At 34.6% G+C, this 68,911-nt stretch overlaps 1 protein-coding gene across 5 annotated transcripts; it reads left to right on the plus strand.

Moving 5' to 3' along the window:
* The first annotated feature begins 4,988 nt into the window (after window positions 1-4,988).
* Window positions 4,989-43,925, plus strand: LOC121419228 (aftiphilin-like). 5 transcript variants are annotated; one of them, XM_041613589.1, is made up of 9 exons: window positions 4,990-5,135; window positions 8,399-10,165; window positions 14,051-14,199; window positions 24,505-24,637; window positions 33,307-33,468; window positions 34,980-35,040; window positions 36,579-36,650; window positions 42,797-43,192; window positions 43,227-43,925. In XM_041613589.1, exons 2-8 carry the CDS (start codon window positions 8,408-8,410, stop codon window positions 43,165-43,167), a joined length of 2,706 nt encoding a protein of 901 aa, XP_041469523.1. In that variant the 5' UTR covers window positions 4,990-5,135; window positions 8,399-8,407; the 3' UTR covers window positions 43,168-43,192; window positions 43,227-43,925. The 5 variants fall into 5 exon arrangements, with proteins under 5 accessions (XP_041469526.1, XP_041469523.1, XP_041469525.1 ...); XM_041613591.1 differs by having other exon boundaries at window positions 42,797-43,187; window positions 43,222-43,925; XM_041613592.1 differs by having other exon boundaries at window positions 4,989-5,127; window positions 42,797-43,925.
* The last annotated feature ends 24,986 nt before the right edge of the window (window positions 43,926-68,911 follow it).

Consider the following 68,911-nt stretch of genomic DNA (forward strand, 5'->3'; position numbering starts at 1 on the left):
TTCAGTTATCTTTAGGGCATACATGTAAGTGGGTGACTATATTAGTATAAAGCTTATACTTGCACATGTAAACTATGTTACATGTAGGCCTATATATATGTAGCCCATCAGAGTAGAATTCAGAAAATACCATATGGATGACACATTGATTGAAATATTGTCCCAGGGCAGTAAAAATTATCATTAGTTGACCTATTACCAGTTTTAAAACACTGTGCTTCTGTCAAGACCCCTCCCCCTGTAATCTCCTTATGATATTTTGAATGTTTTTGTCACAGAGAGAGAGGAGTCTTGTATATTACCCCCAATTTACTCTTTTATTCTGATAAAAATCCATTCTCAAAGTTAGTTGAAGTGTGAATTTTCAGCTGTTGTGATATCTTCTGAGATTCACACATCTTTGAAACCCTTTGGAACCATAATACAGTGCGTATCAAAAAAAAGTTTACACTAAGAAAAAATCCTGTAAAATTATATATTTGTAATATCCTGAAGATTTTTCCACATTTTAACATTGGTACAGATCCATTTAAGCAAATGACGATATAACTGTCGCAAAATATTTCCGCTTGAGTGAGCACCACTTACTTTTGAAAAGTTAGTGAAAAATGATTTGCGCAGAACTTGGAAATAATTATGCGAATAAAAGTAGACCTTAATCATGAAGAACACGTGGAATTTAGCTAGTAAAATTGATTTGATGATATCTTTTACCTTTTTAAAACTTGTTTTCTTGCCCAAAACACTTTGAAGAGTGCATTGCGCCCACCCCACTCCCCCGCACACAAAGACCATCGAGTCGATATTTGCTTTACACTGAACTGTGATTTGAAATGGCTTAGGCTTCATTTTCATTTTATTAATCATTGTCGAGCTTGGGAAAAGTGTGGAGAAACAAGTGTCAAATGGAAAAAATGAAATGTAAACCCACTTTAAATGATACAAACTTAGTAAAAAATGCTGGAGATGTCTGATATAAATTTTTGTTCAGATTCAGTTACGTCCTCAGATCCAGCTGGCACAAAAAAGGGTGAAGGTTGTGCTTACTGAGTGTTGAAATTTCAATTTGGGTGGCAAAATTGTTAAAAAATGCTTGAATGTATCCGTTTTATTTCAGTCGACTAAAATTGCAAGGGAAATGTATGAGAAATGTTTCGCAGGGTAAGTTTGATTTCGCCCATTACCATTTACACAGCATGAAAACGAGTATTTCTGCGCAAACAGATTTCTGCGAGCTCTACAAAAATGGACAGTGCTCACTTAAATGTAACATTCTGTCAAAACTTTTAATTTCATTAGATAGATGAGACCCAAACCCACAATTATATGTGAAAAAATTACCCACATGTATATTTTTCAATTCCCAGGGCTTTTTCAAAGTGTAAACTTTTTTTTGATACGCACTGTATAGTCAGTGCCTGAGAGCTTCTCAGGCAGTCAAACCAAGGAGTTCACTGAGATAATCACAGCTGACAATTTAGTCAATGCTGACACTGCCATGAAATAACCCCAAATCATTTACAAAGTATTCTATTTTGTAAAAGTGATTGTAAGGTCGTGTAAAAGATATTTTGATTACTAAGTTTATCGTGCAAAATTTTCTCCAACACATTCATTATTTGGATTGATTGCCACATTCAAATTCATAGTCCCTTTGATGAAATATTGAGATGGTTCATACATCACATTGTGTTTTTTTTTCAATAAGTTATGTACATTGGTTGAGATATATATATATGATTACTTCCACAAGCAGTCACACAAGCTGGTAATTTACAAAACTACTCTTTTTTTTCCATTTGTTGTAGGAATGGGAGGGTGCTATTATACATACATGTTTTTTTTTCCGTGGACTCCATTTTATGCAGAAGTGATCTAAAATATAAGTTTATATTGCCATGGTCTCTCAACTATGCACATAAGGGCATGTAAGAATGTGAAGATACCTTGTATCTGTAAAGCAGCAATATTTTTCATAATTAAAAAAAGGCTAAAAACAAGGATACGTGCACTGAATGTGCCTTTGATATCCGCAATTGCTCTAACTCAGATCTTACAATATTAACATGTCACAAGAGAATACATTTCTAACAAATATATATATATCCATATTTCTATAGATTCTATTTCCATGAAATTGCACTACATCGCTGCTTAAGATGGTTATTAAAAAATATATTGGCTGGCTTAAACTTCCAAGCGATGAAACATCATGTTCCCTATTGTGATTGAAAAACCTGTATTGAACTCATTGTTCACTCAGAGAAATATGGGTCAAGTTTGGGCATATTTCCATCAGTCAATATTAAATGTGTTTTAAAAACAACAATTGTAAAAAATAACACAGGCAGTAGGAAGAGAAGGGCAAATCCATATACGAATCACTTTTTGTATGTCCGATCTGACCCCATTTTCCTCCATTTTACTTGATGAACTGCCCAAGCCATCATTTTAGAGCATTGAAATTTTTTATTAAAATGAGCAAACAAATTCAGGAAGGGAGCAGGACATATATACTTAATGGAATTACTCAGGAGGTAAAGAAGGAGAAAGAGAAGACTGTGTGAGTATGAGGGCTGGATCCATCATTTCAAACAAACTTTTAAGCTGTTTAACTAGTTTATGATGACCACACAATGACCATCATATTTTACAGAGGAAACATGCAAGCGTTAACTCAAGACCATGGAGGAAATTTAGGGATAGGTAAAGGGGAGGAGTGCCTTCTAACCTGACCTTAGCTTGAGTGGCTTCTATGGTGGTGATCTTTGACCTCTTTTGGGGGGGCTGTCATTTTTACTAGTTGGGGGATTCAAAACTTTTATTAAGAAGTTTGAAACTCATTAAATATGCTAATTTAGGCGCATTTTTCAAAATTCACCAAAAAATGCTTCTCTATTTGTTGACTGATTTTGATTTTTTTGCTTCCATCTGGTAATGCTTCATGAGGTTCACCAAACTTCTACACATAATTTTGAAATTTTGACTGGAACAATTTTTAAGCTAATTTATGCAAAAATTAATTTATGCTTATTTTTTAAAATTCACATAAAATACTTCTTTATTTGTTGACCGATTCTGATTTTTTTCTTCCATCTGGTAGAGCTTTATGAGGTTCACCAAACTTCTACACAGAATTTCTAAATTTGGAGTAGAAAATTATTTATGCTAATTTATGCAAAATTCATAAATCACAGAAAATGCTTCTTCTTTATTTGTTGACTGAATTTCAAAATGCTTCTTCTTCATCATACAAGTCTGATTTCAATTCTGTTTGCTTTATATGATAGCATTAGGTGGGGGATTCAAAACTTCTACACAAAATTTTGAAACTCATTAAATATGCATATTTGTAAAAATTCACATGAAAATTAAAAAGGTTCTTTTTTAATTGTTGACCGAATTTTGATTTTTTTTTCTTCCATCTGGTAGAACTTTATGAGGTTCACCAAACTTTTACACAGAATTTTGAAATTTTCAATAGAAAATTATTTATGCTAATTTATGCAAAATTTATTCATAAATCACAGAAATGCTTCTTCTGCATTTGTTGACCGAGTTTGATTTTTTCTTCCATCTGGTAGAGCTGCATGAGGTTCACCAAACTAGTACACAAAATTTTGAAATTTTGTCTAGAACATTATATATGCAAAATTTATTCATAAATATAAAAAAATGGTTTTTTTCTTCTTCATTTGTTGATCAATTTCAATTTTGCTTGCTTTTTATGATAGCTCGAGGTGGTGATACATAATTTCAACACAGAATTTTGAAACTCATTAAACATGCTAATTTATTCATATATTTTCAAAACTCACAAAAAATACTTATTTATTTGTTGATTGATTTTGATTACTTTTGTTCCATCTGAGAGCTACATGAGGTTCACCAAGGTTCTACACAGAGTTTAGAAATTTTGACTAGAAAATTATTTATTCTTAATCTATATGAAATTTATTCATAGATCACAAAAAATTCTTCTTTGTCATTTCTTCATCAATTTCAATTCTATACCCTCAATTTATGTTACCAATATAATTCACTACAGTGTCGACTGGGCTGAAATTAAAATTGCTTTAAATTTTGTTGCGAGATGCCGGATGAGCTCCACATCATTGATGTGCTAATTTATCAATTAATGGCAAAAGATGTCATATTATTTAGCAAATCATGAAATGGTTTTATTGATAATCAAAATAATATAAGAAGGAATTGTATTGAACCAGGAAGATGTTAACAGATATTTGTAAAAATGTTTTTAAAAAATAAGAAAATTGCAAAGTTTATGGAAAACACAAGTAATTGTACTCAGTGAAGATTCTGAAGGAAAATAGAAAGGGGATGGGTATATAAGAGCACACCGGGAGCAAACCAATGAGGACAGGGAGTCAGGGCCCCTAAGCAGCTGGCATCCAGGGGGTAGTGAAGTACCCGTAAAATTTGAAAATGTATGGTGCACTTCGCAGACTGCCTTCACCGTGCAATGGGTAAATTGGTCATTTCATTTTTTCCTTGCTTGTCGATTTCTTAAATAAAAATTTGCACCCTGCCAGCCAGCTAGTGCTTCCACTTTTCAAAACGAAACTTCTTGGAAGTTACTCTGAAAGTTCCTTGAATTTTACAACATATCTTTGAATTTTACAAATGATTCCCAGTCTTCCATAAGATGTTATAATTCTCTTCTATACACACAAAAAAGATGAAATATAGGGCCCATTACCCTAATGAGCCAAAATTTTGATGAATCGGGCAAAAGAATTGCGAGTGAGCGCAATGATATTTTTTCCCAAAATTTCTCACTTCCCGAAATGTTCTTGGAAAATAGCAAATCTACCAGGAATTTCCTGGATTTCGAGAAGAGTGGAAGCACTGCCGCCAGCCAAGCTTATCTCTAGCTAGGGCCAGGGACAGGAGTAAGGTATGTCGCTCTTGTTGAAAGCTCACTATTCTAGCTAGCTAGCTAGATCTCTCTTGTTTTCCGAAAACTATGCACGCCCTCTACGTTTACAAGAGGTAAGACAAGATGACTCCTACATGAAGCAGACGTGGAACACGAATGGAGTGTTTGTTTTATGATTATCTGTCCTCTCTTATGTTCCTAGCGGAGACTGATTGTTTTAAAGAATCGTAACCATGTAAGCATTCACTAATAATTTATTTTGTAATTATTTGCTTGAAGGATGTTTGAGAAAACGTGAGAAACATGACCAGCTGGCGGGCGTATCCCAGTCGCCGGTGACTTGCCACTGCACTGCAGTGCCAGTGTGTAGTGTAATTAACGTGTGGGGGGGGGGGGGGCTGTGTGGTACTGGTAGTTGGAGGATGATTTTTATGACGTGTTGTGACTGTGACTTTGTTTGTGAGTGAATGAATGCAATATGAAATTCTTTCTTGCACTAGCAATAATTTTGTGTGATTTAATTGAGTTTTTTTGACATATCGTGGTTTTGGGAACCACTCATAAATTAGATTTGTGTACGCGCACTTGTGTACAAATAACCCAGGGAACTCCCGCCCGCATAGCGGGCGGGAGCCCAGGACCTTACCGTGTAATTGACCATACTCACGGGACTAGCTTGATTTATGGTCTAAATATTTCTGCAAATGAATTGTGAAAAGAGAAATTATGCACTTACCATGATTGTATGGATGAAGGTCTAACGAGTGGCAGTTTTCCTGACATCTGGGCACAGACTGAGACTGGAACCTCAAAAACGAAAAGTTCTCTCCTACCCCTGTCTCGATCAGCCATTTTTGTTAAGAATTGCAATTGCTCCCTGGGTTAGTGTACAAAGTGAATGGAGGTGGAAATGGGGAACCGTGCGTGTGACTGAATAAAGCGCTGCTGTATGAAGTGAACGTGGTTCCCAATATCACGATAATGCCAGTTTTTTAACAGACACAATAAAAAAATCATTTATGATTATTGCTCATTTTACTGAGATCCTACTTGTTAACTATCTAGAGTAGATAGACTAACATGATTTGATTGATGACATGTCAAAGGTGAAACTTCTAAAAAACTTTACTTAACTAAAAGATCGCCATGCCAGTACCTTGCTGAGCCTCTCTGCCTCTGCATCAATTTGAAATATAAATTTGCAATGTTGCTGCAGTGTAGGTTGCAGTGTAAGTGCATGCCATATTTAATTCAAAGTTTAGTCTTGCCTAGAAACAGAGATACGGTACCAAGTTCAAAGACCAGCGAGGTGTGCGTGAGATTTTTAGGCAGGGAAATTCGACTCAGCGTGAGATAACCAGGCATTTAATGTAAAATGTGTGAGGATAGGCTGTGATACAGGCATGAGAGAGCAAGAGTTTGGGAAAGCAGGATTTTCACTCTGTAGATTGGGTGCAGTAAAAGGTGCTACCGTCCAAATATGTGAATGTTATCGATGGCAAAAGTGCTTTGGTGAAGGGAAAGAAACTGAAGTTATTGAAGCAGTCTTTCTACTAGTCCCATCGCTCAATAGACCATTTTATGCTTCGCTTTCAAACACTATAACATGGAAGTGAATCCATGTAATGTGGATTGTACTTGGGTTTTCATCAAATATTTTAATCTTTCATTTAATTTTTAAGTGTTTTTTCAACAGCCAATTCTTTGTGAAAATTGAAATTGGATTATTCGTCTATCTAGTGCCCTCTCTTTGTAATGTTTTTAGTTTTCTTTAAAAATAACACTTTGAACATTTGGCTTATTCACTTAGTGATTGGATATCGGGAAGCTATATACAAGCTTCACTGAAAGTCAGTTTTCTGAACAAAAATAACATGAACAACATACTGCATATAAAAAGTACATCGATGTTACGACTTGGTAAATATTGAGACAAATCAAAACTTCAATAATGATAGAAATGATAAAAAAATAAACTTGTTAAAATTGTTAAAATGTATATAACATCAACAATTTTTTTTGTATGTTTATGATGCAAAATGGCATAACAACAATGGTTTTGATATTTTTCAAGATAGCATCTCCATGGTGACCCCTCCACTTACTAATCTTGTTCTAAATCTCTGCTGTTTTTTTTAAAAGGAACCCATAGGGGTTTGATCAGGCACCCATTCAAAATATTTTTTTCATTCAGTCAACAAATTTCCCTAGATAAAAAAAAATTTCATTGCATATCTTTAGCATTATATTATACTGACATTCACTTTTGGGGGATTTACCAAAACTACGAAAATAGGCTTTTATAAAAATGTTTAGCCTACTGTCTTTCGATATCTAAGAACATGTACTGTAATTTTTTTTAAAGCCTTGACTTAGACCCCTGTTACATATGCAACAACTTTACATCAGTTGGAGAAATTTTGAGATGGAGGTGTTCTCCGGAAATTTGATAACCCAATTATGTTGAGCCTTAGTCAATTTTCATAACAGGGTCTTTGAACTTTAAAATAATGAATATTGTACCTATAATACAGTGTGAATCAGAAAAAAAATATTTTCATTGTGTATGTTTTAAAACTATGGAGTAGATCTATGATATGAATAGATACTTCCTTATACCTCAGTCACATTTGCTCTACGGCTAGCTACATATAGGTGGTTTGAATAAAAATTGATAAAACAAATGTTTTTGGCTCGCCATACAGCTGCTGTATAGCAAATGTGACTGCGGTATACTTACAGGTATATGGTACCATTGTTGTTTGATATAAGTTCATGGCAGAATGCGCAGTGTGCATTTCTGCAGAGAGTCAAAACAGATTTGTGCCAACTGATGAGGATGGAGTCAGGACAAATCAGTTTATTTAAATGAACTCTGATAGGCCCAGTCCATGCTGACGCGATGTCAATCTTTCATTGCTCTCTTCTGGTGGTTGCTGGAGTGTCTCCCGAGCAGCGTCATTGTATTATCGTGTGCGCCTACAATGACCAGATTGTCCCTTTTTATGACAGCATGCTAGCAAATCAAGCAGAGTTTTCAAATACTTTAGCTTCAATAACATCTTGCCTGATTTGGAATGAATAAGCAATATCAAACAGCTCGAAATCAGACAAGGCATTGTTTTGAGTTAGCGCAAATGGGTTTTCAACAAGTCAACTTAACTTTGTCTTCTTTATAGTCGGCCGTGAGTAGGATTCCAACAAATGTGGTAAAATGCTCAAAAATAATTATAAAATCCTTCTCCCCTTTCAAACAAAGGATAATTATAAAAGTGTAAAAAAAATCTGACTGGCTTTTTATGTACAAAGTACCTGTAATCACTGTGCTTGTACATTCATATATTAAAGCAGAATTGTTCGCAAACAAATTACATAGACATTGGACTCTAGCAACATAGTACAAAGATCCCTGTAGTTGGATGCTAGGGCTGATACTCAAGAAATCACTAATCTTGAAGGTGTTACATTTAATTGTTTTATTTTTGTTCCCCTTTGTAGCATTTCAAGATGGCAACATCAGGCAATGGGACCTTTATACCAATGGTATCATCTTCACCACCTCCCATGGATGATGTTGCATTTGATGATGATGATGACGAATTCAGCAATTTCTCCAGTGCACCTGTAGGTCTAGACTCTCCTCCAGGCAAGTGGGTTAGCTCAACTAAGGGATCGTTTGAGCCCATCAAACCTGATCTATCTGACCCCTTCCATCCTACAGATGATTCCCATCCTTCTAACAATCAGGAGGACTTTGGAACATTTGCAGCATTTGGGTCACCCAACCCAAGTCAAGATAAGCAGAACACTAGTGACAAATTTCTAACTAATAATAACATAAAAGCACACTCTATTAATGGCAATGAAAGTGATGAGGAAGATGAGTTTGCAGATTTTGCATCTTTTCAGAATCATCCCATTGGAGGATCCAGTAAGAGTGACCAATCATTTTTGGACAATGGCAAGTTAAGCGAAGTGTCATCCTATGTACTCAATAAGAACAACTCTCATGAAAATTATGAATCACACAATGCTCATTTTCCTCAGAGCTTAGACAGAGATGGCAAGGGCTTAAATAAAAGTTCTGATGACCTCCACTCAGATGACAGTACTTCAATAGGTGGAATATCTCCTCTTGGTGAAATACCACACACAGGGATTAAAGCAGGAGGTGTGCTGTCAGATTCTCAATCTAGGATTCCTTCACAGTCTTCTACAGATTACCAAGTAGCAACTGGTGAACATAAAGACATGGTTGAAAATGATGATGAGAGTGAGGTAACAAGAAGAAAAAGTGACTCTTTGACTGCTCATTTAGAGAAACCATCAACAGGATCTCTCAGCTTCTTTAGAGACAGTGACAGACAAACCTTTGATTCTGGAATTGACAGCATCATGACACCCTCTGATTCTAGTCCTGAAGGTAAGGATGATTGTTCTGGAAATGTTATATGTGAAGAAGATACAAGCAATCATTCATCAAATATTGGACCAAATACTGTAAATGATGACGAATGGGGTGATTTTGATAACTTTTCATCTGCTGATAGTCATGCCAAGCAGTCAATTAACGCAGAAGTCCCAGAACTGTCAAAAAATTATAATACAGGTAAAGAAAACACACAAGAAAGTGATGACTTTGGAGAGTTTGGATCAGCGGAAAGAACTCAGCAACCTCAAGCAATTTCAGACAATACAGGGAAAGGTGTGCTTTCAAATTCAGAGAGCTGGCCCAAACCCGACTGTGGCAATACTAAAATTAATTTGTCAACACCTCAAAGTAAAACAACAGTGCAATGTGAAGATGATGATGATGATTTTGGAAACTTTGACAATGCTGAAAAAGAAAAGTCTGACAATGTAATTTCATTCAGAAAGCAAGATGATGATTTTGATGATTTTGGAGACTTTTCATCAACCAAAAGTATGTGTGTAAATGAAATCAGCAAGCAAATTCAACAAAAAAATGGTGATGATTGGGGAAGGTTTGGTGATGAGAAAACACCAAATCATTCAGTAGCAACAGCAGGAGATGATGATGATGATGATTTTGGAGACTTTGGATCAAATCCTGGTCCATCGTCTAGTTCTGTTATGGACTCCAGAAATGATGATGAATTTGGAACGTTCAGCTCAAATGATGGATCGACACTGGGTGATTCAAGTGTTAAAAGCACAAAAAGCGATGATTTTGGATCGTTTGGTAGTAGCAGGACTGTATCAGGTTCAACAATCCCTCCAGGAACAGGCAGTGTCTCTTCAAAGGTGAGTCATTATAAAACCATTGCTTGGTACTTGTCAAACTTTAACAGTCATAATTCATATTGGCATGTAGAGATGATAGACTTCCATGGGGTCAAATTGAAAATGCTTCATAAATTTGTGCATGTTATGACACAATTTAAGTGTGCAGTATACTGCACGTGTGTACATTACATGTACATATACACATCAGTCACTCAATATCATCCCTGTTGATGCTTTGAAATTAAGTTTCATGGAAGTGTGGAATATTAGTATAGCAAGCTTTTACTGAGAGTGCCACCCCACCTAGTAAATTCTGGCTTACAGCTATTGATAGTTAAAGGATGAGATAAAGAAAAACAAATAACTGCTGATATTTATATCAATATTTATGACCGATACTGATTTTAGATATTGGTGTGTGCCACCAATCATTGGATAGATAGGTTCAAAGCTTTAACTTTACATGATTATCCTTTAATGAAAGTACATGTAGATAACATTCATTCATAGTTTTCCATCTTTGTTGATAGGTTTAGTACACATGGATACACTCATGTGCCACAGTACATGAAGACGGTAACATTGCAAAAATGTATTAAAAAAAAACAACATGCAATTAACCTTCCATTCTCATAAGTTTGTGTCTTTTGAGTGTGGTTGAGGATCTTTTGTGAAAAATAAATATTGAAAAATCAATAATTTCTGGTAAATGAAATATGTACAGTGTCTACTTGTGTTTGTACATAGGTAATAACAGCTGCGTTATACATTTTATAAATTGAATCTATTGTGCAATTGCCTTTTGCAAGCCTTCATGTACATGTAAATGCGTGTGTGTTTAATTAAATGCCTGACAGGGTGTTGTGAGAAAATATTTCCAATCAATTGCAAATATCTGGTTTGTTATAATTGATATTTTTTATATCATTTTTAGCTAAAAGATGTAATTATTGTTTCAGGAAGCAGATCAGTCTTATGAAGACTTACGACTGATCCGATCAACCCCAAATAAATGGAAATCCATCGATATCATAATTTTTTTCTATTTGCACAATGTCTTTTGTTTTATAACAAAAGAAGGCACACTGAATTTTTAAGAAAACAATGAATGTATGAATATCCATCAATATTTTGAACAAGCATTTTAGATGTGTATGTTGCTGGCTTTCCATACATGTAGTTATGGTTGATTGAATCAGTTGCAAATCTCTGTAAGATGGGGCCTTGCAATCCATTGCATATTTGCAAATGATTTCTTACAATGGGCCATTAGACTCAAAGCACTTATTAAATGGGATTTACAGTAAGGAACACATTCTGGTGCAGACAAAATTTGATAATCAAAGTAGTTTGACTTTTTTAAACAAGAAATCAGGACAGTTTTCTTTATTTTTATATTGTTGCAAAGCCATTCTGGTAAATACATACTTTTGGATCTTTGCAAGTTTCAAAACTGAAAAGCATGTTTAAAAAATGTTGCAAATTAATTTTTAGGGCGTGAAGTAATTTTTATTCAATTCATTACTCATATTTTAAAGGGATGCTCCGAGCTGAAACTAATATGATTTAAACCGATAAAAAAAACGACAAATAAAACACTGAATCATTAATCAAAATTGGACAAGGAATAACAAAGTTATCAGACTCCATTTGTTCTTTTGTATTTTGTTATACAAACTTTTACTACCAAGAACTGAAAAATTGGATTGGCAACCGATAGTGCATTAGATATTCATTGCTGCAACATTTTTCATTCTAAAGGAGATTCATTCACACGTGTATGAAAAAAATGAAACAATTATGATTTCATGTAATAAAATAAGAAAAAGGAAAGTGGGGACTGGGGATGTGACTTCATCAGCCCACCTAATGACTATTCATGATGACATGCATATTTTCACAAAATATCTAAGTTCAATAACTTCCTCATTTGTTATCCAATTTTGTTGAAATTTTCAGCTTCTTGGTCATTGAATTTAATTCTTTTTATTTAGATATTTATAAATATTTTCAGCTGGGAGCATCCCTTAATGTGTGTCACCAAATGAACTTGCAATACTTCACATCAGCTAATTTTTTTTTAACTACTGCACTTAGCATACTATCTGCACCCAGAATACATGCTTAACTAGAATGATACTGTACACACTATTCCCATTACAACAGTGCAATATTCTGCAATGGAACAGAAATGTACAGTCTTTTACATTCCCATTTTAATTCATGAAGATATTAACAATAATAATTAAAAAAAAGAGCCATCCTAATTAAACCAAACTTGCTTCCAAAATTCATTTTATGAAAGTTTAACTTTTATTTTTCTTTTTATAAGACTATCACTAAAGCACATGAGTCTATGGTGAGAGTGAGACACCCAGGCTCGAATTCGCAAAAGTGGTTTTGAAAACCCATGGTTGAATCCATGGTTATGCAGATTTCCTGTATAAATTACGCTTAACTTCCCGCGTATCGGGCGCGTGTATAAAAATTGTCCATTGCTGATGCACGTTTTTGTCACAGTGCGCCAAATTGACGCCTGTTACCATGGTTAGACCTAGATGCTATTTTGTTCTTGAGTCCACTGTTTGAAGAGTGGACTCATGAATAAAATAGCGTACTAAACCATGGCAACAGGCATCAATTTGGGCACTGTGACAAAATGTATCAGCATTGGACATTTTGTTAATGTACGGTACGTGGTAAATAAGTGTAATTTATACAGGAAATCTGCATAAACCATGGGTTCAACTGATGGTTTTAAAAACCACCATTGTGAATTCGGGACCCACTGATCATAAACATACGTACAAACCTCTATTTTTATATTAAAGAAAAAAAATTTGAAAGAGGTCTGGTTTGTTACTTAGAAACTTATGAATTTTACACTGTACAAACTGTACATAATTGTCTCATCTGTACACACATTTTTTATTTTCATATTATTGTGTTTTTTTCGAGTAAAAGCAATTTAAAAATCATGTCCTCCGCAGCTAACCTGGTATGTGTCATTATGTCCTAAAGATCTGTATCTCTTTGAAATCCTTGTGGACAAGTGATTAATTTTTCTCAAGACAATTTCAGTTTCAGTCCTAGATGGAAATGATGATTATTGGTTATTAAAATGAGAAGCAACCTCCATCATAAGTAACGAGATATGTCTCCACATGACTTCTCGTGTTGATTGCATATTCATGGAAGAAGGGGGATCATTGCCATCAAATCTTCTAGCTTTACATTGTAGTTGATTACGATGAGTTATTTGGTGTGATTGCAGTCTACATGTACATGTACCCACTCCTGTTTATCATTCATACTCCTAAGATGGATTTCTAGGGCTCATTTTGAAGGAAAAATAAAGCCTGTGTCTGTCGTTTTGAGCTGTAGGGGCTTTTCCATAGAGAATAGGAGACCTGCTCCACAGATTGCAGCTGCAGATGAAAGTGCCTTGTTATTCAGCCAGATCTGTAGATAGTAGTCATCTTTAATGCTACCTCCATTTATCATTTGCTCTAAGCAGTGTGTTACACACAATCACAGTTCTCTTCTGCAGGATTTGGATCGTAATTTTCTTTCTTCTTTCTCCTGCATACATACATGTATATCATTAAAATTATCCTGTTTAGGAAGTTTGCATTTTATTCAAATAATTTTAAGATTCTACAGCTTACTTTATATTAAACTCACCAATCTTGACCATGAATGTTTTTGTAGACTAAATGGTATTCAAATTTTCATAGTTTTAGATTTTATAGTGTTTGTTTTCTTAAATGCATACAACCTGTTATTGTTATCTAGAGACTGTCCTTGTATCAAAGATGGCACTGTGCTTAAACTTGTGATCTCTGAAAGTTATAAGAATCATGGTAAAGTTTACTGATGATAGAACCATCTGTTTTGTTTCAGGTACCCATTGGTGGAAGGGTGGAAAGGCTCTTCAAATCCTGTTTCCCTAGGTCTCTTCAAGGAACATCAACCAATCAACCAGTACACACCCTCCAGAAAATTATAACAGTTAAAGAACCAGTACCAGCTAAGACCAAGACGGGCAAAAGGTATCATTTTTAAGATTATAACCAAATTCTAAGTGTGTGTCATGGGTGGACTGTTTAAACCTTTTTGTACTGGTACATGTATATCCAAATTAAGAAAAATTTAGGACAGCTCTGATAAAGCTCTATTTTAGAGTTATGACAACTTCAAGTGGTAACCTTCTGTTGCCCAGAAAGAGTTCTCTACAGGAATTAGGATAATTCCAACTATATGACGTTGCCACCCTTCATCACTTTCTCTGAACTGACCTGATTAAAAAAAAATATATATATACATGTACATGTATATGGTTTTAACCATTCACTTGTGATATGTCTTTCAGCACATTTTGATAAAATGTTGCATTCATGCTATGATAGTTTTACCATCTTTCTTGTAATAGGAATCTAGGATTTTGTTAAACAGCATCTATTGAGTCTCGAGAGATACAGCAAAGGAAGGAAGAAAGAAGAAATACACTTTCCCCACATTTCTCACTTTCTTCTCAGATTATGGATAAAGTATGATTTTTTTACACTATTTCTTGAGAGTATGCATGTACATACTGCATCATCATACCTGAAGACCCATGGGGTACAAAGTCCAATTCTGATATTGGAAAATGGCTTGTTAGAACAATTTCAAAGTTTGTTGGTCAACAACAGGACAAATGCAAGCATTCTCTGATTCCCCTTCCTCAGGTATTATTAGAGCTTATATAAGATAGGTATCAGTTTTATACCTAACTTGTCTTGCTCCAAAAGTGGAATATTTAGATCAGAATGCTGTTGAATCAATGTTTAAAGAGAAATTCCAGTTGTTGCAGTAAACACTGATTTCATGAGAAAGTCTGTAAAACAAGGCTTAATTGTCAGTATATCATTGAGGATCTAGATCTGGTACAGTTACATTAACTGAACTTTGTGAAATCTTGAAATCTACGCTGAAAAATGTTCACACCGAAGATCCCCAACACAGATAAGCGCACGTGGGACAATGTATAATTATTGCTTAGGGCGTCGGGCCCGACGCCCTACCCGATTCCTGTGCTTATTTGCTGATTTCTCAGCAATTACACAATTTCTTCCAGAATTCTTTGGAACATGCGTTTTATTTATACAAACAGACACTTTGGTGGTCATTTCATTGGATTCTGTACGAACTCATTTTGATATCGTTACCAAAACTAGCATTTACCTTTAACATGATGTTAAACATTTGACTGCTATCATTTCAAGTCCTATGATATGCCAGAGTAGATCTTGATTTGGGAACCAAAATTAAGTAAAACATTTAGCAAAACGTAAGCAAAAAAGGCAAAATTGCATTATGCGTCACTTTTCTTGGAAACATTGATCCCTGCAAGCTATGCAGGCTTCTTGCATTCATGGATTTACCATCTTGGAACAATATTTCTGTGGGTAGACAAGGATTTTGGCGAATTTTGCTTGCATCTTAATTGCTGGATTTGCGCTACATGTACTTCCATTCTACTTAATACAACTTTACATGTATGTGTTTATTACATTACGTGTGTTAGGTACATGGATGGTGGGTGAAAGTTTTGTTATAGACTTATAGTAACAGGTGGCATATGGGTAGTCTGCTGGGCAAACCCTTCACTCGAGGAAAGGGTCTGAATTGCAGCCTACTCATGCTTTGTGTACTGAAGGCCCTCTCGCTCAGGTTTGTATGTGCTAGTCTTTACGTGGAGACACACTTGTTGATCAAAGTTTCAATCAGGGTCTGTGCCTGCAGACTAGCATATGGGTGCTTGTGGGACAACTGCCTCTGAGGTGCAAGACTGGATGATATGGCAGAGGTCTTCAAAGAACATTATCTTGGTTGCAGCCAACCTTCAGAAAGACAGTAACTCGACCACACCATGTATGCACCAGCTACATGTAGCAGCATTAACACCACTCTTCACCAAGAAAACAGCTATATTATGTTCGTAGAATGCGTTCTGGTTATACTTGTTAGTGTAGTACAGAAGGTTTCACGGTACACCATGTATCTTTCTTGGGGCAAGTATTGGTCCTGAAAAGGACCACCCAATCTCGACGTGTCGACAAGTGTCTTCTTGTTGTCTTTAGGAGAATGAGCAAATTTTTTAAAAGCAGGCCTTATATACTCTATCAAAGTGCCGTATGCACGGTATCTGGCAGGGTACATGTCTCTGATTGGCTAGATAAGTCACATGACATCCACATATGCGGACGTGGGTGACATCACACCATACTTGTTTCTGGCAAGTAACCGTAGAGGCCGTTCTCATTACGCTTTCAAAAACTAGTTTACGTTTAGGAAGCCGATTCAGGAAGCCAGTTTGGAAGATCGCTTTGCTAGCATTTCCACTTGATAACACGAAAGTGGTTTTCTAAATCACTTCACGCAAAGCGCTCTGGTTGCTATGGAAACGCTCTCAGTAGGATGATACGTTTCGCGCAAAATCTGAAACAGCATAGGCATTCTACACCTGTCGTGTGGAGTAGTGCGCAAAATGTGCGAAGATCGCTTCCCGAAGAACGGTTGTGTACTCACTTATGTTAAAACCTGGGTAGCGTTTCATGAAAGGACTTGTCGGACGTTTTATCTGACAAGTCCCATTTTATCCGACAGTTACTATAGTAACAGTGACTCTCGGCCAATCATAATCAAGGAAAGATGTCAGATCTGACAACTTGTTGGACAAAAATATTGATGAAACGCCCCCCAGTTTAACGAGGCAAAGAGATCTTGAAAACTACATCGCGAGGTGGTTTTCCAAACTGGTTTGGAAGATCGCTTCCAAGACCGCTTCCACCGTTCTCACTACGTGTTGAACTAGTTTCCAGTAAACTAGTTTTAGGAACGTAGTGAGAATAGCCTCCTAGATCCACGGGTAAGTTATATGTACCTCAATTCATGGAGCTATCAATGCTCAATTTGTTAACTGCCTGTGACTTGTCGCTTCAACCTGTATGGGCCTCCTCCTGATGTTATGGGTGGACCTCTGCAGGTAATCACCTGCAAATACCCTTAACCAGTTACTTGGTTGTTGGCTATGTGGGAGATGCGAGTTACTGTCAATTGCATGTCATCTGCAGTGACCCATGTATTACAAACATTATTCTCCTCAAGACATATGCAATGCTTGAACAGATAGGTGTGACAGGGCCCTCACATTGGCAGAAAAGAAGATTTTAAAACCTTTGCTCATTGTACATGTACATGTAATGTCAAAATATTTCTGGCATGCACCCAATAAAGTAAGATGACAGGCTTATCTGTGAAATATGTTTGAAGATATTCCTGAAAGGTTACAAAAAAAACAACATTCAAACGTGGAAAACCAATGATATTGCAAACAATGTACATGTACCAGGACTAAATAATGTTTTACATGTCATGGAAACCAGTTACAGTTTGTTGTCTCTCCATATTGCTTTAGATCCCCTTAAAGGAGAAGTTCACCCTGACAAAAAGTTTATTGTAAAATTAGCAGAAAAAATATTACCAAAGCCTAGGTTTGAGAAAAATCCATCATAGAATTACAAAGTTATTACAATTGTAATTATTTGATTTGTGACGTCATGCAAGCAGCATTCCTAAATAGTGGTTGGTAAAATTCAATGAAATGTCATTTTCCCAGAATTTTGATGTTTTTTACTGCACCATCAGTATATCAATAGACAAATCATTTCACACCTGATCATGAATAGAAAACAAAAATAAGTCATCAGGAACCATTAAAAAAAAGAGAAATATACATGTATGCATGCATTTTATATTATATACCATATGGGGCAGCTGCTCGTTTATGACATCACAAATACAAAACTTGAAATTTTAATAACTTTCTAATCTTTAACAGATTTTCCTCAAATCTTCAACGATATTTTTTATCATTCTTTCTGCTAGTTTTACAACAAACTGCACCTGAGGATGAATGTCAATATTGGAACATTAATGTAACCTAGTTTGGCAGTGAAAGATACAGTGCAAATTTAGCAAGTACAGCTGCAATTGTTGGGATTCAAAACTGAGTTTGCATATAAAGCATCTATCTTTTTAAAGTTTATTTTGGAGGGAATTATTGAATTGCAAAGTGAAGCACTGTACCATAATACAAGATACTGAAGGATATCTTGTCTTGTGGATCTCTTTCTCCCCTCTCTTTCACAATCTCATTCTTGTTATTTTTCCTTTTAATTAAAACAGTCTATAATTTACACCTCAATTCAACAGATTTTTTACAAGCCAAGCTTAAGTAGAAAGGAGGAAAACAGGGGAGAAAAGCTTAAAGCTATGGTGATAATTGTGGTGGTTTGTCTTTAGTGAGGAGAAATAATAAGTAATAGACTGTGTTACTGCAGGGAATTTCATTTGCAGAAATGTGTTTTTGTAAGGTGCTCTCAATCGAGTTGATCAGCACCACTGTCATAGTTTATTGAGGGAGAAGGATGGTTGTATTTCCTCAGGGATTTGTATACCGCATGTAAATGTCATCCGTGTTAGATGTCGCAGAAAAAAGAAATTTGCATGGACATGTAATGTATCCATGTATTTTTTTCTAGAACATCGAAGCAATCTTCTATTTCTTGCTACATGTACAAAACTTAAAATTTGGCATTTGCGACAAACATTTGAGGTCACCCAACAACTAGGGTGGTGCTGTTGCATACATTGTAGTTTATTCATGTTGATATTTTTACCTTAACAATTTTCTTGTCAATTTAAAGCTGAAAATTCTTAAGATAATGATATAGAAATTTGCATCAATTGCTGTGGGTGAAAACTTGAGTTCTTAAAGGTCAAGTCCACCTCAGAAAATTGTTGATTGAATCAATAGAGAAAAATCAGACAAGTATAATGCTTAATAAAAATTTCATCAAAATCAGATGTAAAGTAAGAAAGTTATGACATTTTAGAATTTTGTTTATTTTTCAACAAATAGTTAATATATGCACAATTTAATCACAAATGCAAATGAGGGAATTGCTGATGTCTTTCACTCGTTTTTGTCTCACCTGCGAAGCAGAGTGAGACTATAGGCGCCGCTTTTCCGGCGGCGGCGGCGGCGGCGTCAACATCAAATCTTAACCTGAGGTTAAGTTTTTGAAATGACGTCATAACTTAGAAAGTATATGGACCTAGTTAATAAAACTTGGCCATAAGGTTAATCAAGTATTACTGAACATCTTATTAGAGTTTCATGTCACATGACCAAGGTCAAAGGTCATTTAGGGTCAATGAACTTAGACCATGTTGGAGGGATCAACATCGAAATCTTAACCTGAGGTTAAGTTTTTGAAATGTCATCATAACTTAGAAAATATATGGACCTAGTTCATGAAACTTGGACATAAGGTTAATCAAGTATCGCTGAACATCCTGCACGAGTTTCACGTCACATGACCAAGGTCATTTAGGGTCAATGAACTTTGGCCGAATTGCAGATATCTGTTGAATTCCCATCATAACTTTGGATGTTTATGGATCTGATTCATGAAACTTGGACATAATAGTAATCAAGCATCACTGAACATTTTGTGCAAGTTTCAGGTCTCATGATTAAGGTCAAAGGTCATTTAGGGTCAATGAACTTTGGCCGAATTGGGGGTATCTGTTGAATTACCATCATAACTTTGAAAGTTTATTGGTCTAGTTCATTAAACTTGGACATTATAGTAATCAAGTATCTCTGAACATCCTGTGCGCGTTTCAGGTCACATGACCAAGGTCAAAGGTCAATGAACTTTGGCCGAACTGGGTGTATCTGTTGAATTACCATCATAACTTTGAAAGTTTATGGATCTGATTCATGAAACTTGTACATAAGAGTAATCAAGTATCACTGAACATCCTGTGCAAGTTTCAGGTCACATGATCAAGGTCACAGGTCATGTAAGGGGTTTTTTGTTGAATAACCATCATATCTCTGTAAGTTTATTGGTCTAGTTCATAAAAAGTGGACATAAGAGTAACCATGTATCGCTGAACATCTTGTGCGAGTTAGAGTAGTATTCAAAGTCAGCACTGCTGCTATATTGAACCGCGTGATGCAGGTGAGACGGCCAGAGGCATTCCACTTGTTTTTTTTTACTTTTGTTTTTTATTGTTAGAATTATACATTATTTTAATTTGTACATATTTGGCAATAAGGACCAACTTAACTGAGCCATAAAATGAACAATTTCAGATGTTTAGAGAGAAGTAAAACTTTGTTTCAATGAGGGCAATGATGAGAAAATTATAATAATTCATATAACAAAATACAAAGGAAATAGTGAGTAATGTCATCAGTTCCCTCATTGCATACCAACTGGGATGTGCATGACTATTTTGTAAAATTAAGTGAAACTTTAAAATGTCATAACTTTCTTTAATACTTAACCTTTACATCCAATTTTAATGAAATTTTCAGTGTTACGCTTGTTGGATTTTTCTCTTTTTGTTCAAATCAACTTTTTATTGGGGTGGACTTGTCCTCTGATAATAAATACATGTACATGTATGTGGCACAAGCTGGAAGTGGTGCCACCTGTAATTTTGGGAATCTGGATTTGTATACCCCTACTACATGTACATGTAAATAATGGCATGAAATAGTGGAAAAACCTGTGGTTTGAAATATTTCATCAGCTTTCAACCAATTCTCATGAAATTTGGCTCACACATTGGTCTTGGTGTAAAGGTGGGTAAGACATATTTTTCCATGTGTTGGAAACTGTGTCGCCATGGTAACAGCATATTACAACAACTAATGTGTAGACATCATGCAGATTGAACTACTTTGTCATTTTCTGTGGTTTCGAAGCGATTTCGCCCCATACATGTATGCGTGGTGCACGGAATCTCCCCCATGCGGAAATGAATGCAGTTACACGTGAGATAGGCAATACCGCACTTCCGGTGCGGAATAACTCCATTTGTAATCCGCTTCTTGAAGTGGGTTGGGTACTCTGCTTTGAATCTGAATCAAAATAATCCTAACATTTTCATATTGCCCTCCTAAGTGGAGTAACTCCTTCCATAGGCGGCGGAAGCGGGGGGGACGTGTCCCCCCCTCTTTTTTTTTTTTTTGGGGGGGGGTTGAGAACTTTTTTTTTTTTTGCTTGTCAAAAAAATTTTGGTTGTCCCCTCCTAAAATTTTGGGCTTCCGCTGCCAATGACTCCTTCTGGACTCCGGAGTATTCTCCACTCCGGCTGTCAGTATGAAAGTGGTGCTACATGTACATGTACATGTATGATGAAATTGGCACACACAGACACATAGGTCTTGAGCAAAAAGATGTGCAAGACACATGTTTGCATTTTGTCAGATATTGTGTTGTCTAATGGTACAGTACATGCAATTACATGTATATATTTTGGCCAAATATCCAGGAAAACTCATTTTGGATTAAACTACTTCCCCAGTTTTTAGGGAGTGATCAGGAAAGTTGGCACATATATTTATCTTTTGGTAAAAAGACATGCAATATTCACTTTGTAAATGTGTTGGAAACTGTGTTACCATGGTAACTGCTTAGGGCAGGGGTAATAAAGGGATACTTGGAGCTGAAGATATTTATATGTAAAAAAAATGAAATAGAACAAAATTCACAGAATAAAACACAGAAAATTCCTATCAAAATCTGATAACAAATAACGAAATTATAAAGTTTAGCAATGAATATTCATTAGATGGGCTGATGATGTCACATCCCCACTTTCTTTTTTTTATGTTATTACATGGAACCATAATTGTTTGAACTTTTTACATGTGCAAATGTTATGTCTCCCTTCTTATGAAATAAGTTGGAGCAGGGCATATCTAATGCACTGAATCAGTTGTGTATCCTATATTTTTAATTCTTAGAGGAAAAAATTGTATAAACTTCATGTCATATAATAAAATACAAAAGAACAAGTGGGGATATGACATCATTGTTTGCTTATTGAATATTAATGAAGATGTGCCTAGAACTGTTATTCCTTATCAGATTTTGATCAAATTGTCAGTGTTTTATTTTATCTGATTTCTATTCAAATCTTTTTCAGCCTGGAGCATCCCTTTAATCCATCTTCAGTGATATTTCTGGTTTATTCAGTTTTTCTCTAAAACATTGATGTTTTTGTCAAATGACTCTCAATATACTGTATAAAAACAACCATGGAACATGCAAAGGATGTATATTTTCAGATCTTGTCAAATTAGGATGTGTTTCATGTGCAAGGAGAAGACAATGATGATGAAAGTAGGCACACATGAGTTTTGGTCCATTTGAAGAACATTTCTCATCTTTCAAATGCTGACTTTATATTCTAAAGATTAGATGAGTTTACCTGCCATGTTCATGTAAAGCAGATTCTATATTCAAGATTTATCAGAATTTTTTCCCTGCATCCCACATACTCAAAATTCAAAATATGGTTTGTTTGTTTGTTATCTGTTTTGTATGGTAAAAAAAATATGATTCTGGGCCTAAAAAGGGATGTCCACACTTACACTGAGTTGAAAGCATAGAAAGTTTGGCAGAAATCCACAAGTGAATAACAAAATTATGTTTTATGGTTGTTTATTTTGATTTCATGAGTTCATATGTGAACAGAACCCCTATATTTCTTAAATTTGAATTTCTTATAGGGGAAGTTCCCCCTTAATTTCAATGTCGAACGGAAATGTGATGTAGAGAAGGGGGTATATCCACCACACAAATAAAATCGCTTCAATTATTTTTTTTTTAGAAAACATATTTTTTACAATTTATATCCCCAAAACATAATAAAATATTGAAATATTAATATTCATTTTATGTCTGCTTCCATGTTTCATTAGACTGATTTAATTTCATTTCATTTTTAGTGTGTCCCAGAAAAAAATGAGGCCGAAAATCATCAATGATCTACACGTATCATAAATCAATCATAAATACAATATAGACAAATGACCTTATTCTAAAGCTTACAATCTGCTCTTTTCACCTGGTAGATGATTTCTCACTGAGGCATGGGTAATTAAAACAGATTGAAGAAAGGATACCAAAAAACAATCAAAATGTTTGAAAGAAGGAATGTGTAATAGGAGGATTAAAGTCAGATCGTCTTTCAGCAAGTAAAAGGGCAATATGACACTATCAAATGAAAAAACTCCATTGGTAAATGTAAAAAAATATAATATTTTTTATCTGCCATATTGCCTTTCACTTGGTGTACAAGATATGGTATGAAATATCACATTTACCCAATCCTTTAAATTGTACTTGGTTTCAAGCACAAAAATTAGAACTATAATTTAAAATCATACTAATTTTATTGAATGTTTGTAACATTGAATTTCTAGTTTTATCTTGTCTTGTGTGTTAAAAGACAAATCAATAAACATGATATTTGAATTAATTGTTAGTCATCAGTATGTTCTCTGAACCTATGACAAAAATGCAAGCACTTTTTTTTGCTTTCTTCTTCTTTTTCTTTTCTTAACATGTCTCCATGCCATCCTCCTTTTTATATTTTTTAAAGATTAATGTTCCATTAAAGTGAAATGGCCTGAAAGGAAGGAATCCATTATATTTGTCGTAAGCTGTATTTCAATTGTTTCATTCCCTACTATATAGTTTCATTTTCTGTCCTTCCATGAAAATGGGTTCTTGAGTTGAGTGCTGTTTAGTCCATGACAAACATAATTTTTGACATTGAGAATTGGCGAGTTCTTGGAGGGTGGAGAGATGAAGCCATATTCCAGGGGAAATTGCATGAAAAAGATACATTAAGTGTATTGATCTCCATTTAGGGATTGGGCGTACATCATGCATGCACTGAATGCTGGCCTTTTTATTCTTGTGACCTGATGCTTGGAGAAAAGACTCAAAGGAGTAATATTATACTCTGCAAGATGAAAGTAAAAAAATTGGAAAAATCCTTCAGTGTGCCATACTGCTTCATTTGAACCCATCCACAGCTTCAGGGAGGTTGAAAATCATTTTGTGATCTGACATTGAAAGGTGACTGTTTTTAGTTTACAGTCATCATGTATTTTCATCTTGAAGAATACTTTACAGACCTCATGTTATGTTATAAATATTGAATATTAAGTGTGTACTACATGGTAAGTGTTATACACGTATATGTGGTGTGTTTCTTCCTATTACAAGTGCAAAATTGATGGTTGATGGATTCAAATTTTATTTTTTCCTCAATTAAATTATGCAAATGGAATATCTTTGAAGGAGATCAAGGAGAAAAACTTCAAGTCTTGATTTTACCTAAATTCATGACTTATTCATATAAATTCTGCACCTGCATGGATTTTATTATACATCTATTGTATAAACTGGTTTGGATTTTTATCTTTTCATTAGCTCTGCTACAAATGGTATGGTTTGGCTTTCACTCAGTGATATGGAGAATACAATGGCTCAGAAATACCACTGGAATGACTCCAAGAATAGTGGAAAGCTTCTCTTGTCTCTTGGAATTGACTCAAGAAATATTGTAAGTATTATTTCAACGTTTGAGTTGAACCAAGCAGCCAACCACTAGTGCACGCCTGATGGTGGCGGTGCATATTTATCCACATTGGTGCACTGCTAAAATAAAGAAATACGTGAGAAATTCATTGTCCATTAGTGTTGCCAAAGACTATGAATTACCAACAGTATATTTCGTTATCTAGAACAATATATAATATTTTTTATATGATGCTAATATTACAAACCTTAGTCAACCAAGTATAGTTATAGTACGAAGTAGGATTTTTCAATTTTCTTAGTTGGATTTTAATATCGTTCTGATTTTCTAATATATATTCTGTTTGTGACCTATGAGCAGAGAGAGTGTCAACACTTAACTGTGAAATTGTGATCGCGATCAATCCAAACAAACAGATCAAAATGGCTGTGCACATAAACCAAGTACGATGTTCGGGCCGATAAATTCAAGCAAGAAAATTGCGAAATCATGCTTCTTGCCATTATTTCATAACTAATTGATTGAGCAAGGTTTGGAAATAATGATATCATGTGAAAAATTCTACATGTAGATCTAGATAAGGAAACATAAGCACAAACTTGGTTGATAATCTTTGGTGACACTGAATTTCTTATGTATTTCTTTATTTTAGCAGTCCACAGTGCTCCGTCGAAAAAAAAATCCCTGGCCGTTACCACTCACAAAAAAAATCCAGGGTGACTCGGGCCTAATTATTTATCATCAAACTTTTTTATCAAATTGAATACCATATCATATGCATATTATGTGTCTTTGCTGTGATTAAACATATATTCAACCCATCCTGAATTCCAATATAATTTACACATACATTCTAATCTATTCCATTCTTATTTGTATCTTTACTTCCGTATCATTTTATCTAAAATTCTGCTTATATTACATCGTGAAATATTCAAAGACAGAGCCGAGTGAGATGATATTGTGAGATGGAGAGAGCTTGGTTGTCACTCTTTTTAACCTTATGGATTGTTCGCATGATTGTTTCAATTTTTTTGTAAAAATTTGGGGGTTTTAGGATATCTGCAAATTAAAATGTATATTATATTATTAGTTTTGAAAAAAAAATTAGACATAGGTTGTTTGGCTTTCAATTTAAGTTAAAATTGGGGAAAGGGGTATGGATTTATTTTCTGGTCTTATTTCACAATTTCTTGTTTTTGTTTTTTTTACATTTTTTGTATTTAGAAAAAAATGGTGTATTCTAATTACAGGGATAGACTTGGAATGTGAAAATAGGGTGTATTTGTAAGGCCAAATTGTACATGTTTTGAACTCTGTCGGGGCGGGGATGACTGAAAATGTACTTGAAATACTATGAACAAAATAGGGGTCATATTCTGACTTGAAGAATGATGAACAATGATGGTTGCATATTTTAATATAAATTGACTGGGAAAGAGAGAGGAGAGAGAGGGGAAGATAGATAAGAGTGTATATTATTTTTATGATGGATCATTGAAAAAAAAGTAACCAAAAGTTAATTGTGAAATGCACTATTGAGAAATGAAATTATGGTTTGAAATTTCTTCAGCAGTGAATGCATTTTCATTCCATCTCATAAATGTTCTGGGTTCTTTATTTGGACAAAGACTTTGACGCAAAAAGAATAAGGGGCACCAAACATTGTTGTCATTTGAAAAGTAGCATTAATGTCTTCAGTATGGATGGAAGAGAGAGAGGGGGGGGCATTATGTAATGTACCTGGAATAGATAATTTCATGAATTACAATTTAATCAATAGATAAATATTTCATGACTATTTTTTTTCTTTGAATATAGAGCTTTAATATGCATATTAACAAAACACTATATGTGGGGGGAAAAATCCCACTCAATTTTGCATTAACTACCTTTTATATCCTGTTTGGGCATAATCTGTAATCTATATTCAAGTACTTGACCTGCAGCTAGTAAAATAGATGTCTTCTCCTCATATAGCACATACAGTAGGATTCTTAGTTTATTACTTATGAATCCTTTTCATGTTAAGCTTACTTCCTGACTACCTTAGCTGCTTTACTACACAGGCTTTTTGACAGAGTTCCTCTACCCACCTTCTTCTCCACCTCCCACTTCTTTGTATCCAGTGAAAGCATTACTGTTTTAACAAAGTTTTGTTTTGAAGAAATGGAAATCAATTTATTTCTATACATGCGTTATCAGTGCTTATGTTGGTGCCCTATTGGTGTTGGTGTTGAGACAGTTATCAGACTGCCTATACTAGCTCGAACCAACATAATCAAACATTGGTTCATTATCATCAGCTCCAAACCTACATGTAGTAACATCATTCCCAGACCAGCTTCATTTTAAGTGCTGTGTTTGCCAGCACCAACACTAGATAACACTGAGCTTGACATCTGTAGTGTGATCAAGTTCAGTGTTGGTGTTGAAAGCGCAAATCGTTTTACCTTCCCTTCCTAGATCCATTGTCTGATGTGAGTTTATATTAACAACTACATATACTGGGATTTATCCAAGCAGCTGTCTAATTTTAAGTTAGTGGTGTATTTAACTTTAAAGTTGACCCAACACTACATGTAACACTGAAAATCAACACCAAACTGGGAATCACCTTGTCTTCTCTAAAGTTTACCTGTACCATATTCATATCTAAATAAGATTTTATCAGTAATAGTATTTACAGTAGTGATGGATGCACCATTCAGTGTTAAAATAGTGAAAATATTTGAAGGGACATGTGTTAATTTGCCTCGTTTCAATAATTGGCTGCTTGGTTCAAGTCATTACTCACATTTATCCATCTCAGCTATTTGATATACATGTATAGTCTCTTTGGCTTTTTATATTAAATGCGGCATACTGGCATAGCCATATGTTTATCTATCAAGACAGCACCACACGGTACTCACTGCTTATTAAAATTTATGTCACCCAGAAGTCCAGACCACAAGCTCATAGTAATTGCAGAAAATTGTTGTTCAATGGAGCATTATCACCATGGTATCACATTTAATTCCAGCATTGCATTAGATGGACACAAGAAGAGTGATCCACGTGACTGATTAAAATAATGAAGTTGCAAAATCGAAAAAAACCCATATCATTATCATCGGAAAATATTTTGATAGATTATTCACTACATTCATGCTATACAGAAGATATGGGACAATGCTTTTTTTCCTATAATCTGAGGGTCGTTTACTTTTTATCAAATTTTCTGTATTGCACTTAATATTTACTAGTGAAAGACTCAAAATTCTCTGAATGCTCTGCCATGTTTTAAAGTTTTATCAGAGGCCTTAATTGTCATGTTGATGTTTATTAAAATTATCGCAAAAAAAAAATTAAATATAAAAAATATGTTTGTGGTTGTTGTGTTGGGGGGGTCTAATTGTGGATTTTTTAGGGGGAGGCTTCCATGTCTATGACACAACACAACATTTGCTTCAACCTTGATATCTCTCTTAAAGATAAAAAACATGTTTGTGGTTGTTGTGTGGAGGGAGGGGGTCTGATTGTGGATTTTTTAGGGGGAGGCTTCCATGTCTATGACACAACACAACATTTGCTTCAACCTTGATCTCAAGGCATAGAGTTAGAGTTAGGATTTTAATAGAGTTTTTATTTCAGAATAATGTAAAGACAAGGATTAGGGTTTATTCAGTTTCGGAGGTTAGGTTTTATGTTTGACTTTAAACATAGATTTTCCATCTGAGCAATTGTCGAAACAGCAAATGTCATAGAACCTCCATGTTATATGGATTATTGATGTGTACATTTACATACTATGTGAATTGAGTGATTTCAAGTCTGGTGTTGGTGTTGGAAGCACAATTTGAATTGCTTCCCCTAGCTCCATAACCTATTCTGAGTTGGTATAACTGATCCAGATTACATTATGACACCTCAACAGATTACATTATTGACACCTCGACATTTTAGGATCAGCTTCATTTGATGTTTGGTGTTATACTCGTGTAAAAAAAATTACCTTACACCAAAACCAAAAGGTCAACACTGAACTTGAAATCACCCATTGTGTATCCTTGGTAAAGACACAAGAAAACAATCTGGGTTCCTTCCAATCAAGTAAATTTGAAAGAGTAATATTGAACTCAATCTCAGAGTCAGATAATAAACAAGAAACAAGGAATCACTGTGACCTTGCTTTACCCGGTTTTGTGCATGTAAAAGTATTTGTATTGATACCTATATGCAGGCAGTATCCTGCTCTTGAAAGTCAAAATGAAATATCAATTTCAGATTTGATGAATTATTCTTGTTGATCAAATGTCAACATGCTTTATCAACACTGCCAGGGGTGGGAAACGCTTACATGTGTAAACTTTGTTTCTCTGGATGATATGCAGCTCTCTACCAGCCTTTTTATAATGAAACTTTCTTTTTTTAAATATTGAACATGAATACAGAGGCAACCTTGTGAACATTCTACCTTCCAGCTCACTGACTTGGTTTCTCTTTCAACATCATGAAATTTTGGTCAAAAACTGAATACTGAATATGCTTTGTGTTTCAAAGTGATTTTCCTCAATTATTACAATATTTTCTATTTCAAGTTGAAATTTCAATGATTTTTAATGATTTTCAGCAGCTTAAAATTACTCATGTATTGTATTGAACTGAATAGATAACTTTTATGAGAAGAAAAGGAAAGAGAGAAAAAGAGAGGAAGGAGAGAAAGAAGGAGAGTAAATCAGACAAAAAGTTAAAGACAGATAAAAACAAGTGCATGAGGGGATCATTAGAGAGTCCAAGATACATGTATGCACTAAAAGAGGTTCAGATCCAGTGGGAAAAGAAAACATGCATACATGAACAGGTATGATTTATTTTTTTTTTGCTTCCAGTGATAATTGCTCTGGGCCTTGTTTTTTTTTTGAGATATCGGGTTATGGTTTTATGTTTGGTTTAATAGGGTTAGGTTTAGATTAAATTCCAGACTGACGGTGGTCATTCCATTAGTGTGTGGAATTTACAGCAGAGCAATTGTTGGTGGAGCAAATGTTATGGAACCATATTGAATGGTAAAATATTTCTTCACTGATTTGACATTTAGTAAACTGGAAATCAAAGACACAGTACTCAGTATGTCTGCTTCAGTCCTGATGGAATTCAGACAATCTTGAGTTCAGGGTGAAGTTCAATCCATTATCTGATAGCTTTATGCCGAGTATACATTCGAATATGATTGTGAGCAGAGCAGAGAAGGGCAATTTTCATGCTTGGCATACAATTAAATGCAAATTGTCCCTGAGAGTTGTATAATAAGTGTACATTGGACCACTGCCTTGGTCTCCAGTGAGATGTAACCCAGTTTGTGGATAGATTGTGGTGGAATGGATGATTGGGTAGAATAGACATTCAATTTCCATTTTCCTATTGGATTGACATTTGAAGATTGTGTGATGTTGATTGTTGAGCTGTTATATACAGACACATACATGTACTATGGATGATTTGATTTTGTTTCTAATGATAATATATTCAGTTAAATGATACAATTTACATAAAGAGAGGGAAAATAATTAATTACAAGAAACAAAGTGCTAACACAATTTATGAAATAGAAGCTGTTTAAAACTAAATTCTTTTGAAAGATACACTGATTCATTGGTCTTTCATTGTTACTGTTGCTATTTCATTTTTCATTTCATTTCATTTATTTCAAATTCTCATTAAAAAACATACAACATACAAATCAAAGAATACACTACATGTATATACAGATAAGGATACAAAAATAGAATAACAACAGAATAAATGAGAATATGAGGGAGCTATGATACCAACTGTAGGGTTATTTTGTTTTTTATAAGAGTTTGTTGTTTTATGATTTTATGATTTATTTGAGAATTAGTAGATGAATAGGTTTTTTCATTATTTTATTCACTGGTTTATTCACTTTCACTTTTCCGTTCTTTCACTTTTAGTAATTGAGTTCTGTACTTTGCTGTTTTTCCTGCACAAACGTGATATAATTTTATAATCCTACCACTCTCAATATAAAATTCAGTAGTGTCTTTCTCTATTCACTCTGTTTTGTTGAGTTAACCATAATATTTCTTGAAAATAATATTTATGAGATTTGCATACTTGGGGCAACTTGAAATATAATTCCGCCTTGATGAGTAAATGTCAAACTAATGTTAATTATCTATAGATATAAGTACACATTAGTAAGAAAAATGTAATCCCCAAACCCCTCACCCAGAAAAATAACATCAATATTATTGGTTTAATATGCTTGTATATCAAAAACATTGTCCCAAACATTGAGTCATATTTTATCTATGATTACTTCACCCACGTAGAAATTGTTGATGCATCTTTTATTAATAATATTTCTCATTTTCATAGTATGTTATTTTATTCGGTATTAGAATCCCCTGATAATTTCAGAACCCTGGAATATCACATGCTATTCCTAAGATTCTATCTTACCTTAGATGAAAATTAAAACATATTAAAATGCATGAGAGTATTTCCTTGTTTATGATGGGAATCCTCCATGCATCAGCCTCAATATTCTTGTTTGAGAACACTTTCTGCAGGTGAATCTCACTTGACATCAAGCTGGAGGTAAAATATGGAGATGAATCCAATAAATCAATCAGATATTCTGTCTAGATATCTTGACAGTTAAAAACAACTATATTACCTCTGGGTACTGGGAGGAATAAAAGATGAGAAGGATTGATGTTATACACTGTGTAGACATGCCTGTTACCTCTATGCATTTGTGTGTATACATGGATGCTACGTCTTCATCCATTCAGAGATGGGAAAGATGTTCAAGAATCTGACTGAAGTGGGTTTTATTTAAATATATATTATAGTCCTATGCATGGTCCTATGATTAGATCATAACATGATTGAAACATTATTCAGTTTATTTAACAAAATAATGCAAAATATATTGATGTCTCAGACAGTTTATTAATTTATTTTATTTATTTATTGATATATTCATATTTCTCAAAGAACATTTTATTATAAATCATTTTTACAATGTAAAGATGCATCAACTGCATAAAACGTGCAGGGTTGAAACGTACCACTGAAATGATTGAAGTGGAGGGGCCTACTGAAAAGCAAAGCTTGTAAGATGTAGACCCCCTATCAAAACCGTATACAAGGGTAATATGATATAAGTAGAGTAAAAATAATCAGCAAAATTCTATAAATTTATATAGATATAAACACTGTAACATGAACGTATATACACGAACGTATATACACAATGTACAAAATTAAATACAGACTTAAAAATAATCAACACTACGGTGGATAAGTATTAAGTTCACGAAATATTTCATTGAATCAATAAGAATTCGGAAGAAATTTTTTGATGAGTAATTCAAGTACAAGTATTATACATCGATAATGAAATCTCTGTTTTCACACCCCCCCCCCCTCCCTCTCTCCCTAGAAGACGTGTGTAGACAGAAAGAGATGATTTAGGAGGGTTAAAAGTATCAGATTGAGGTTAATTTCATAATATCATGATGAAACGATAGTCGAATATTTCAAGTACAAAATCAATTTTTAAGTTTTATGTTTCCTCATTGGAAACATAGCAAAAACGATGATGATACTGTGTAGCAATTAATATACGTGTAGCCATGCTTGTCACTAGGATGGCAATACATCCAAATGGAATCTAGAGGCATATTACATTTACATGTTTTCTAAATGATAACAATCACTTATATTATCAACTCCTGTCCAAGTCTGACCCCTCTCAAGCCACTATGTCTCCACACAGGAAACCATGCTCTATCGAAGAATAATGGCAGCCATGTTTTTTTCACTCATCTGAACCTTCCCCTGCAGCAATGCACATTTTAATTCTATTACAATTTACCAGAATGTCTAAGAATGCCATTTTGTCAATTTTTGAAAAAAAATATTTTGGTTTTGTTTTATGCATGTTTATCTAATGAAGATATAAAACCATTCTATAGATTGAAAATTGTTTCTTTGTTATGTCACCTTGTAATGTAATGCATCAAAACTAGAACTTGAATTTTGAATTCCTTAAAATGAAGATACATATATGATATTTTTGAAGGACATATATATCTTAAACTTTAATACATACCTGAATAAACCACGAATTGCAGCCTAAGTTAGATGTATCTAGTGAAGATTACACTGTGTAATAGAGAAACTAGGATAAGCTACAGGTACAACAGACTTGCCATGTTTCCATGTGAATGCTAATCAACCTGAGAGGCTTATATGTCAGTACACTACATCAGAATGAACCAGCTTGGTGCATATATTTTCATAAGCCATCCTTCAGCAGAAAATGGACTGCCATTATGCTGTTGAGGTTGCAAGGCAAACCCGTTAGGATATTGTAATATTTAAAATGCAAACATGAAAGCATTGTTTTTTTAATTAATTTTTTATAACACAAGCAGTAATCGCTGAAAAGCAGCAACTTTACGACCTTTGAATAGGACCTACATGTATATGTCTCAATTAAGAACAGTAAATTAAAAGAAATAAAAAATGAATACTGGTGATGTCGTGTACATGTGTATAATAATAATATCAATACAATATCTTTTAAATGAATAAGTTCCATTAAGAAGTTGATAGTTGGCAAGCTATCACATGTTTTTCTCCACCCCTCCTACCCTATATCTCACACTTTCCAGCTACCCCCAGGGCGTGGTGGACGTCCCTTGTTTGCCCAGGAGCTTGGTATGTTAACACCCAGTAAACCTGGTGAGGGCTCTGACAAGATACCCCTCGGTGGCACTAGTGATGTCAGCAGTGCAGCAGAAGATGGCATATCAACCAACTCATCTGTTACTGAGGTAAGATTTATGTCTTATTTAAGGATATTACATGTATATTCACAAAGATTCTGAAGTTATGTTAACAGACAATTTTCACCCTTGAAGCAGTTTTCGTAGATTTTAAATTAACAATGAAAATGTTGTGTTCAAGTGATTTTGTGGGGTAGTAGTTGATGTATGTGAAAATTCAAAAATGAATAAAGGGTGTTTTGCAAATGGATTCTGCAGAACCAAGTTAAACAGAACCACTTTTATGAATGCAAAGAGATCTCAATTGTGTAACTTTCTTTTAATATACTGGTGATCATATTGTTCAGGGGGAGCGGGGGCATGCATGTTGTTCAAATGTTCAGACACACAAAATGCATGAAAGGTCAGTTTTTGCTGGCTCAGGTGCAATGCATATGTGACATATTAAGGGTATTAAGTGCCATGTCTATGGTATTGTGTTCTGATGTGGGATTTAAGTATGGAAGTTTTTTTTTAATGGCTTGAATAGATCGGGGGGGGGGGGACAGGTGTAGATCGCACCATTATTACTTGTATAATGTTTTAATGTGCCTCCATTAGACTGTGAAATGACTCACCAATTACAATGTAGACCAATTTGGCTTGGTTGCCGTGTTCATTGGTAATTTCTAACTGGGGGTACTTCAAGTATACCTAACAAATATATAATGACATGCACTGACATAGCATCGCTCCTGGTTCATTTTATGATACATTGAAAGTGTTTTTATTCTTTGAAAGCCATGAGTTAGAGTAATCTGAAGTCAGATTCATCTATACAGATCACATGTAGGAGGCTGATACTAAAATGATCATGATAACAAGAATATTTACTTATACTTAATCAGTTGTATGTAACCCTAATTACAAAATAGTAATTTGGGTCTACATTGACTTTAACAGGCTTCTCATTATTATTTTTTTGCATTTTTTTTCTAAGGTCATCCTCATTATAGTTCATATTATAGCTCAGATTGAAGGAACGTAATATTTATATTCTTTGATTTGAGAATGCACTTATGTACTCATTCCAATCTAATTTCATACAGCATATATATGCTCTGATCTGGTTAATGGGATTCTGCATATTTACCTAATATTCCATGAATATTAATGTGTATCATAATCTTATAAGTCAAGACAAAACAATTGACTGCCATCTTTATTCTCAACTATAACACAATACAGTTAATACACAAAATCAATTGAACCATTATAATATGTCATAATACTTTTTTCTCACACGAAAAGAGCTGGAAAAAATTACAATTAAAGTATAGGGCTCATTGATGTAAGAAGAAACTCCAAAATAAACACCATGAAAACCGTGGTAAGGTTCATATATTGCAACCCTAAAAACAATCTTGCAAATATTGAGAGTCCAAATTTTCATTATTAATTTTGAACCTGATATGTATGGAAAGGCCCACTGACAAGCAAACATAAGTCACAGGAGACTGTATTCATGATGTAGTTTATACATTATTTGTAATTAATCCATCTCTGTCTTGTTTTTGCAGGATACTGTACCCAAAGCAGAGTTTGACTGGAGCAACAGTGGTCTTATTAACCCTTTAGATGGTATGTTATGATTAGAACTTAATTTAATTTACAATATTAGGATAAATAATCCTGGGGAGGGGTGTATAGACAGTAGGTCCATGCTTGGAGTATTTTTATTTTATGGTGAAATCCAACAAGCAAGGGACACTTAGAGGCAGTATAATTATGTTTAAAAATATTTTTTTTCAAATACATTGATTCTAACGTATAAAGTTACTTGGCTGGTTCACAAAGCTGTATTTAAAGTTACACACGATTTTTAATTACTGGAATGTGAAATCCCAAAGTATGAGCCCTGAATGTGTCCTATTTTAATAGAGTATTGCTTTACTTTATATGTAAACTGAATCTTGGGAAGATATGTAATCTGCACTAAAATATGGTTTCAATCACATGAATGTTAATTTGCATTAAGATATTGAACTGCAATGTGATGTATTTCTTTTTAATTGGGAAACAGACTTGGGATACTTTATTTCAGTCATTTATAAGCTTAGTGATATATTTCCAGTATACCACCTCTTCCTCTATCTGTAAAAAAGACTGACTGCTTTCAAAATGTTGTGTCTAGGCATTTTAATATGATTTTATGAATAAATCATGGGGGGAAAATCCTAATTTATTTCATCTCCAAATATGTATACATGCAAAGTATGTCACTAGTATAGTATCACCGTCATAATTTGGATTGAGTCATGTGACATACTTCTATCTAGGCTATAAAAATGCTACTTGGACATCTATTTGTTTAGCAAAATCAATATAGATTGTGATTTATTCATATGATAGAATAAGATACATCTTGCGTAAGCATGTTACATTGGGTTTTTGTATGTTCTTTATTTTCATGATTGGTACAGAGTCTGTTCTGTAATGATCAGTTCGTCTGTTAGCGTTACAGGATTATTATTGGTTCTGGTATTCATATGGGGTATACTATGTAATGGCAATCGTAAACATATAGGACCATAAACATGACACAGGGAGCCCTGAAGGAACATTGCATGAATGTCATAGGTGACAGTGATGTACAGTGCTGATAGCATGGACAGTATAGCAGTATACAAGAACAATGCACAATCAAGTTAACTAAAAATGAATGAAGCATATCCCAACATAATTGATAAATTGATTGAAGAAAAATTAGTAACTAAAAATGATAAAGGTATTGGTCCCTTAACTTTTTGTCTATCAAACATTTATTAATTTCATATCTTGCAGTAGATAATGAATATGATGATAGGGACATTGTACATCATGTCATAAATTCTTCTTTCTGGTTTATGTAGGCATTTCACATATATGAGTCTATAACGATATTTCATTTCTTATTAATCATGCCATTTCTCGGTTGTTGACTGTCACATTTTAAATTGTCACAAAATGGACATTTTGAATCAGTCATGGTAGTATTAGTTTTAGAATTTTACAGTTGATAAAATAATATCTGATTCTCTTTTCCCCTTTTAATTAATAAAGCATGACACCTCTACTTTTCTCCTGTTTACAACTTACATTTCCTTCTCTTCTAACCAATTCTTATTGATATATAACAGCAAACAGTTTAAACCTGGACTTTTTCGCCAATGAGCGAAAGAGCTCTTCTTCTAGACATAAATCTAGATCAGGTAAAACTCCTGTTAGGGAGGACATATCCTAGAGGATCATTCATTAATAGTTTAGTGTGCATGTTCTTGAATTCTTAGATTTCAGCCGCTATTTTTTTTCAGTGTTGAGTGTAAATACAGTATTAGATTTTCCATGTTCAGTTATGTGGCTTGCATGTACATGTATATTGCACTCACATTCTAGTTTGTTTACTTTCTTGATCAATTTTCAGATAGTATTTTTCTTCAGTTTTGTACTTTATTTTCTTTGCTCATATATTTAAATAGATATCTTCTTCTTTTACTATTGTATATAGTAGACATTGTGGTGTTCATAGTTAGTTCTTGTAGATTTACCGTACTTTGCATGGTTTGATTTGCTGTGGGTTTCACGTTAATTTTATTATTTCTTCACAAGATGTATTATTTTGCTTCTTTTCTTTCATACATCTTTGTACATGTTTATTTCTTGATAAAAGACACATTTATGGAATGGATGGATATGCAGATAAACATATTTTATAGCATGGTGTGTAAATGAGAGAAATTAGTGGGTAGAGAGAGTGGGAGTTGGAGAAAGAGAGAAAGAAATGAAGATTCTTGGAAGAAAACATAGAGAGAATTAAAGCAGAAATACATTATTCATTTTTTTGGTAAAAAACATATTCTTGAAGTCTGTTGTATAATCAACCCCATTTCATGAGCATGTATCGCTTCCTGTCCTGATCAGTAAGAAATCAATAACTGAAATCCACTTGGTTTTCCTGCAAAACAACATTATACAATATGCACAAAGTCTTCAGCAAGACTGATCATGCAATATGTTCCCAATGTAGTGTATTTACTGGGGAACACATTAAACGCAAGAAGACAACAATCGAAGTTCGACAGTTCTATGTATTTTCTGATCGGGAAATTTACCCGATCAGAAAATACCAGGTAATATTGGCAATGTGAAAGCAAATCACGCGTAATATCCCAGAAAGAAAATACCCACTAAATAGTAGGTACTTGGCAAAATTATGAGAACTTTCGCCGGGATTTTTCCAAGGTCGCAAGTATCTTGGCAATGTGAAAGCAATTTACAGGAACTTTTAGCACAGTAGGTGGTTTCAAACCGCCTCAGTCACAAGAATCCCTGTTAAATTACGAGAACTTTTTTAGGCTAAAAAATACCCATTATTTTTGCATTCACACCGCCCTGAAACATACCCTTTCGGGATAAGTTCCCGAAGTTACGAGCATGTGCAGTATGGTCTGATAAGCAGGCAAGGCGCGAGATTCAAAATCACTAGCCCAGCAGCCACCCATGCCGCTGCGCCCAACGACACGCTGGGCTAAAAGTTCCCGTAATTTGCTTTCACATCGCCAAAATACCTACGACCTTGGAAAAATCCCCGCGAAAGTTCTCGTAATTTCGCCAAGTACCTACTATTTAGCGGGTATTTTCTTTCGGGGAAATTACGCGTAGTTTGCTTTCACATTACCAAATACCTGGTATTTTCTGATCAGGGTAAATTTCCCGATCAGAGAATACCTGGAACTGACGAACTTCGAGGCGGTCTGAAACCACCTAGTGTGTTGTTGGGCATGGGCACTGTGGGTGGCTGCTGAGCTAGTGGTTTTGAATCTCACGCCTTGCCTGCTTTATCAGACCATACTGCGCATGCTCCTAACTTCAGGAATTTTTCCTGAAGGGTATGTTTTGGGGTGGTGTGAATGCAGGAATAATTAATGGTTATTTTTTAGCCTAAAAAAGTTCTCGTAATTTAACAGGGATTCTTATGATCGAAGTGGTTTGAAACCACCTAAAAATACTTAGATCAAATATTTGGTGAAGAGACAAGGAGACAGGCAGATGTCTCCTTGTTTTGTGTCTTTAAAGTTAACTTTACACAAGCAACATGACATAATAAAAGATCTTGTTCCACCGTCTCCTTGCCTTTACAAAGTCAACTAGATGAGATAAAGCATCTTGTTTTCTTGTCTTCTCGGCCTGACAATGAATCATTTTTTTTTCTCCTTGACTCTCTTGAATTTGTGTGTTGCATAATATATGTGCCCTTTATTGCAAAGTGTCTCATTCGCATTGAGAGATTGGTCAGCAACGTTGTATTCAACACCATGCATTAATCACAGTCTTTCACTTTCAATGTGATTACAACCTCATTTGAATAATAAGGTTTCTCTAGGATCTCAATAATAATTGTATTGGTCATTTTTCTTTCCTGTGCATGGGATTAATCTTCAAGTTAAACATTTCTTTTTCAAGGATGTTCCATAGTCAAAATGAAATCCATGTCATTTTCACCAAACTTTGCACAGAGGTACTTCAGCTCCTAAATATTCCAAATATGCCAAAAATAACATGGGTTCATGTGCTTGATTTTTGCTATCGATCTTTGAAGTTCACCCAATTGAAGTTCTCAAGAAATGCGCATTCAAAAGGTTTAGACATTTTTTTACCTCGTGGGATTACTACATTTCTATTTTTTAGCCAAAATCCATGTAAATCTCAATAAATTTTACAGTATATTTCAGAATTGTTTGCCTAAGATGGATAATCAATTTGTATTACTAGTTAATTGCCCTCTTAAGGCTAGCAGCACCTTCAATTCTTTAAAATGGTGCAAAAAGTTTACAAATACCTATCTCAAAAATTTGATATTTCTGCAACAAATTTGTGAAGTGCAATAACTGCGGCACTTTTTTTCAAAACCCATGTCATTTTCACCAAAATTTGCAAGTTGTAGAGGAAGGTATACTTAAGAGGTGTAGATATTAAAAAATACAGGTTCATGTCCTTGTTTTTAAACTATCAGCACATTTGTTGGAGGATATAAGCTTTTTGAAACACCAAAATCGTGCCAAAAGCTTTGATCTATGTGAAGAAATAGCTCAAACTGCTCTACCATTTATTCAAAGTCGAGGTCATATTTTTCAATTTTACAATTTCATAATCCTGTACTTTACATTACTGCAAAGTAGAGGATTATGAAATTGTAGAGGTATTTACAAACTTGGTTCCATGGATTATTTTCAGCTAACAAGCTTCATAAAATAACACATCTGATATGCCATTAGAATGCAGATCAAGGGAAAAATCCACCGATACCTATAGCTAATCAATCACATTTTCATCCATTGTGACGTCTAAGTGCATAGCAGGAAATACGTGCAGATTATGATGCACATTAACTGTGGAACGTCCTTAAATTCTAATTCTCAATCATAGCCCATACTATCTTGTACATCTAAGGAAAAAGGTATTGACCCACAAGCGTCTTCTGAAAGTGAACGTTGGTGGCGCAGCGACACATGTATTATAAAATGCACAAATTATCTCATCATCTTGATGGGTATTACAGTGTTATCTCCTGATTTTTAGTTAGGAGTGACATTATTCCTTGCCCTTCTAGCTATTAGAATATTCCAAGCTCATTATATGATGGAATGGTGACAGACCAATTACCTGCTAGCATGTCAAAATATGCCTCTACTTGTAGTGCAATGAATCTTGGTTGTTTTGTGTTGTTGTTTTTCCTTCTAATTGACTTGACAGGATGATATGTCTTCTTGTCTTATTTGTATTTTCTCCTTTATTAAATCATCATCATCTTGGTGGATAGTTTGTCTCTTGTTAGTCTGTTATAAAGCATTTTAGGAGTCTTAAAATGGCTCCTTACTCTACTATCTGTAGAATATTCCAAGCTCATTAGTTGATGGAGTTGCATTTTCATCACCATCAGTGACATAGCAATTAACCTCTAGCAGGGCAACGTCTGTCTCCTGGTGAAATATGCCTGACAAAAATCAAAATTAGCTAGGATATGGTTCAAACTGCCTCGTTCTGATATTACAAAGCATCGAGTCATTTTGAATTCCATCATGCTAATTTATTTTTTTCATAAAAATTGTGATTATCCAAATGTAGTATTGACATCAGTAAGGTTTTATTCTTATTATATTCATCTTATTAACTGATCAAGCTTCCTTTTTTAAAACTTCTTGAATTTTTTTCCATCTTATATTACAATGTCAATGGTGCTGTTGATATATGCTACATTTTTAATTCCTCTGATCTCCTCATGATGCAACATGCCAATTGGATACAATTGCATCCTTGCAAATGAAAAAAAATGTTCCTATATTCAATTTATACTGCTAAATAATTACACATAAAATGTGCTGTATGAAAGGTTTTTGAATATGTTGATGAATGGGATGAGATTGAATTGCACTATGCTTTACAAATAATAACTTTACTTTCCCTTTAGAAAAAGTAGTTTTGATTCTTCAAAAGGCACTATCACTCATATTAGCTACATCTCATTGTTCTACAGTATCTGAAATTGTATCCTCTATACACTGTCCGAATTTCAGTTTCTGGCATTGTGACTTTGTTTACTTACATGCATTTCAACAAGAGATGGCACTGTTGTAAAAAAAAATCAGGAAAAGCTGAAATAAGAATTAACATGTTTCTGGTTCAGCCTAATTAAAATAAATAAATTTGGAATAGCTGTATAGGCAGAAATACAGAAATTGATTTGTTGATTCAACTCATTTGTGGAATTATTATAACACTGATTATAACAGATTTTTTTCCATATGAAGTGAACTCTTACAGTTGGAGCTATTCTACAGAAGAAGAATATCAAATTTTATATGAGGTATCCCAGAAAAGAATCTGTGGATTTTAAGTATTTTGCACTTGAACTATTTCATTTTTGTTTGCATCATTAATTACATCATCGTCCTATTTAGAAAATGATCTTAGCTTGTTGAATTTAGTCAAGTGAAAAATATATTTGTTTTCTTTTTAAGGGACAGTGCTTAAAATTCACCACTTGCTTTTTTTCTTAAACATCTGGTATTTCTTTTCAGGCTTATTTACACATATACATACTTAATGTATATTATCACTTTTATAATTTAACATGTAAGGAGCATGTTTGAGCAATGCAAGTAAACAATATAATATATTGTATTTGAAAGAATGCATTTTATTTACATCTAGCTAACACAGGAACCATACTATGGTGTGTTGATTTTGAGTTTCCTTGATATATTTTCTTGATGATGGGCCTAGTGGGCTTTCTCTTTCTTGGCTGTTGAATTTTTTCTGAATATGAAATAAATAAAATGTAGAAGCGCTGTAGATGCTTTGCTGCTGATAAAATGGAAAGTATATGAGGAATTAAGACTTGCTTATTGATGTAGCATATATTCTGTCTGCATCTATCATGGAGTTGTGAAGTCTTGAATCTTCCATAGCTGTGATAGAGCAAAGGATGTAATATATCAAAATATAGTTATATGAGTGATTAATTTTTAGGTAGGCATGAATAAGCATTCAAAGAATAACAGAGTTGGACATTTTTATACATTTCTGTTATTTCATAATGTCTCTTGAGCAGCTACCCCATACATGCATGTCATTATCGACAGCAATAGACGTTGTCCAATTCAGGGGGTGATATAATACATCATCTTTTAAACCATATTAAGGAAAGTGACTAGATTTTATGTTTGCTTTATTTTCACTTTCACAAAATTTTCTCAAGCATTCCTTCTCTTGATCTCACCCACCCTTCCCCAACCCTGACCCCTTCCCCTCCACCCTCCCCCTTCTATCCCCCCCCCTCCACTCTGTCTCTCTCACACACATCTTTAATCATTGTCTCCCTTGATTTCTCATCCTTGACACATGTATCCTTACCTTTAAATATATCCATCTTATTTGCTGTGCATGTTATGCATGATGGTCATTTTACTCAATCTAGTTTCCTCATTAATTTTCTCAGCACCTGCACCTTCAGTATCCACATTGTTAGCCAATATTTTTAGAATATGAATGTGGCTTTATCTGATATTCAATAAACAGGAATATCATTATTCTTTTTGAGATCACTTTAGCTTTTATACTTTAATCAAGAAAAGTTGAATAACCCAGTCAATAATACTAGTGTGAAAGTATATCAATAAATGATGACAGTGGATAATGAAATATTCCAGAAGAATCATGAAAACTGGAAACATGTTCTTTAGGTTTTGAAATTGTTTGTACCTTGTGGGTGATTGGAAGTTGTATCATTTGTTGTTAACTTTAAATGAAATTACAATTACAATGTGTATAACCCTCTTTTTCCCATTTATATTTTCAGTGCAAAAAGTGGACCCAGAACTCTTGGACCTTGCGGTGAGTCCATCTGAACCTCCACTCCAACCAGCATTGACTCCATCTTCCTCATCTACCAACCAACCATCATCATCTTCCTCTCAGAGAAAGTCTCCCAATGCTCTTGACGAGATCCTCAAACATTCCTCATCCTCCATGGTCAAACAGAAACCAAAGCGAGAGGCAGGTCTCAGTTCTGAAGCCAATTCTGTCTTGGATTCACTCCCAGATCTCTCCTACATGCTAGCTAAGGTTCTCATGTTCCCTGTCGCTTCTTCCAACTCGTCATCTCCATCCAAACCAGCAGCAAAGAATGATGCAGTCCAGGGCACTGGCTGGGCAGAGTCAATCTCATGACACGATGGTCAGTAACGTTTGGTCATTCTCATGACACGATGGTCAGTAACGTTCGGTCAATCTCATGACACGATAGTCAATAACAAGTGGTCATTCTGATGAAAGGATAGTCAATAACATTTGATCAATCTCTTGACAGGATAGTTGATAATAATTGGTCAATCTCATGACAAGATAGTCAATACTTGGGCAATCTTATGGCAGGATAGTCAATAATACTTGGTCAGTCACATGACAGGATACTCAATAACACTTGGACAATCTTATGGCAGGATAGTCAATAATACTTGGTCAATCTCTTGACAGGATAGTCAATAATACTTGGTCAATCTCTTGACAGGATAGTCAATAATACTTGGTCAATCTCTTGACAGGATAGTCAATAATACTTGGTCAATCTCTTGACAGGATACAATTGTTCAATCTCAAAAGTTCATGTTGTCTATTGGTTTATATCTTGCCTACATTTACTATTCATCATACAATTCCCAAGAATGTTCTGTAATCTGATCACAGATCACGGATCACATGATATTCAGCGAATTGCACTATGGCATCCAAAATGCACTGTCCTGCACTCTGACGTCGTACCAAATGTACTATCCTGCACTCTGACGTCATACCATATGCACTATCCTGCACTCTGACGTCAGAGTGCAGGATAGTGTGAGGTCTGGAATTATCTAGAATTATCTAGAATTAGATCAAATATGGCATTTGGGGCAACAGTAACATTGGGGAGAGAGGGTTGTATAAAACAAACAATGCACACATTCTTGTGCATGGAGGACCTAAATAACAAACTCTGTGCTCGACTCGCCAAATGAATATACCGCACCGAGGTCCGCTCTTGCGCATCGTTCATTACTTAGCCCTGCATGCACGCGCTTACGTACATTATTTGTATAATATGAACCTGATCCATCTATTCTACAGAAAGTGAACTTTAATTGGGCACCTATTTGACTTCCCCACTCCTCTTGTTTTATCCTCCAACATGTCCCCTCCAAAATAATAGCCCCTGCCACCTCTTTTTTTAATATCACTATGAATATTTGCTCCCACCCAGTATTTAAAAAAATATGTGAAGTTTTCAAATAAAAAATAGGAAAAATTCATACTTTGCTCCACAACCTGTAGCCTGGCTCAGACAAAAACATTGAATATCTGCAAAGTGTTAATGTGTAAATGAACATGCAAAGTGTTTTTACCCCAAGTAACACATGTACCTTATTTTATTCCACAGTATGAAATTCAATGTTAATCCTAAGTCCCCCCAAAATTGTGTCTAGTATAGCCCTTTACATTATGATCATATCAGCACATAATGCATTATCATTGCAATCAGCATTAGAATACATGTATGTCTCTCTATACAGCGCGTATCAAAAAAAGTTTACACTTTGAAAAAATCCTGTAAAATTATACATTTGTAATATTCTGAAGATTTTTCCACATTTTAACATTAGTACAGATCCATTAAAGCAAATGACGATATAACTGTCAAAAAATATTTCCGCTTGAGTGAGCACCACTTACTTTTGAAAAGTTAGTGAAAAATGATTTGCGCAGAACTTTGAAATAGTTATGCGAATAAAAGTAGAACTTAAACATGAAGAAAAAGAGGAATTTAGCTAGTAAAATTGATTTAAAGATATCTTTTAACCTTTTTGACTTGTTTCCTTGCCCACAAACACTTCAAAGTGTGCATTACGCCCCACCCCACTCCCCCACACACCGAGGCCATCGTGACGATATTTGCTTTACACTGAGCTGTGATTTACATGGAATGGCTTAGGCTTTATTTTCATTTTGTTAATCAGTATCGAGCTTGGGAAATGTGTGGAGAAATAAGTATTAAATGAAAAATGAAACGTAAACCCACTTTCAATGATAAAAACTTCGTAAAAAAATGCTGGAGATGTCTGATATAAACTTTTGTTCAGATTCAGTTATGTCCTCAGATCCAGCTGGCACTAAAATGGTAAAGGTTGTGCTTACTAAGTGTTGAAATTTCAATTTGGGTGGCAAAATTGTTACAGAATGCTTGAATGTGTCCGTTTTATTTCAATTGACTAAAATTGCAAGTATGAGAAATGTTTTGCAGGGCAAGTTTGATTTCGCCCTTCCCCCTTGACACAGCGTGAAAATGAGCATTTCTGCGCAAACAGATTTCTGCGAGCTTTACAAAAATGGAAAGCGCTCACTCAAGTGTAACATTCTGACAAAACTTTTACTTTCATTGGATAGATGAGACCCAAACCCAAAATTATATGTGAAAAATTTACCCACATGTTGTATATTTTTTCATTCCCAGGGCTTTTTCAAAGTGTAAACTTTTTTTTGATACGCACTGTATAAGAACTTACAATTATGGTAACTTTGCCAATTTAGTAACTCCCATGGTTACAAGGCTCAGCAGCTAATAAAATTAAAGGTTTCCATGGTAGTTACTCTAATGGCAAAGTTACTGTAATCTTTAATATACATCCCCTTGTCTTGATCGTCAAAAGAGCCAATACATGTATATCGACCAGCAGAAAATGCATCCCTTTCCTCTGATTATATTTATTGTGAAATTTAGTCAAGTAACATTCAGAATCATCTGAAATAGAGAGCCAAATTAAACTATACGCAAATCATTTCTATTGATCATGCTATTGAGTAAACTATTGAGGCATATATACCTGATTGTTTTTGTTTATACATGAAAAAGGAGTTTGAGTGTACATAATTACAGAGAATATATATTGCTACCAGTGCTGATATTTCACTACAAGAATTTGATAAATAATGATAAATTTCATGTACATGTATTATTCCATTAAAAACATATTTATATCTATGTGATATGGAGTAGGTTGAGTCGATATTGAGTTTCATGTATTTGACTTCCAACCGTTACTGGTGATAACCATTATTTACTACTTTGTAATGTAACAGATGTACTGTATTGCCATTCTAGTTGATGAAAATAAAAGGCACTAAATTTTTTATCTCATTTCTTGTGAGGTAATTGTTCGACTACTTCAGAATCAATGGAGTATGAAAACATGAATGATAATTGTGCCATTACTCTTTGTGTGCATGTGAATATATGTTCGATCACGTTATAATGAAGTTAGTATTGTTTCATTTGCAGCTACAGTACAATCTTTATTCTAATTTTATCACAAGTAAAATATGTATTTATGTGTATTTATATGTATTTCTCATATTCCATTCCATGATCCTTCTAAGGAGATGATTATATTTCACTTTTCAATATATTGAAGGAATTTAATTAAGAATAAATATCTATATCTATCTTAGATCAAATGATTTCTATTTGCAACCAGATTTTAGGAGACAGCATCATTTATAATCAGGTTAAATTGCTCTCTTTTGAAGAAAATATTAATTTTCCTATTATGAAATCAAGAATCATTTGCTGCACAGCCCCAACTAAATTGATATTTGCATGTAATATTTGAATGAGCAATTATGATTTGGTTTATAAAATGTATTCTCTATATTAATCATTGTTTTGTAAAAGGTTACTTTTGTGTTATTTAGAAATATATGTGTATTCATCTTTAAAATCTTATATGTATTCTGATTTTTCACTGTAATATTATCTGTTTGCTCTGTTAGTATTAATTGGTATACTAGTATATTTGTATTATATATTTACATCATACTTTGCTCAATACTAATAATATACTACATGTAGTTCAATACTGTTAATGTTAGTAGACATGCTGAATCTGTCTGGGACAACACATGATAATTAATTTCAAAAGATAAGGCTACTCAACATTCCCCAAATAATTGTGATTGTTTGCTGCCCTCTACTGAGAGAATGCAGACATTGTGTACAAGTCTTTGTTCTACTGCATGTTTGTGTGTCATGCTTGCCTTTTCCTTTCATTAGATATCCAGCTCCTGTGTAGACAAAGAAATATTTCTTGTTACCTCAAAAATAGTTAAGGCCCCAGGCAGTACCTTTCATGGGTATTGTTTGTTCTTTGCAGCATCTAGAATCATACTTCATGTATAGTGTTGACTGAACTAGTCTGCCTACTGCATATTGCAAGATTCTTGGAACTGAGGTTAAAGTTTTATGATGAATATATAAATACCATGCCAAGATAGTTATTGATTACTGATAGACTTTGCCACTTTCAGAAAGTAACGTAAATTATGCAGATTTAGTTGTAACATTCATTGTTACAGTAGCCTAAAGGTGTTCTCCAACTTTCCCAAAGGCAAAGTTATAGCAAAATACAATCTTCCTGTTTGTAAAGTTACATGCACTTTCACCGTATGAGCCTCTGAATATACTGGAATTGAGCCAGTCCCTATGCGCTGGGTCGCTATAGAAGAATTATTAGAGTTTGTTTAAGGTATGATGACACATCATTAGCTGCTGTAATGTAGTTTTAAAAGGATTGGTTTGAGAGCAATGAGTTGTATTTCTCTGCTGTAATTGAGCCTGTCAGGTCACAGGATATTGGAGCCACAGATAGTGTGCTTCTCACTCTAGCACCTGTTGATGGTCTTTGTTTAAGAGAAGTAATCAAGTGAGTGGATAGCAGTAATCAAACTGACATAACTGGTCATCATACTGTCCACTTAAATTGACCAACCCAGGCAGTGACCAGACTCTTGCCAAGTTCATGGTCATGTCTTTCAATCTCTCCTACCGTAATAGGTAGTGATTAGCTTTTCTATTAATTCTTAAAGCTTTTTACAGTTATTGTTTGAAAGGACTCTACCTTTTAATTATTAGGGTAATATACTATCATAATGGGGGTAATTCCTATATCAAAATATGTGAGTAAATGTTTTGCAAATTGGGGAAAAATACCAGGATCTGTAGCTAATTCATCTTGCAATATCCTTCTGAAAAAAAATGGGACTGATTTAAGGGAGGCGGGGGGTCATTAATATCAATATTAAAAGTAGACAAAGTAGCCATCATCCAATCATATGTGAAAATTTATGTAGCTATTAATAGTTACTGTGAATTTTGTTAGTACAGTTTTGTAATAGGACCAACAAGGCTGGCAATGTTTCATCTGAACTTAGGTGATTTTTCATTGATTGAATCAGCTTGGAAATATTAACAAATCAATATTTGATATGGCAAAATGGGTAATATACTTTACTGCATATTGAGGGAGTCAACCAGCAGACCTTGAAGTGTTGAAAAAGTAATATCTTAATTAGATGACTGTGATGATTTACCTTTAAGTAGTTGAGTAAGTCTAAGATGAGTGTGACTCACAGTAAAGAAAATGTCATGTATAATTGAAAGGAAGAGGAAAAGTGGCTGTAGAATGTCTCTACTAATGAACTTAGTTTTTTTCATGGTTATCTGTTAGCTTATCCCATTGAAAATGAAATTGAAAACAAAAGTAGGCCAACAGAAGAACAAAGAAACATAGATACAACTGTTATGATATAAGCTTTCATTTTAAATTTGTTTGTGTTTTTTTTTTGCAATAAAAAAGGTCTGCAGTATTTTGCTTTATATGCATGAACACATCCTGGTAAATTTGAAGGTTTTTATCATTCCACAAACTCAAATTATAAGTCAATTGAACATTTATTGTGACACTGGTATTGCCACTTATGATCAGATTATAAAGACATTTTGTTCTTTGTTTGATGAAAATCAGGGCTATTGATATCATTCAGGATGGAGAGTCATGTTAAATTAGATAACCCAGTAGTTTACTTGATTTAGATAGTATAAAAGTGCAGTTGTAGGCTTCAATAAGTCTTTTATCATACAATCAAGATTCAGTGTACCATACTTGATAAATCAATCATATCTCTAAATTATACTCAACTTGATCCTTATAACTGAACAACTAAATAGCCCACTCCCCTACACTGTCTCATATTCTTAGTTTTCTAGTCGTCCCTAGTTACAAATCAAGATATACATGTTCTCTCTGTTTCTTAATCAATGGAGCCGGCTGGGCGAGAGAAAACAATTCTTTTTTTTTCTTATGAATGGTAAGAAAAAATGAGACAGCCTTGACAGAGGCATCATCCTTCACGGTAGAAGAGACAAGCTATTGTATCAAAGTTTAATAACAAAGTGTTGTAACAATAGAAAACACTCTGTCGAGCAGATGTGATAGTTGATAGTTCATGCCCATCACAGATATATAAATATACACAGGTATAAACATGTTTATGTCAAAATAGTACTGGTGTATTATCCAAGTGTGTGTCAGGAGACTTCAGTAGTGGTTATCCGTTTATTTGTTTTCATAACTGCATTTAAAACATGAGTCATAAAATACTGCCTTGCTGTTTGTAAACATAATCAACAATGCAGCAGCTAAATAACAATTTGTTGAAATTGTCATTTCTATTTGAAGTATTTTCTGAGATCAATATACTCTTTTTGCTTATTTTCTTTATTCATATTGTGAGCATAACCCAAGGGGCTACCATTTTCTCAATTTACTTATAATGGGGATCTCATTTTATGTCAAGAACTCTTTATATGTATTTTCGCAAAATCTATAGTCACTGGATATGATACACTTGTATGTGAATATGATTTAACTGTACTGTTGCTGTCATAATGTATAATTTATTTGATGTCATTATATACTAATCCAATAAAATTTTATTGGAAAAGCTTGATTTCATGCATTTAGAAAAAAGTATATTGCTCTGGATATGGAATGTTATGATCTTCATATTTTTGTTTTAATTCAGGGCTCTTTCTTGTTTCATTTTATGTTTACATTTTCCCCTTCCTTTCCTTTAGTGTGAATTGCTAAGTAATTCAGTGTAAACATTAAATTAAACCTTAATTAAAACTTGTTTAGTAGAAACTAGTTTAACTATGGATTTATTAACACGGTATAACATGTAATGAGAACAATGAGAACAGTTGAAGCGATCTTCCAAACCGGTTCATAAAACCAGCTCGCGATGTAGTTTTGAAGATCACTTTGCCTCGTTAAACTGGTTTTAGCATGAGGACACAACCGTTCTGCGGGAAACGATCTTTGCACATTTTGAGTACACTACTCCACACACTGTGTGTGGAATGCCTACGCTGCAGTTTGAAATTTCGCGCAAAATGTGTCACCCCACTGAGAGTGTTCCCATAGCAACAAGATCGCTTTTCGTGAAGTGATTTTTAAAACCACTTTTGGATGATCAAATGGGAACACTAGCAAAGCGATCTTCCATACCGGTTTCCAGTAATTTTAGTTTCAGAAAGAGTAATGAGAACGGTGTCCTAATTAATCAGGTGGAACCTCTTCTATTGGCATTGCCAATGTTTTTGCTTGCATATTATTCATCAGGTCTAGCCAGCTCTTTCACCTAGTCTGTTTCCCAAAATATTTTCTCTTCACTCATTTTATGGAACCAGGACATGGCAGTTTAAGGAAACATCATTACATTCTAACTTCTGATGTAAATCAAATGATGAAGAAAGTAATGTATTATTTCATAATGCTATGATATGGCACATTTTGTTTGTTAATTGAATGGCTGATATTCTGTTGTTTTTCTTTTGACTTGTTTGGATAGTTTTCAATCAATGGTCTCTCCAGTTATAATAGATATGATCAATGTCATATACCGGATTGGGATGTTTGAAGAATGAAACGTAACCATGGGGATTGTTTTGGGTTAGGGGAAATTCTCAAATCTGTTTCAAGTGTTATTTCCTTCATTGACATTCCGGCGAAGGCTCCAAATAAATGAGTCATGTTTAGTAGTAGTAAGCTTGAGGGGAAACTGATATGCCATATTCCATGCTTTCATATAGTGGAGGATGTGCTTCTAATAGTCTGACAAGGGCAGATCTGTTACACCCTTTACATTAGACTTCTTAGCTATTACCCTCCCCCTAAAAGAAGGCTTCTTGTCCTGCACTAACTCCTCCCCCCCCCTGAAAGAAGGCTCCATAACCTGCACTATTTATCAATCTCGCCCCTCCCCTCAGAAAGAAATAATGGTGTATATCTTACTCTTTAAGAATATATTTCATTAAATGGAAATTATATATTCAATTCACAAAATTGTTGGTCATGTTTTGGCTCTCCATATTGATGAGTTTACATCCTGAAGTGTCTCCAATCAATCTTGTAATTTCAACATGCTAAGAATAGTACAGTCTGTCAGCTTGCTTTAATTCAATCAACATCAACAAGACAACTTGATATGTTTTACAAATACTGTAATGAAATAGAAGCTTCCGACTGCCAAGTACTAAAAAAAAATGTTTTCTTGCGTAATTGCTTCTTTCACCAAGGTAGTAGCAACCAAAGTTATGGGAAATATTGATCCTGAGCCAAATGTTTTATTGGAATGTTCTACCTTGGGAGATGGGTATAGTGAAGGGGGTGGGGCACAGAAAGGGTGTGTTTTCCTAGATCTGCCAGACTAATAATTACAAGGACATTTTTATTTGTGGATTAATCCAAACACTTTCTATTCTGTTGTATTGCTTCTACTTAATGATAGGACACAATCCCAGTCAAACGGATTAATAGGAAATGGGGATCATGTTACTATGGCAAAATACTACAATATTTGGTAACTTTCCATGTTGTGGTTTCAGAGAGCAAAGAATTAATGTTTAGCTGCTATTTGAATGTGACATGTGACTGTTCAAATACTTTATATTTAAAATTTGATTTATTTTTATTTCTTTAAGAATTATGTTTTATTTTATTTCATTAGTGTAGCATTTAATTGACTTTTGTTTTGATAATGTCTACAAATAAGCTGTCATGCAATGCAAATCCAAACCTTTCATTGTTATATAGCTTGTTATTTTAGCAGCTTTCATTGATTTTTCTCAAACCAAATCACAAAGTCTGAAGAAATCATTTTGTTTGTGTGTATTTTCCTCATTACTACAGGTGTATTTTTGCAAGCATCAAGCTATTCATTAGTTATATTACATGCATACCAAGTGCAAACAAAATATTATAAATAAATGTATGTTGAGCAGATGGCAAAGAAATATATGTACATAAATGGTTATTTATGATTTTAGAAGTAATGATATAATCTAGAGATATGTGTGATATACATGATTCACTCTAGTTCAAATTGACTCATTGTAAATGACATGTGAATAGAATAAAACAAGATATCTAGTAACGTACTGTACATTGTGTGATATGATTGTGTTTGTATATTTCCTTTGGGATATACGGTCTTCATGTTGAAAGTTTAAACACCTAATTACTTCCTTTATCAGCATGAATCCCAATGCATAGTGTTTTTATGGATCAGGTATTTTCATGTTCTGTAATTGGGCATACAATCATTTTGTACTGTCATTACCTTTGCTGAAATTTTACTTCCACTTTTTATTCTTATCCTAGAACGGTATTTTCAAAAATGGAAGAAAATTGAAAATTGTGCTTTAATACATTTACCTTTACCATGTTAATCCAAATGCTGCTCTGGGTTTTGCATATGGGAATCTTATTTTGGTGAGGGGGATTCTGGGTGAGTTGTCCTACCACTTGAGTCGTATTTCTTTGATGTCGTATCGGGACAACTGTGGTGGGAGGACAACACCCCCTGCGCCCCTCCATATACTTCACTTGAGTTGTTCATTGCTATATCGAGGAAATACAAACCCAAATTTAAACAAACCTTTCTGTGAGAATTCAATTCAATGAAAATCAGTATAAGAACTTAATATGTACACCCAATCCAAAACTTTTTGTGAATATTGAGTACAGAAAATAATGGTACATTTTTGTTTGCATGCATCAGACAATATTGATGTAATAATACAACTGGACGCCTTACAATTGGCCTGCGACCCGATTTTAAACAAAACTTTATAATTTGATGCTGATATTGAGACTTGGAATATCTTACTGTGTAATATTCTAAATCATTGTACAAATACCTGTGCTCAAATATGTGACTATGCTATCATCCTTCTTAAAATAAAGCTGAAATTAAAATCTCGTATTTTATGACGTCATAGCAATCTTACGATTGGCTACGATTTTAAACAAATTTGGTCTTTACTCCAAAATAAAGGCTTGCAATCATCAAAATTTGTTATATTAGTATTCTTTCAGTTAATTTGAACCTCAATCAAAGAGATACTTTTCATTCACATTTTCATAAAAAATTAGCAAATTGCGATTTGTTCCATATCAGATCGTGGACCAGTTAGGTGTGCATATAGACCGTGACAGAGAAACTAAGAAATGGACGAACAAAGCTCCAATGATGTCAGGTGTGAGGTAAATATCGCAACCGAGCTAAATATCACAAATTTCGCTCACCTTGTTTGCGTGGGTTCATACTAGCCGACGATGTGAAAAATACACCTACCCATTATTCTAATGAATCATAATTGTTGAGATCATAATGCGTGGTATATTATCAAGATGCGGGGAATCCCTGTACGATAATCATTACATTCGTTGTGAAAACAAACTTCATGTATTACAGAAGGTGTAGTTTATTACATCACATTTGCAGATAAATATACATTTTCTTTGTTTTGGTTATGTTTCTTATTCCGATCGAGCGAAGAAGGCGAACATGAAAACCAAAATATTCCGGAAATTTCATAGTAAATTATAAACCCTGTCAAGTTTTTATATGACTGTATAAGCTAAAACAGATGATGATATTGGAAATACAAAACACTGCTTTTATTTCTCTGTCAAAGGGGCAGCAGTCCCAACCTTACAATACATCATCTTAATACCAGTCTGCGTTGATGGCGTTATCAAACGGGATGTTATAGAGTTCAATATGTGGACTGGTCATAACGTGAAAAGTACACCGTTCTATGAATTCGTTGTATGAATTAATATGTAAGCTATACTTCAATTTGACCGAAAATACATGTATTTAAGGTGGATGTAGTGGTTCTTGATCAAAATATAGATCACGTTTTTGTTTTATTTCATTCTTCTTTATTTTTTCATCTGTCTCTAAAATACTGATCCTGGAATATGGGTTCATATAAAACGTAATAATGTGAGGAAAACAGTATCAAAGTCAAAGAAAAAGCATTTTCATTTTTATCGCCAAGATCAGCGCGAATGGAATGTCTCTTCTCTTCATTGTAACATGGATCTACAACATGATTCCAATGAGTTGAGAACATTATTATAATAAAAAGAGATATTTTCACGGATGACAATTCTTTGAATAGTGTAAAAGATAACTTGCAGTGGTGTACAGATGGAGGCTTCACCTTTATATTCCCCCATCCCTCCCCGTCTGTCCCCAGGTTCTGCTCACTCCCCCATTTCCTCTCTCTCTTTCTTTCTTTTTTTACTTTATTTTCTTCTTCCCATTCTTTCATGAGTTACATTGCCATGTGTATTCTAGTTTTCAGTAACTCATAATTCAAGTTAATAATGTTCTGAAAAGGATTTTTTTCGATGGTTTTCCAAGTCGCGTTACCACCGCGTCTTAACCCTTCAACTTCTCTCCTTTTCAAACCATGCATTTATGTCTCCCTCCCTTATTCTTGAAAGGAAATAAATTCATTACATATTTCACTGGGATTGTTTCGTGCATAATAACACTGTTAATAATCTAGGTGAATTGTCATACGCTCATGACTTTTTCCAGAGCTAAAAATAGGCTGGAAGCAAGCGGAAAAGCCCGTCACAGTTTCCTGTCTGTACGTAGAGTACGTGTTGAGGCAAAGGTAAACTGTTTTCAAGGCTCACTTTATTTTATTTTCAAATCTTTATAAAGAAATGTATATGCAAGAGGAACCAGCCCGCGAATTATGCACTTAAAATCTTATTTCGAAAAACAATTATTTGTCACTCAGGTTCTAGATTCAGGGACTCGGCTTATGACATTAGGTTAATAATGATCACCTATATATATCGGCTTATCAATAAAATAACATGGATCGACGAATTTTGAATTTGAATTCGTTACAGAGCATGCCGAGGGTGGAGGGTGGCAGTGCCCAAAATGATTACTGAGTTTGCCCGTTTTCAATAGACCTGCGCGTTACTCTCCCCAATGACGGTGATGCCACTCCAATTGACCAATCAAAATTATTTGACATTACTGGGGCGGGAGGTGGGCTGTATATAATTAGGCGTACTTATAACTAAGAGCAAGTTGTTCCCCCCCCCCCCACACACACACACACGTACACCTCCCTCATGTGGACTTATATTGAAGAAAAAAAATAATAATTACATAAATGATAAGTCAACAATCAAAACGACAATATACTGACAACATTTAAACCAAGCAAAGTTACCATAGCTTGTCTAAAGTATCGGAGTTTTATGCGACAAACGATGATTGGCCTAATTAAATCTGATGATGAATGGATAGCACCCCCCCCCCTTCCACATGACGACCCCTCCTCTAGACGCCCACCACCGCGAAAGCTGACACGACAAGAGAGAGATTATGATAACACGGAAGTTAAGCATATGCTGAATAAGGCTGTAAAACATTAATTTTAATGTATAGAATTAAAAGAGGCATGTAGTACGGGGTGAGGACCCCCCCCCCCCCCCATATTGCCCTCATCTCCACCCAAGAGTGCTCCAACTCAGTGATGACGACATGGCAATAATGCGATATTATCATGCCTCTGCACCAATGTAGTTTCTTTTTACTCCCTATCAGACTTTGCCGCCACTTTAACAAAATTGATTGAAATTATTTCAAATTTCTACCAAATATAACGTAAATGAGACAATAATTACATGTTCATTTACATTCAGTGTGCATTTATAACCAAATACAGAATGGTACCGTGCTACATGTATGTGATGCAAGTGAATTTAAACCGTGAAATGTTCATTGTTTTCCTAGCACTAAATTCTAAATAGCGGTTAATCGTATACAAGCGAGAAATATCTTTTCTTTCAAATAAAGATTTACGAGGTAAATCATTTCATAAATAGGCCAATTATGAAACATAATGGCAGTCAGTTGCACTCAACTAAATTTTGTAAATATAACGGTCGTTTTCTCCGTAATTACATTATGTTGTTTTACATCCCACATTATTCTTTCTTTTACATGTTAACGCGAAAAGGCACAAATATATGCAGGTAGTTGGTGCTGTGATTAGCAGTGTACTGACGTCAAAATCAAATGCAAACTTGCTACTTGTTACCACTTATCATACTACGTGGTTATAATTCATTTACAATCATAGCAATACAGCTACGCTTGATATTAGACGGAAGTTAGGGCGTTTCATTTATATGTAGAGGGAGAGTGTGCACTAGCACTCAATTTAATCTCATTCGTGAATTATTATAAATTATCGAAGAAGAAAAGCCATTATCGGCTGATAAAGTTTGCATAATGAGACGAAGAAATAACATTTGAAAACGCGTATAAGAATGAAGAAATATAAATGAGAACAGGTATTTAAACCATAAAGAGGAACTGACGGCGCCCCAAAAGAGAAAGGAAGATTATTGAAAAAAAAGTCTTAGCCGGCGAAGAGGAAAATGGGAGATGGAATAATATTTGAAATAAATGTGAGGTTGAAAAGTTCCACTGGTGAAAACAAAACAGCCATTCACTTGCAGTGTTCTGAGAAACAGTAAATTTTCTCAATGTATGGTAAAAAAATATGCTAAGTTTTACTGGTTAAATAATCAATTTTGGTCGTTCTGCTCCGTCTCATCATCCTTTCACAAACCTATATCCAGGTTGCTCTTTTTTCTTTTCATCCTTAAATTAGCATTCATAGGTGTGGTAATTGTTTCCACTTATACATACGATTATTAGAATAAAAAAAAAATCACCGAATATATTGTTGAAGGGATGACCCATCCATAATCATCTGTCCTTCCGCTATTTCGACGTGCCCCAACACTCCGTTGAAAATTTCTGGCGACCCCTTTCCCATATAGAGGTATAGTCTGCTATGCAGACTCTGAATGGCTCGTGAGGTGGGAACTCAGTGCGCGAAGCGCTCTGCTGCTGGTTTGCTTCGCAAACCAGCCTGAAAGGGCGAGCGTAGCGAGCCATTCCACATTTGCAGCTCCAGTAGACCTAGTCTGCTATGCAGACTCCTTGAATCAGCTGTGCGACACACACTACAGATGTGGGTCTACAGTTGTAGACTAATATAGAGGTGCCATGGCCGAGTGGTCTAGGCGCCTGCACTCGACACATGAGAGTCGGGGCTCGATACCCCGGCCAGCACACTTATACGTCCGTGGGCAACGTATTAGAATAGCGGTCCTGTATAATTATAGAAATGCTATAGGCATTCTTTACAAATATAAGTAATTGTTTTAGGAAAGAAAGATTGAAAGAGTGTCATCTTCACAGTAAATATAGAACTGAAGTAACAATGCTTTTTTTTGGGGGGGGTATCGAAATTAAATGAAATTCAATCATATCATTTAGGAATGATTATGAACCAATATTCTCTACCAGTCGGAGGAAACGGGTTCCTTGGAAACAGTCCAACTCCCAGGTCCTTGATGAAATCAAACAAACACAGGCTTACGAGGGGTAAGGGTGATGGGGGACGGGTGTAATATGGAGAAGGAAGAGGAATGGGAGTCCTTTACAAACGGGGGAGGACAAAGAGTTAAAGACCTTAAAACAGCAAGAAGATGAAGACGCAAATAAGAAAAAGGACAAGATGGGGAAAGGATGGGGAGAAACAATGGGGAAGAGAGAGAAAATGGACAGAGCCAGGCTGGATAGAGCTAAAGAAGGGACGCAGGGAAAGAATGCGATAAACAAATAGTAAGCAAATTGGTAGGAAGTTAGGAAAAAGAAGAAGGCGATGAAAAAAGTTACATGTAGCAGGATGAAAAAAATTCCAGTGTAACTATCTTTTTAAAATTATTATTTGAGTTGTACATGTACAAGAAGTAACCGCAAATAAATGCTGCAGTTCCTGTTGAAGTGCGACTACGTCAGATATCTTCCTACGTAAACTTCAGTGACGTATTATAGAGGGAGAGCTAGAGACAAAGGATTATATCAAGAAGAGAAACAAAGATGAAGTTCACATGCATAAAAGCATGAGTACATACATGTATGATGTTCGAAACCTTCATCTTTGTTAGAATAAAGCATGATAAAAAAGATGATTGAAAGTGTATTTTCCATCTCTTGGTTTTTACATCATAGTTATTTCTCTATAATGAGCAAAAAGAAATTGCCATCCTGCTGGTGCGAAATAGTCAAACTTGTATTAATATGATAATCATTTTCGCGCTGGCGCTTCCCTTCTCGGCCAACAATGACTTCAGTCTAGTTGCCATTAATATTTTGTTGACATTAATCTGTATTATCAACTAAAACTTCGCCACATTTCCAAACGTTTTAGACAGAGGGAAATGTGTGTGTGGGTGTGCGTGTGTGGGTGTGTGTGGAGGGGTGCCTTTCACGGACGATTTAACCTGATATTTTGATACAAATTTTACCCCCACCTCACACTCGGAGCCACAACCCTGTGTTACGAAGGCGGATAGCAAAGAAAAAAAGACATCACATGAATGCATGCATCTTTATATCAGTATACAGACAGTCCCAAAACTCATCTCGTTGCCCTCATTCACCAAAGTGCATACAATTCGTTTTAAAACTTGAATTATAATTCTATGAAGTTAATTTCATCATACGTATACAATATTTTTATTTATATCACACCAGTTACTCTAATCCGGCATCTTTATCATTCAATGTAAGTCTAAACGTCTGATGAAAGTCAAGGGGGAAAATTGCACACACACAAAAACCTATTTATTGTGAGGAAAAAATGAGCCGGATATTGATTATCATCTTTGAGAGTATTCAAGACCAAGTGACGAGAGATTTGACTTAATAGTCGGGCATTCGAAATGAAAATGTTAAGTTCCTTTAAATCATCATTAAAGGTCAGATTTTGCTTAACACAATCTGAAAATAAAGCAATAACAGAAATCATTGTGGACGATCAAATCTTACTAGTTTTTGCAATATATAGGCCTGCTATATGGAACAAAACGTACATGTATTATTAATGCAACTTGATCGAAAGATGATGGGGGTAAATCTGAAGATCGTGTAGGTTCCATATTTATACTATCGAATAGCTCGGTGATTTTAATCCATTCATCGGTCATTGATAAACCCAAACCATAAAGAAACGTCTTATACTGGGTGACATGATAGCCCTGTAAATATTGATAGGCCCTAAAATGAATATGTAAGCGCGGTACAGAAAAATATAATAACATTATATAAATCATAGTATAACACATTCCAATTCTGGTATTGCTATCAATGATTTTGATAACCCCGACCACTACCACAACCCCCTCCCCGGACAAACGCCCCCTCTCAAATACTCAGATAAAACAGTGCACCTAAATTGATAAATCCCTCGTTAGGCCAACCACGCCTATACAGGTTCCCGGACATAATACACTGATACAGGGGAATATTGACGACTATTATAGATAGATCTACAATATTTCTCTTCATAGATTCCAGTACCGCGATCGCTACATATTACAAAAAGTCTACTGAAGAAAGTATCTTGACATATTTCACGAAAGGTTGATAATCTGGAAATCATGCTTGGATTCATAAAAATATGGAAATATGGAGGCCCGTGGCGGAAGCTAATCACAACGCTTTCATAGAATAGAGATTGTATTACGTACAGGAAATCAACCTTACTTCGAGAGTTTTGTTGACATAGCAATTGATAAAGCGTTAATTAATCACTTACTCATTCTAAATATAGTTCTTTTATCTCATGGTGAAAAACTATTTTCAGAACAGACAAGGACAAATCAACTATGTTATGAACAGCTACTGATCATGTCAAAGTAAAGTAACACCTGTGTCTGTGCGACAGGGAGACCTCAAACAATCGCCAAGACTTACGATAGAAAAAAAACCTTTATATTGGATCGGATTGTTTTATTCAGAGATCCTCTCCCAATAGAACCAATTCTGCTCCCCCATCACGTGTCAGAATGATATCAATGAAAAAAAAAACGAAAAAGATGACCATGAAAAAAATATTCCGATACAATGACTCACGTTATTTTTTGTAGTCTGGAGTCCTTTCCTTTCCGTAAACATGTTTCACGTAGAATTCAGGGGAAAGCCCCGACGTCATAATAGGGAAAAAAGGGATATTTCCTTATTATTAGGCTCTCTTTTATACTTCCATGGACTTACCTGTCCATGGCATAGGTGGATCCAGGGGTGGGGCCTGGCCCCCTATTGGCGTAACAAAAAAAGTAAAAAAAGGAGGAAAGAAAGAAATAAATAAAGGAAAAGAAAAGAGAAAAAGAAGGGGAAACATAGTCATAAGAGGAGGAAGACTAGTGAATGAAATAAGATGAGGGGAAGACTTTAAAATGATTTTAAAATCTTTCATGTCTCTATATCAAGTCTTTGCTCGCATTGCCTTTTAGGTGATTTATGGAGCTTTGAATAAATATCAAATTTTGAAGGCAATATACAAAACATATTTTCAGCTCGGAAATTTTCATTACTTTGTTTGATTTACAAATTGATTTTTGAAAAGTGCTCTGTAAAAATTTCTGTTTTATGGTTTGAATATTGAAAGTCTTATACTCGAGCTGCGCGCTCGCTACATTTGATTTGTCAGGTACCTATATTATTTTCCTGTATTCCATAAAGTTCTTAAATATCCCTGTTCGGGTCAAATTGTTAAAACGTATCAGCTAGCGCTGCACGGTCGCATTTTGATTGGTGAGTTATGTATATCTCAATATAAATTATATTAAAAACTACTTAAACCCCCGTTTCATGACAGTTTATAAAAAAAATTGGCTCACGATTTGCGCTCGCATTGATTGTTGAAAATATATTTTAAATCATGCATCTTATTCTTACAAAAGTGTTTTAAATGTCCACTTTTCAGGCCACAATATTAACAGATTTCGCGCTCTCATTTGGCTTATTTGATTAATAAATATTAAATTGATATTCAAATTGTCCGTTTTTTCAGAATGGAATATCGACAAGTTACATCTCACGCTTAGGAAGAGAAATAAGAAGACAGTCATCATTTTCATATGATGACATAATATTCTTAGAATGTCCCGGTTCTATGTCAAAACTCAAAGTAATAATAATGAAACCCAATCAGCTCTTTTTTTTTTTTACAGTAATCCATAATTAAATCCACCTCACAATTTTCCTTTATAAAGTGCTTAAAATACAGAGCTTAAATTGACCCCTTTTTCAGATCAGAATATCAAATATTTTAAGCTCGCTTTATTGATTTTTATGATGAAAAAAGGTATTTAGAATGTCCAGATTCCAGGTCTAAATGTGAAATACGCGCGCATGTTTTTTCAGATACACAGCTTGTTCTCTATTTAAAGGTCATGTCCACCCCAGGAAATGTTGATTTGAATAAATAGAGAAAAATCAAACTAGCATAACGCTGAAAATTTCATTAAAATCGGATGTAAAATAAGAAAGTTATGACATTTTAAAGTTTCGCTTATTTTTCACAAAACAGTAATATGCACAACTCAGTGACATGCAAATCAGACAGCCGATGATGTCCCTCACTCACTATTTCTTTTGTTTTTTATTGTTTGAATTATACATTATTTCATTTTTTAACCAGATTTGACAATAAGGACCAACTTGACTGAACAATATAATATTAAGCAATGCTAATTCCACATGTTCAGCGAGGAATCAATCAATTTTTCACTTGACAATGAAGAGAAAATGAGAATATTTCATATGATGAAATGAAATGTGAGTGGATGACGTCATCAGTTTCCTCATTTGCATACCGACCAGGATGTGCATAAACTGTTTTGCGAAATCAAGCGAAAATTTAAAATGTCATAACTTTTTAGTTTACATCCGATTTGGATGAAAATTTTCAGTGTTATGCTTGTTGGATTTTCTCTTTTTATTCAAGTCCACTTTTTGTTGGGGTGGACTATTTTCTGCTCGCGCATTGCGCTCGCATTATTTCTGTAGATAGATTTCCAATTACTATGGAAGCTTAAAAGTGCCACCGAGATGTTGAGATAATTATCTCGGGAAGTCGACATCTTGATAGCAAAGGATAAGATGACGAGATCCCAGATCTCATCATGTCGACATCTTTAAGAAGAGATGATGAGATGACAAGATCCTGGATCTCATCATGTCAACATCTTTAAGAAGAGATGATGAGATGACAAGATCCCGGATCTCATCATGTTGACATCTTTTGGAAGAGATGTTGAGATGACAAGATCCCGGATCTCATCATGTTGACATCTTTTAGAAGAGATGTTGAGATGACAAGATCCCGGATCTCATCATGTTGACATCTTTTAGAAGAGATGTTGAGATGACAAGATCCCGGATCTCATCATGTTGACATCTTTTAGAAGAGATGTTGAGATGACAAGATCTCGGATCTCATCATGTTGACTTCTTTTAGAAGAGATGTTGAGATGACAAGATCCCGGGATCTCGTCATGTCGTCATCTTTTAGTAGAGATGATGAGATGACAAGATCTCGGATCTCGTCATGTCGACATCTTTTAGAAGAAATGGTCAGATGACAAGATCTTCGATCCATGATCATGTCATCTAATCATCTCTTCTACAAGATGTCGACATGACGAGATCCGAGATCTTGTCATCTCATCATCTCTACTAAAAGATGACGACATGACGAGATCCCGGGATCTTGTCATCTCAACATCTCTTCTTAAAGATGTAGACATGACGAGATCCAAGATCTTGTCATCTCATCATCTCTTCTAAAATATGTTGACATGATGAGTTTCGGGATCTTGTCATCTCATCATCTCTTCTAAAAGATGTTGACATGATGAGATCCGGGATCTTGTCATCTCATTATCTCTTCTAAAAGATGTTGACATGATGAGATCCGGGATCTTGTCATCTCATCATCTCTTCTAAAAGATGTTGACATGATGAGATCCGGGATCTTGTCATCTCATCATCTCTTCTACAAGATGTCAACATGATGAGATCCGGGATCTTGTCATCTCATCATCTCTTCTACAAGATGTCAACATGATGAGATAATTATCTCAACATCTCGGTGGCACTTTTAAGCTTCCATAAATTACTCATCCTTTTCATAATTTACAAAACATGAATAGTGTCCCATTTTGAGGCGTAAATCTCGTTTTTTTTCTGCTCGCGCTTCGCTCTCGCATCAATTGTTTAGTTATATACTTATCCTTTTTACGATTACAAAAAGAGCTTAAAATTTCCGTCCTTCAGGTAGAAATGTCAAAATTTTCAGGTCGCGCTTCGCGCTCGCATTACTTGATTGCTGAAATATGTCACGACCTTCATGGCTATCTGCAAGCAGCCATTAACAGATCCATTTTTTATCAGATCAAAACGTATATCAAAAATTTCTGCTCGCTCTTCGCTCTTGCAAAAATTATTTAGTTGGATACACATCTCGTTTAGGATCACGAACATTCCCCAGAATATTTGAATTTGAGGACAAAATACATGAAATTAAAAAAATACCTCGCGCTCCCAGTATTCAAATAAGGCTTATGAGATTAGCTTAAAAGTGAATATTAGGATTACACCTTTCCAAGAAGCAAACCACAATCAACTTCGAGCGGCCGATAGGGGAAAATGTGACTGAAATGGCGAAGGCTGGATCTGCCCTGCATAGTACTTACGAAGAACGCTTGACTTTGGTCTACAACTTGACAAATAAAGTCGATGTGAATACAGAATGACTCATGTTACATTTTGGAATAAAAAACAAAAACATTTACTCTTCGCCTACATAGTTACCAGCGCATTGTTTCATTACTATCGTTATTATGCGCTATATGGTTACTACAATATGAACATGATTTGACAATATTTTAAAAACATTTATTAGATATTCATACAACTATTATAGGGGCCGGGGGAGAAGCTGCTGATCAGAGAAAAATTATTAAAAATCAGTATAGATACAGGGGATGTCACATTTTTAAAGAAGTAAAATCAGGAGAAAATGGACAAAAGAGAGCGGAAGGAATGAAGGACGAAGGGAGAGCGAGATTAATTGGTCATGCATCTCTACAGATACTTCCAATTATTCAATTGAGCAAAATGACCACACCCTTTGGTCACTGTATGAGTTCGAGGGAGCGGAGCGAACTAGTAAGATATTGATTGATAGCCAGAGAAATGTAGTGAAACATACAAAAATGTATAAAATATTGAATTGAATGAATTTTGTTGTAAATTTTCACCCGTCAAAATTAAGATATTCCAGAGATCATGTGGCGTCGGCGGTGTAAGAGGAGTTTACATTTCTCATTTTTTTGGCATTTGAAACGCTATATCTGGATTATATAGCAACATTATACATCTATAGAGGCGAAACACGTATTACAAAAGGGCATTCAAGTGACACCTTAAGACATCGCAAAAACTTGTGAATTGATCAAATAATTTGGATCAATGACAAGTTCGTCTGCATTTTTCAAGCCTATCCCAACAACATGTGTATCACGAAGATTTGAATTAAAGAAAAAAAAACAAAAACAAATAAGCTTATAAAATTTATAATTATTTTCATCACGGATGTAAAATAAGAATGAAATAACATAAGCTTCGCTTAATTTCACAAAAACAGCTATTATGTACATCACGAAAATGCAAGAGTTTATGACATCACACACATACATTCACACCCCACGCACAATTACTTAATATTTCATCATACTGTATGAATATGTAATCATATTTCAATATACATTTTCAGAATATTTTTATCAATTATAGGAGTATTCTTTTCAACACCCTCTTTGTCTTCTCTTTTCCTATTTTGTCCTTTCACCCCCTTTCTCCTCCTTTGTGTTTTTACAAGGCTGCAGAAGCAGAAAAATATATACGAGGCATTCATCAAAAACCTTAAACAGCACACGAAAATTAAAAAATCGATAACAGATAAATATTTAATTTATTTAATATTGTTTTCAACTTTGGGATAAAGAAAAATACAAAAGTAACAGGATCTGATTAAAAAAATGAATTAAATGACGATTTCCATTCATAATATACGCAGTTCCTCTCATTTTCACTACGGCTATTGACGAGAACTAATGTTGATAAAAAAAATCTATTTTTTCAAAGGTCCAATCATTTAGAATAACCTTCCTTTATAATATAAAACATAACCCTTCCTTTCCGTTTTCAAAAGGAGACTATAATCATATTTAATTGACATATTACATTTTCTATATTACAGGCTTTATCGTTACTTTGTTTATGATATGTATTTAGTTTTTTAGGTGTTGTATACTAAGTTTTTTTTGTTATAATTTGGTCCTATTGGTTGCAGCATTAATAAGGCTTCTCTGCCTTCTAAGCAGGGGAATGATATGATATTTTTGTTGTTAATTGTCACATAATGAGTAGGCATAAAAAGATTGACCCCACTAGTATTCTTTTTCATTGTACAAACCTATTTAATTTACGATTTGAATTTCATTGATCAAAGTTATACTTTAATTAACTATTTATTGCAGGGAGCCCATACTAACAAGCTTTGCTTTCCAGTGGGTTCCCTTTTTTCATTTCTGTATATTATATTTTTGAGTTTTCCTTACATTGTAACTTTTGTTGAATTTTGGAATGAAAAAGAATGTATGCAATCAATCAGTCGATTTGACTAGATAAATGTGTATTTACATTTCACGAAGTAAAACTCGCCTAACATAAAGTAGGGTTACCTATAGTCTTACCAAACAAAATAATATCGAAGCGCATTGAGATATGAGTGACAGGTGTAGAAATAATGTAAGTAGTATGAGGAGGGGTCTTTGTATCCTGGCCTGACTCATTCACCCTATGTATAACGGATGTTCGTATATCAGCAAGTAAGTAAATATGCTAGTCATTCTCACGTGTAGCATCAGTAAGAAAGACCCTACAATAAAGGCCCTTTCACTCTTACTTCATATTATCCTTGTATATAGGTAACACTTAAAAAATGGTTTAGTTATCAAATTCAGTGTACAAGAAATGGCGTAATTGGACTGGAATATTCTTGATGATTATTTTTTCTTGATAATTATTTTTTAATGCTATAAATCAGAAGCAGGGGCGGCGCCGTGGGGTGGGGGCGGTAACTGCCCCTTTGAAAAAAAAATGGGCGAATCGAGGAGCAGACAGAAAAAAAGACAGAAGAAGAGTATACATTTATTAAGTGGACGAGGCCACGTAACTTAATACTGATCTTATAATTCAAGTAAGAATAAAACATTATGATGGCCTTTATGTTGCCTTTCAATAACCTCAATAAAAGGAAATTATAAATATAATTTCCTTACAATTTTTGGAAAAGAAGAGAACAAGTTAGCCCCCCATCCTCCCTCCGTGATGAGGCCATGTGTCTATAACCATGCCATGTTTATTTAATCTCTCTATTCATTGGTGGCTATTTTATGATCTTTATAAGCTTTCGTGAAAAAAAACATATTATTGATGATTAAAAGGAGTGGTTCACCGCGACGAAAATGGCTTAGTAAACGCAAAAGAAAAAAAGGTATGTGAAAATTTGACATAATAATCCCCAAAGAATAAGAAAATTATATTTTTGAGACGTCATAATTAATGCGGGTATTCAGCTGGCCATGGTGTGCCATATTAAAATGAATGGCTAATGATGAATTAATACAGTTTTTCTCGCAATCTGATGATTATATTGAATGCATTGCCATAATGTCAAATCATTTTCATTTTTCTGATTCAATGTGCAGTTATTAAAAAAAAGTATGTAAAATGAATCAAAGTGAATTTAGAACGAAACTGGGTATTGCAGGGGATAGCCAGGGGATCACTTGATGATCTTAACTCCTAAGATCACTCAAGTGAAGTGTCTATTACCTGAAAATGACTTTTTCTTAAAGGCAGTGGAATAATGAATAGAATCAACTTGCGACATGAATTACAATAAAACTGCTATTTCCAAGAATGCAACATTTCCAACGTCATTAAATCCGCAAAAAGTAAAACAAATTTATGCAATGTATTCTTTCAACCCTTAGTATTTTTGTACTTTTCCATTTATATGTCCCCTTTATACCCCTCCCCATTCTTTTTGTTTCCACCCAGTCTTTTCCTTTTTGGCACTCTCGTTCTCTGTCTTTATCTGTAATTCTTTCTGTTTAGCCCCCCCCCCCAAACATACAATCGTTTCATGCTCTCCAGCTTTCCGGGGGGAGGGGGCGAGGACCGGGGTATCTATACCCTCGTAATAATGCACATGTGTTTTGTGTTTTGTACGTCTGTGTATTGGACGATGTTATGTTCTCCATTTTTTTACAACAATTTTGAATTGATATAATAATATGAAGGATTTCCATCTCATATTATGTCTACTTATTCTAGAGATTAAATGAATCTTGTCATTCCTTTTTTTTTCTGGCATGTTTAAATATTTTTGTTGATCGCAGTTTTAATTTGAGTGAATTACGAAATAATGATAAAAATTATATGATGCCGTGATAGTGGAAGAAGGACCCTATGTCAAATCTAATTTCTTAAAAAGAAACGGCAAAAGATAAACATTGAATATCACAATATCTCAAAACGTCGACAAGTTCAAGAATATTTGGATACTCGTATATATAGTTGTTTCAATAAATTGGGGGCATATAATCTGCAATTACTTCCGGTTTAAACATTTATAAGTTTTATAGATGAGGCATACCATTTCCTTCCAATATTTCATTTTCAGTATGAAAATATAAGGCTATTATAAGGCCGTGTGACTATTGGTTGAGGTGTTTAAACTGTAGTTTATCATAACACTTACCCACGCACTTTCCATGAATATATTATTTATTTATCACATTTTGAAAAAATGAATTAGCAAATGAAATTAAGATGAGAGTGAACAGTTTGACTGTATAGAAGGTCCTATATGTGAGATCTATATCTCAGACATTTGGAGATTCAAACGCTTCAAATAACGAATTTTGCTAACGAGGTCTCAGTGTGATGTGACGACTGTCATAATGGTTGTCTGATGGAGCTACACCATGATGGTTGCTGTCTCATCTCATTCCATATCCCATATCCCATCTCAACATCACATAACCATTCGACAGAACGTGCATGTATCAGGGGTGATCACGGTCCCATCATGCTCTAACATGCATGCATTTCCCCGGGTGTATTTACTATTGCAAGACTCACTAATTCAAGATTAATTTAAGCCAAACATCATGATGGTATTCACGTAACATTGAAAAGGAGTTACATTGAAATTCATAAAACACAGATGGTTCAGTCAAATTGCCAGAAGATAAAAAGAGAAAATAATAATCATAACAGGGTAAATTGCAATGCTCCTTTATATTTTTCAAAAGAAAATTGCTTAAAATTTATAAAGAGGCGGATAACTATACGCCATAGACGGGAAAAGGGGGCAAGGATAATCAACCTCTTAAATGAGAAGTTAATCTCCTCGCCCTTTTCGTCATGTTCGTGTATGAATGTTGGATTGAATAAGACCATGGACCGTTCGGACTGAATATCTAATATTGGTGCTCATCTTGACCCGGGGACTGGGTACATACCAGGCGCGATGGAGGATTGATGAGGAGGAATGTGCAGGAATTTCAGGAGTCAAATTTGATGAAATTATATTTGTAATCAGAGGTCGAACATATTTTATTATTACCTGGTGAATTTTCTCCGTAGAGACAACCAGTGGCGGACCGTGACCCGAGGAAACAAAGCATTGGAGGGGGGGGGGGGGCACGGCATT

The sequence above is a fragment of the Lytechinus variegatus genome, chromosome 7 (assembly GCF_018143015.1).
Source record: "Lytechinus variegatus isolate NC3 chromosome 7, Lvar_3.0, whole genome shotgun sequence".
NCBI classification, from domain to species: domain Eukaryota; kingdom Metazoa; phylum Echinodermata; class Echinoidea; order Temnopleuroida; family Toxopneustidae; genus Lytechinus; species Lytechinus variegatus.

Coding starts and splice junctions, on each gene's coding strand:
- LOC121419228 (XM_041613592.1), top strand. CDS start 8,408: ATGGCAACATCAGGCAATGGGACCTTTATACCAATGGTATCATCTTCA. Junction 10,166..14,050: donor CAGGCAGTGTCTCTTCAAAG/GTGAGTCATTAT, acceptor GTTTTGTTTCAG/GTACCCATTGGTGGAAGGGT. Junction 24,638..33,306: donor GAATTGACTCAAGAAATATT/GTAAGTATTATT, acceptor CACACTTTCCAG/CTACCCCCAGGGCGTGGTGG.